General features: G+C 38.0%; 2 protein-coding genes across 12 annotated transcripts in view; one reads left to right on the forward strand and one right to left on the reverse strand.

Moving 5' to 3' along the window:
• Window positions 1-372: 372 nt before the first annotated feature.
• Window positions 373-46645, forward strand: RECK (reversion inducing cysteine rich protein with kazal motifs; the record flags this gene model as incomplete). Its single annotated transcript, XM_080609660.1, has 22 exons — window positions 373-451; window positions 3981-4039; window positions 10234-10308; window positions 12195-12231; window positions 16483-16568; window positions 19053-19100; window positions 20213-20254; window positions 28861-28894; window positions 29434-29631; window positions 30036-30303; window positions 30566-30745; window positions 31683-31895; window positions 32617-32753; window positions 33058-33198; window positions 33871-34059; window positions 35708-35830; window positions 36333-36504; window positions 38435-38627; window positions 40766-40976; window positions 42302-42375; window positions 45336-45491; window positions 46430-46645. 22 exons carry the CDS (start codon window positions 373-375, stop codon window positions 46643-46645), a joined length of 2931 nt encoding a protein of 976 aa, XP_080465786.1.
• Window positions 46646-64208: 17563 nt separating this feature from the next.
• Window positions 64209-72089, reverse strand: part of ADNP2 (ADNP homeobox 2) — a 20017-nt gene continuing 12136 nt past the window's right edge. For 7 of the 11 annotated variants that reach the window (XM_080611089.1, XM_080611087.1, XM_080611084.1 and 4 more), the window contains one exon: window positions 64209-67597. In XM_080611089.1, coding sequence (XP_080467215.1) covers window positions 64661-67498 — 2838 coding nt within the window. In that variant the 5' untranslated portion in view covers window positions 67499-67597 and the 3' untranslated portion in view covers window positions 64209-64660. Of the gene's footprint in view, window positions 67598-69857; window positions 69908-72089 lie in introns of all 11 variants that reach the window. The other 4 variants (XM_080611088.1, XM_080611081.1, XM_080611085.1 and 1 more) reach the window with 4 other exon arrangements.

The following is a 72089-nucleotide window of genomic DNA, read 5'->3' on the forward strand; positions in this document are numbered from 1 at the left end:
CGAAGGCCCTACAGAACCGGTGCCCGCGGGCAGCCCAGTCCCGCCATCCGCCCCGCAGCACAGGGGAGGCAGCGCGGCCACGGCCTGCAGCGGCTCTGTGGCTGAGCAGGCCGTGCCCCTTTCTGCCCAGCACCTACCCCGCCGAGCGGCGCAAGGCACAGTACCCCGCGGCGGCGGCGGCGGCGCCGCTCGCCCGCTGGAATGTCCGTGGCGGCCAGGCGGAGGAGGCGGGACCTGACGGGGGAGCCGCAGCCAATGGGGGTGGCAGGAGGCAGCGGAGGGACGGGAGCGGGCGCTGCCGGCGTCAGAGTCAGTCCGTCTGGCGGGCGGGGGTCGTGAGGCGGGGCCGCGCGGCGGGTTCGCGGCCGGGCCATGGCGGTAACGGCCGCTCGGTGGCCCTGGGGCCTGCTCTGCCTGGCGGCGGCCCCCCTGCTCTTCCCTGCAGTAGACGGTGAGTAGCGAGTTGCAGAGGATGGAGGGGAGGTGGTTCCGCGGGTCCCTCTTCAACAACATGGCGCAGAGACGAGGCCGCCCGCGGGGTGCCGAAGCCTTGGGGCGGTGGCGTCGACCGCGGGGATGGGTCATGGCCCGGCGCCGCGGGTCGCTCGTGTCTCGCCGCAGCTGAGGGCGGGCTGCCTGGACCGGGAGGGTAATGCGACGGCATCGTGGCATCGACTGCAGCCCGCACCTGCCCCACGGGAGCGGGAGGGTGGTGGGCGAGGGGCCGCCAAAGGTGAGGGTGGGGGCGGCTCCTTCAGTGCCCGCGGGGCAGCGTCGCCTTCCTGGTGTCGGTCCTTTTACCGCTGCTGCTGTCTCTGTGTCGTGCCCCCCCCGCCGCATCCCCGTGGAATGCACCCGCCTGAAACCCTGGTGTGAAGGCCGGCAGCCGGAGAGAGGAGGGGACTTAAATAGATGAGATAGGGAGGAATGGGTTGCAAGGGTACGGCCGTCTTGACCAAATCCCGCCTAGCAGTGTCGTGGGATAGACAGACCTTTTATACCTGGTTACATGACTTGAGAGGCCAGGATTTGTCTTCGTCTGTTATGCTGGCAGTAGGTAAATAACCAAGATTGTGGTTTGAAATGGAGAAGACCTGATGTCTTGCTCCATATCAGTAAAACCTGACTTATAGATTGCTATATGAAATGTCAGAACAGGCCTTGTATTACAGGGCTTGTATTCCTTGTGGTTTTGCTAACGTTTTCAATAAGAAAAATGCTATTGACCAGGGTATTGGATTTTTTTAAAAAAGTGAAGGCAAGACTTTTAATAGAGAGAAAGATGGTGGTAAAATAGTTTCCTGCATTACAGTTGTGATAGTAGATAATTTATTGACAGGACCAAAAAATAACTAAAAGAAGGCAGCATAAGCACAGATATTGGCAAATGGCTTTTAATAAACATATCATGCTGGTAATGCTGTTGCGGGAAGGGAAAATACAAAATATGTAATACTTTACAGCAGAAGACTGCAATCATATTGAAGCATTTGTGGGCATTTCATTGTTCTACACTGATTTCTAGTGAGGCATGGTTTTAGGAAGAAGACAGTAAAAAGCTAGTGGAATGAAATGTGACATGATCTAGTTCAGCTTTCGCTTGATAAACCTACTTACATTTCTGAAATAGCAGATCTTACCAAAGAAGGAAGTGTAGCTATTTCATAGTTTGGACATGAATAAAATTTTGAAATGAAACCTGGAAATTCTTCAGTAGAACGGGAGAAGATGGAAATAAGAAAGTAAGGGACAGATAAAGAAATGTCATATGACATTTCAGAAGAGGTTAGCTGGAAAGAGAACTGAGGAAGTGTGTTTGGAATGGATATTGTTAATAACTTCTGTTTCTGACTTAAGCATGAAAGATCTCTCTGGGCCAGTTTAATTTGCTGCTTATTCAAGGTACCATCAATTGATTAGGATTTTGTATAAAAGTAATTAAATTACCATGAGGTGTAGCATATTGCTTCTTTTCATAGGCTGGGAACTCCTGAATTCTTGGGTCTTTTAAATGTAACGGTTACTCTCAATAAAAATTTATATAGTGAAAAATTTCTGGAATGGTGAAACAAAACAAACCCATGATTGAGTAGCCAGTGTTTTTGTTTGTAAGCCTATGCCTAAGCATGTTTGGTTGGGTTTTTTACTTATGAAATTACTTTGCTGGATATCTTCTTGTGAACCTGAATGTTTTCCCCCATGCTGTGTTAATATGCTTGCACTTCGATTGCATAGGCACTGAAATTCAGAAACACAAAATAAGGTGCAACTATTGCCTTAAGAAAAAGCAGTGGCTTACTGAACATAGTGCAGAAAAACCTACAGGTTCCCATATGTAGCTTCAAATCAGAAAGATTTTTAGCCATCTGTGTCATATATATCAATCCTTTTCTGAGATTGTAGAAAATTGGCAAAAAAACATTAAAGTAAATTTCACAATTTAGTTCTTTCATCGTGTTGTAAGCATGATTTTGGTGCTCTCCCCATTTATTACAGGCATTTTGCTATGTTGTCTCTAAGTTACTAATGAAAACATTCACCAATTGGAAGTCTTACTTTGGCTTCTCCTATTTCCTATTCGGGAATGATAGATTTTTGCATTCAAATACAGCTCAGTCCTGTAATAGGCATTTTAATACGTGACTATTTCAGGCAACCTTTCACGTGTTTTGCTTTATTCCCAGTTCCTCAATGTTTTCAGGTTTGGGGTTTTGGTTTGTTTTTTGGTTGTGGGTTTGGTTTTTTTTTTGTCGTCGTTGTTTTTTTTGGTTTTTTTTGTTTTTTTTTTTTTTTTCATAGGATTTCAGTATTGGAGAATTTTGGTGGTGATGGATTCTTTTAGGTGTTAAATTGGGTATCTTGTAACAGCTATGAGCTTTCAGATGAAAGCACTTGTATGTTGTGAAATTATCAAGGAATTCATGCCAAGATCCTCCTTAGTAGTTCAGTCAAAATCTCTTTAGTAACTAGGCACTGTGAAATACAACTTAATGTGTGATATCATTGTACCGTTGGGGGTTTTTTTCACTGTACGTGTTGCTTTTATGTTGTATCAGTGTGATGTGTAGTTCAGATACAGATGAGCAAAAATCTGTAATCATTAGATGACCATGTGTGCGAAGAAGTCAAAGCTTTCAAAGAAACCTCTGCATGTCTGGTTTTTAATACACTATTGCAAACACTAGGCAGTGAAGATGAAAATGAGTATCAAGAAGTTCTGCAGTTCATTTTGTACTGCCAAGCTTAACTCCGAATGAAGGGATGGTAAGGGAGACAAAGCGCAACAAAGTATAATGTTAAAAATGCCGCTTTAAACCTTAGTGTTTCATGCAGTCTCAGCGCTTCAGTTCTCTTTCATTTTCCTGTTGATGTGTTCATATCTCTGTTTTGCTCTATGACTTCCATCTGGTTAGGCAGAACCACTCTTAATCATCCATCGCTAGTGAAACAATTTACAGTTTTGATCCAAGTTTTTAGGAAGCCAGAGTTCAATGAACAGCTGTGTTCACCTCTGTGAAAAGAAGTTCTGTAAGATGATTCAATTTACAAAGGCATATAGTGTCTATGGAGATTTCTGGTGGGAGGGATTTGTTCACTTTTAATATTCTATTCTTTCCCTCCTCTCTCTCCCCCCTTCCCCTCCCCCCCCCAGCAATAAATTGAATTGCCTGATAAAGGAATCTGGCAGGTGCCAAGCTAGTTCAAGTTAAGCAGCAGAAGTGGAGCTAAAAGCAGGAGGGGAGTGAGATCTCCTTTTGGTGGCAGTGAGGGTTCAGGGCTAATTCTGTGAGACTGCATGAATGCATCTGCAGCAGCTTTGGAACAAAAATTTCTCTTTTTTGTTTCTGGGAAGGAAAATTGCTTATGGACCAGACAAATCATCCTGATAGGCCATCAAGTAGACACTTCTGTTCAGAAGTGATGATTAAGTGCTTCAAGTCTTTTAAATATCTTTTTCCCCTCCCCCTGCTTTTCCATAGGCTTGTCTTGTTGTTACCATGCAAAGGACAACTTAATGTGCCGTGATGTCTGTGAACAGGTAAGCTTGTTTGAAATTTGGGTTATCCCTGAGAGTTAAAATTTTGCCTTAAACAATGATGTAGCAAGATTAGGCTTATAAATATTTATTTGTGTAAATACTGTGAGTGATTATGAGATGTAATATTATTGTTTATATATATATCATTTTATAATGAGAAAGGTTTAAAACTGTAGTCAGCTTTCCTTTCATAGTGGAAAACAGGTTCTGCTGAAGTTTAGGGGAAATTGACATAAAAATCTGAGGTCAGGGTTTGGACGAGAAGTGCTAAGCATGTTAGGAAATGGGAGGGGTAAAGGTTTTTTACCCAGTTTCTGGATCTTGTATGTTTCCAAGTTTTGAGGAATTTAAAATGAAGAACAAGATGTTGGTACTGTTCATTCTTCCTGTCAGTTGTTTGTTAGCTAAGTATCTAAGATAATCATTATGATACATGGCTTTGTGAATCCAGCAAAAATCTTGCTTACTCTGTTCATAAGGTGATAACAAAGAGTTGTTTGTGCTGGATTCAAGCTTGGAAAATATTTTTCCACAACTTACGTTTAGGTTTCTACCTTTGGTAGTATGTTGTACAGCTTTGTGTGTGTGTATTTATATAAATTTATATCCATAAAATTTTTGCATCAGTAAAGCATACATACACGTATACACAATTTTTATCCTTACCTCATACCTGCCCCATTTTCGTGTCTTCATTGCCCATTTTGGGGCTGTTCAAGCACTAAACCTGGTTATGATCAAGCTTATATTTGTCTGTGATGGTACTAACAAAACTTTTGGTTTAAATTGACCTTCTCCCTCCCTAATATATTTATAGAACACAGCCAAATTCCCTTTCAGCTTTCCTATTGTTAGACCAAACAAGGAAAAGTCTTACATTCGCTTTGCATACGGTATTCGCTGAATTCCTGTAATTATTGTTGCAGCCCTTCCAGCATAGTTTTCTTTTTGAATACAGGTAAGCAAAACTGTACATGATATTAAAACCGGAAGTATAGAACTCAGTCTTAAAAACTGTGTTACAACATACGTGTAAGTAAGAGAAAGATATCCACATATAAACAAATTTAACTGGCAAGTTTAGTAGCTGCATTTGGAGTAATCTGACCAATTCTTTCTTCTGTTCCATTGGTTTGAAATTCCCAGTTTATCAGTTGAATGCCTGTTAGTTGTTAGCCCTTCATGAAAGGCCTTTAGCTTTTTACTGTCAAATTTCATCTAATTTCTGTTATATTGGTTCTAATTATTGTGTAGAATTTTATGTGTGTTTTGTAAGATATTCAGATCTTTCCTCATCTGGATGATTTCTCTCTACTCATACAATCAGCAAAATCAGAGTCTTTGTGGTGAGAGGTCTAGAACAAGCCTAAAGCAAGACTGGTACCCCAGAAATTGTTCTATAAGGAGCTGTCTTACTGACCTCACATCAGGCTGTTGGTAGCATCGTTTTCTGAATGATTCTTTGATGTAGGCCAACAAAATGGCTGTCTGCTATTTTTCTGTTTATTTTCAGGTTCTGTAGCTTAACCATTTTGTGCAGCACAACTGAAGTGCTTTGTCTTTGTTGAATCCATTTTGGAATGTGTTATTTGATATCTATGCCCCTGTCTTAAACATAGAATTTGTAGATTTACATATATGTGAGGGTGACTGTGAGGGGACAGAGTTGGCTGAATGATTTACTGTTTTCTTTCTTTCTTTCTAAACCCCTTTTCTAAAATATTTGCTATGTACTTGTTGTCTTGTCTGTACCACCACACTGTAGCATCGTGGCATAATTTATTTAATAATTGAATAAAAAATGTTTTCTTTCTAGACTTGGTAGTTTGAGCCATAAAACACTGAAGTTGCTTGCCAGGGACATCAAGGAAAGAGAGCAGGCTTGTGCCCCATACCTCTGTTTAATGCTTAGGGAATGCCAGCGACCAGGGTGCACAGACAGGAATTTGGATGTTAACAGAGCTGATTCTTGTGGAGAGGGCCAAGCAGGAAGTGCAGATGTACTGCTTGAGACTGTGTGCACCTATTAATTCCAGGAGGACAGTCTGTGACACTGGCTTGTGACATGTTGGAGGTCCTGACCCAGAAGGAGCTCTTGAAGAAGAATATGTCCATCCAAGTCTTGGGCTGCATCAAAGGGATGGCCAAGTCTCTCCCTGAATCAGTAGTGTTTAAACTGTGGGAGTCATGCTCTGGTCAGCTTCCTGAACTGTCAAAGAAGCCGAAGGATTGCCTCAGTGTAAACAGGAGCCAGACAGGCTCTTTGTGGAGAACCTGCAAAGCCAATAGCCTGAATTACGCATTGCATGGAAAGAAGGATGGCTAGAGGCTATGCTTAGTGGAGACTGAAAGTCTGTGGCCCCTGACAGTGAGAGGAAGTTTCTTGGCCTGTCTTTGGATATGCCCTTACAGAATAGATTTGGAGCCTCAGAAAGGTGAAGAGGAACGAACTCCATCAAGGAGCCATCTTAGCCTAATCAGTTGATTGTAAACAGTGCCACCAGGAGAAAGAATCCCTTCTGCAAAGAATGGAGGTACTCATCTACAGATGAGACTTGCTGTCTGGAATGATTTGGTTTTCAGGGGCTCAGATCTAGAATGTTGCTGAAATTACAAAGTTTTTTTGACCTTCATATTATCACCCATTGGCTGCTCATCTACATGGACACATGTACTGTTGAGGGAAGCCTTGCATGGGTAAAAGGGTGAAGGGCATAGGAGGGCCAGATGGCATTCTCCTTGATCCTGTCAGTTAAAGAAAAAAGCTTGATTAAGATTGAGGACTTCTACTAACTTTAAATTACTTTCAGATACTTTAAGTAAGCCCTTTGAAAAAGAAAACTTGGATTACAGGTTTGTTTGTCAACAAAGATGATACAAACATCTAATTATTTTGCATTCTTTGTAAGTATTATTCCAAGCTTAGTTTCAGTGTTGTCTCGTTTTTGTGATTATTTGATTAAGGCTGTCAGATACTGTAGAAGGAATAAGTGGAACTGTCTTTCTTTAATTGATGTTTTTTTCCTAAGTTTATTTCTGGGAAGTTACACAACGATAAGGTTCCTGGAAGCATTCATCTCTGTACCACGCCAGAGATCTCTATCCAGATCCTCCTCCAAGCATAAGAGTAGTCCATCCCAGTCCTCAGGAAAACATGTTAAAGTTCCAGAAGGCTGGTTTGGCTAAACAGAGAAGTCATGAACAAGCTTCAGTGCAGAAAGGCAGTATAGAGAAGGTAGAAGCAGGGAAGGGTTCATAAAAGAAGAATTTACAAACTTTTCACAGGCGGAGGACAAGAGAGAGCAGCCATAAATTAAAACTAGAGATTTCTAGTTGACTATACAGAGGAACTTTTCCACCATGAAAACAGAGACATTGTGCATTCTCCATCTGCAGAGGTTTTCATGACCTGACTGGATAAAACCATGAGCAATATGGCCTGGCTTCACAGTTGATCCTGCTTTGAGCAGGAGGTTGCAATCAATAATCTTCTGCGATCACTTCCTACCCAAATTATTTTCATATTCTATGACTGCAGAAGACCCCAAATACCACTGCAGTTCTTTTCTTGCTCTCGTTTCTGAAACCAGTACTCTTGATCTCTTGTTTTCAGTCCATGAGTTTATCATTTTCCAAATTCAGAATAGAACCATAATGTATTTCTGCTTTTGAGAGATCAAATGCATCCACGACTTAGTTATTCCTGTAATTTGTGGTTTCATATCCCACATTAATAGGTCTGTTTCCGTCCCTTTTGTTGTCCAGTTTCTTGTTTTAATTAGTAAGTGTTTTACTTAATTGGACTGCTAAAGGAACAAGAACTAACAGCATTAGTGTGGGACCAGGAAACCATTTCAGTTGTGCTGAGAGCTCAGTTTACATTAACACTTCCGTGAAACTTTAAAAATCAAAACCAAAACAAAAAAAACAACACCAGAAAGATCCATGAGGTAAAGGTATCTTGTAATAAGCTGTGAAGAAATTGCTACTCTTGTAAGGAACTGAAATGAGCAACACTACAAAATGGCCTAAAGGACACCTGAGAAAAAAGATAAGTTTACATGATTCAGAATTGTATATGAAAGTCGATGAGGTAAGGCAAGATTTCTTCCTAAGTATAGCTGTGTAAAATAATTTAAGTTGGAAGAGTCATTTCGTCTAACCTCCTGCTCAGAGAAGTGCTAGCTTCAAAATTAAATCAGGTTGATCAGAATCTTTTTAGTCGTATTTTGAATATCCTCAGGGATCGACTTTCCACAGTGGCTCAGGGGAATCTGTTCCAGCACTTAACCTACTTTCATGGTGAAGAATTTTTTTTTCCTTTGCATCCAGTTAGAATTTCTCGTGCTGCACCTTGTTACTTGTGCAGCTCGTCCTCCACTGTGCAACTCTGAGAACAGTCTCAACTGTCTTTTGTATAATCCATCTTCAGGTACTGGAAGACAGGAATTTAGTATGTCCCCCACCCTTAACCATTCTTTAGTTTGAACAGGTTCTTTTATCTTGGCCTGTCTTGATATATCATAAAGTCCCACAACTTTTGTGGCCTTCTGCTGGACTCTCTGCAATTCATCAGTAACATTCCTTGCATGGTGGTGGCACAAAACTGGGTTTGATATTACAGTAGCCTCATAAGTGCCTAACATTAACCTGCTGGTAGTGCAACTGCTAATGAAGAGCAGTATTGTGTTAGCTCTCAGTGCTGCACTGGTGCACTGCTGACCCATGTTCAACTTGTCACCCACCAGGACCCAATACCCTTTGCTGCAAAGCTGGTTTCTAACCAGAGAGCACCCAGCCTGTACTGTTGCATGGGATTATTCCATTTTAGCTGCAAGGTTCTGTGTTTGCCCTTGCTGAACTGCTTGAGTTTCCTGTCAGCCCATTGCTGCAGCCAGTTAAAACCCATCTGAGTGGCAGCTCCACCCTCTAGTATATGAATAGCAGATCCCAGTTTAAGTTCATCTGCATACCTGCTCAGGATTTTTTCTGTCCTGTTCTCCCACTCACTAGTAAAGCCTTTTACAGTGTTGGTTGGACTCCTATGTTATACCACTTCTAAGTGGCCAGCGCTTAGACACTGAACTGCTAACTGCTAATCTTTGAGCCCTAGTGCTCAAGCAGTTTGTTGTCCACCTTGTAGCCCACCCATCCCATCCATGTTTCACAAGTTTGGCTCTGAAGATACAGTGTACAACTGTGCAAAAACCTTTTTAAAGTCAAAATAGGTAACATTCAGTGTTCTCCATTTTTTTTCTAAACCAGTATTTTAGTTATGGAAAGCTATCAGACTAAATCTGCCCTTGGTATGCCTGTACTGACTGCTCCCAGTCACCTCCCATCCTTTGTGTGCCTTGACATGCCTTCTGTGAGGATTTTTTCCACGATCTACCTGCAGGGGGAGGTTGGGCTGAGCAGCCTGTAGTTCCCCAAATTGTCCTTCTCGTCTTTCTAATGGATATGATGTTTGTCTCTTCTTTAGTCATCAGGAACCTCGTCCAATCACCATGGTCTTTCAAAAATGGTAGCAAAGCTTCTTTGCAATAATATTGGCAAGCTTCTCAACATCCTCAGTTGCATCCCATCCAGTCTCATGAACTTCTGGGTGTTCAGTTTGCTTCGGTGGTGCTTAACTTAATCTTGTTCAGCTGTGGGTGGTGTCATGGTTTAAGTCCAGCAGGTAACAACCCAAGATGTGGGTAGTATTCATGCCCCTGTTAATTTTGGTTATCGCTTTAACTAGTCTAGGTTTTGCTTATCTTTGTTCCATAGTTCCACAAAATTTTCTTATTTCAGGGTTCGTTTTGGAAGTTTAGTTGCCTGAGGTGGTGTAGCATGTAGCAGAAGGTTAATTAAGAGTTGCATTATATTTTGATATGTGGGACAGAAATCCGCTACATTTTTCACACTACCTGTTCAACGGAAACTTTCTGATTGAATTATTGGAGGAGGGAATTCTCATTCACTTCTAAATATAAAAATTCTTTTCTTCATTGAAAAATGCAACATATTTGAAAGAATATAAATATATAAAAGAGGCTATTAACTTTACACTGTTTATATATTATCTGTTAGCCAAAATTGTAGAAGGGTATATAGTAGTGTAACTAAAAATTTATTGAATCAGTTGAAAAAAGTATTCAATGTGTAGTTACAGTCTGTGTGGTTTAAGGTGTGGGGTTTTTTTCCAACAGATTTTGTCTTCTAAAAGTGATTCCCGTTTGAAGCACTTACTGCAGCGAGCACCTGAGTATTGCCCAGAATCAATGGTAAGACTTGCTAGTTTTTAATTAAAGAAACCAAACAACTAATCTTAAGTTTTGCTTGCAAAAGTAAGGTTTTAAAATTACTTGCTTTTATTTACTCACTGAGTCTTTAGCTGGTAGAACATATGTGTATGTCTTCAAGCTTTTCCTTCCTTGTTATGAGGACTAGAAAAATTCTCATAATGAGATTTGATCCTTAAAGTCGGAATTATTTTTATTTTAAACTTGCAACAATATGGGACTTGACAATTTTCTGGGTGCACTGGTTGTGTAAGCTAAAAAATGCCTTAAAAATCTGACCTATGTTGTAAAAAAGTACGCTGGGTGATTGACACTTGGATGTTGATGGCTGGGACTGAAATTAGGTCATGTGTTCCAGCTTGTGTATGGGACAATGCTGTAAGGTCTTGTTTGAGCTAAAGCAAGGAGACCCTCATAGCTGCTCTGAATGGTTTATGGCCATATCTGACAAACTGAATTAATGCTTTTATTGGTTAAGTAAGATTATAGTTTCTTAAATATGCTGTAGTGTGTCACTAAAAAAAATAAAAATTAAGTAGTCTGCTCCCTGTCTTAGAGATTATCTAATGGGGGAAGAGATAAGCACTGTTACTCAGACTGTAAATTCTGAAGTTTTTATCTCTTGGCAGCCTAGAATCTGTCAACATGTTTGTCCTCAGAAAGGTCTGCTTTTTTCTTGTAATTTTGTTACTTCTAAACAGTATCGATACTGTTTCCAGCTAGCCCAAAACACATACTCAGTTCAAATGGGCAATATGTATAAACAGTAAATCTGAGAATAACGGAATAACATTTTATAAGCAACTTTGAAAGAGTGTCTTTGCTTATAGATCCTTTCCTCCTGTGTGTCAGAAGTATGTTTTTTCAATGTTTTGTTTCTGTCGATCATCAACTCTAAGGCCTTGGAAAGTTATAGACAGCTATGAGTAGAAGTAAAACCTATGACATGAAAACATATTGAAGTGGTGTTTTGGTACTATTTCTTTATCTTTTATTTCCTTATAGGAAGAGTAGAATTTATCTGTATAGTAAAGGAGTGCATTTTTAGACTACAGGATTGGAAAGTATCTGAAAGGGGGAAAATGCTTGACACAATGATTTTTTTTTTTTTTTTTCCCAACTTCCAATTACCATCTCTATAAATGGCAAGTTTACTGTCCAGTGATTGTTATATTAAATTAACATCACTGAACTGGTAATATTTATAAACTTTTGGAAAAGACATCTAGATACAAAATAGTTAAGAGTTCAACCTAATACCATATTTGCTTTTTTCAGATACCACCTGTCTTAGGAGAGGTGTTACAGTGACATTCCACGGATAAGCAGATAGATTATAAATTTAATCAGATGGTCTATTTTCTCAAGCACTGCTTACAGACATTGTGTTGAATATATTCCTTCAAGTGACATGATGGAAAGGGTATTGCATGGTGTAAGTAGTACAGTAACTGTCAGCTGAATCAATGGGGCAGAACTAGTAGAAGTAACAGCTTTTTACCCTTTTCTTTTGAGCTGACTGACTCTTACTAAGGGGGGAAACCACTGCAGATGAAGAGGAGGACAGTTTTAGATCATTAGATACACATCCATTACAACTTTAGAAAGTTCCAGGTAATCACATGATGTTCTACACCTCCAAAAACATTTCTGTTGATTCCATACTCTTTTGATGGCAGCCTTCTCATTCAAAGCAAGTGGTACTCAACTTACATCTCATAGCACTTCTTCAAAAGATGTTTAGATGTAATTCTTCCAGTAGGATATTTAAAACCCATGGCAAAAATGCTAAAGATGATGTTTTGTGTCTGCTAGAAATTCTTTTCTTCTCTAGACTTACTTTTGCTTACTTGCATTTTACTTTTCAGGGAGAAGTGTGGGGTTGTATAAATTCTTCTTTGCCAGGTAAGAAATACTAGTTTACTATTGAATCATGTTGCTTTTTCACCATATGCGTGTTTTCTACCACCTGCACCATTTTGTGGTAACTTTCATTATGCTTCCATTATAAACTGTTTGGTGTCTAGTTTCCTTTAGTATAAACTGGGTTACCTGTGCATTTTTTAACACTTCTTTTTCTAGTTAGAAAATATTTAATATGTTTGTATGATTAAACACATGTGCTTCTGTGACACATCCAAGAAATATCAAAGCTTCTTTCCTTTCAAGGTTTTCTGTTGGTTTTAGTTTCAGTATACTTTAGCCCGGATTATTGCAACTTTGCTGTAGATGCAGTATAATTTGGAAGAAAACTGAGTAACCAGTGAAAATAGTAAGAACTAGACAAAGAGTTAAAGAGGTGCAGAGTATCAGATCAAGAGCCAAACTGCTTGGTACGGGTGGATTTAGAAACTTAAAGCATAAATCACAAGGCAGGACTGTTACATTAGGAGAGATCAAGAATAGATTAAATTGGACTTAACTAGTACTAATTGTATCATGTGATTACTAAAAGACTTCGAGTGAAATTAGCATGCTATGGTTGAAAAAGTGATAGTGAGGAAAGAGGAGGCTGTGCCAGTTTTATGGCATCTGTCTCAGACTCCCCCCGACCTTGGCTTCAGAGGCGAGCTGTTGATCCCACTGTATGCAAAGAGTTTTGCTGTCCTGTATTTTGCTAGTTTTACTTGACCAATAATATCTTTTGGAGTTGCAGTGTTTGTGTCTCATCCTAAGCCTAGTTTCTTTATGACCATGCACACATGATACTCTTCAAGAGACTACTTGCAAAATATGACTGAGGGACCCACCAGTCTATAATTCAGGATGATAACTAAGTTCTGATTTTAGGCTTTATCATTTTCTGTAAGCAGACTGTAGGCAACTTCAAAAAGAGAACAAAATTCCGACTTGGGCTTTCTTGCACCCTTCTTGACAAATGCAGGGCTGGAACATGAGAAGCTGAGGTAGTTTTCACTTTCTTCTACCATCTTTTTGTTTTGCTCCTGCTTCCTTGGGATCACAGTAATAAATGTATCAGGGATGACGTTCCAATTTTTCGTGTTTATGCAGCTTTTTACTTTTGTTTCTGACTTCAATATTCTTGTGGAGACTGTAGTGAAAGTTTATAATAAGGAAGGTGTGTGCGTATTGTAAGTTAGCTTGCTAATGTGACGTGGCTTTTGGAAACTTTTTGGAGATATGGGAGGAGAGTCTGTGTTACGCAACTAGATGATCTTTTATATTTATAGATCTGTATTGTTCTTCTGTCAGTTAATTTGGTGAATAATCAGAACTATGGACTCATTTCCATTAATACTACTAAATACACTAAAGGTGTAACATACATTTTAATTACCTTGACTACAAAATTAATTTATAAGTTTCTGTATGAAAATTGCAGTTTGAATCTTTTGGGGGTGTGACACCAGTTTTTTGTCAGGAAGCTTGTCTGCTACTCATAAATAACCTGGGGACACGGCCACCTGGCGAGAAAATACTAAGTATGGCTGAAACTTATCAACATTCTTATTGGCCTGTATTTGTAGCTTGCTTCATTCTTTTAGCACAGTTTAGTTCCAGTAAAAGTGTTTCTGAAAACCACAAGCTCTGTATTGCACAAAATATGGATGTTTGATTATTCTGTGGTGATTCACTGGTGACTATTCAGTGGTGACATTGTCGCTAAAGCTCTACAGCTGTATTTATCGTGTCTTTCTCCTGGATATAGCTGGTTATTGCAGCAGAGATTTATGGAAATCTTGTTTTCATACTGCTCATTGTATTTCTTTTGGGTTTTAGATTGCTTGTACCCCAAAATATCACTCCTACTAAATAAATATTCTTCTGAACATAGCTGTTTTGCTTGAAAGGAGTCTCTGTATGGCTTCATATATGAAAGTTGTGCAGGAACAACTGCTACATTATTTTAGTCTAAAAGACTTAGCAATTAACTGTACATATGTAGTTAAACATATGTGCATGAATTCCATGTAGACATGCTTTTACTTTTGGAATTGGTTTAAAACAATGCATCAATTTCTGATTTTTTTGACATTGATTACAAACTACTGATGTGTGCACAACAGCCATTTCTTTAACACCTTCAAAAAGGTGCTCGATCTCTAAAAAACTAACTCCATACCCCAGTTATGGAAGTACAGGGTGAGCAGAATTTGCAGTTGTTCGTGGCCTTCACAGTTTCTTTAAGCTAGTTTAAATCACTGACCTACAGTACTTCCAGAAGGTCTGAACCACTCAGATAGTACATGGCCACTTTGAACTAAGAGGATGCAGCCTGCAGCCAAAAGCTGTTCTTCACCTTTGCCTTTCTGCTCCCTCAACCCTCTGTGCAATCCTGCTACCTTACATGTGTCAAGCATTAAGGTTTAATTTGCATTTTAATAAATGTAACTAATATTTTAATTTGCTGGGAAAATGTGTTACTTTAGTTAAAGATTTTGTTTCTTTATAGATTTATTATTAGTGTTTTCTTAATTTGCCCATCGATGTCATGAAAGCCTCATACTTTTAAGACTTTCTATGCCACCTGTCTTTGTAAAGCCAATGAAGTGTATTTTAAAGGCAATTTTGTTCATGATAAATACCTACTAATGATTGTTTTCAATTTATTGCAGTGATTTTTAATTACTTTTTTCCACCACTTTCTTAGAATTTGTATTTAAGCGCACTGGTCTCATTCCTAGCTCTTTCCTTTTTTTAAAGCTTGACATCCTGCATGACTTTCCTGAATAGGTATTGCTACTAGGCTTAAGAGCATTAGGTGGTTGATTCTTTTACTTCATACTTATTATTTCTATGTAAAGGATATAATTTGTGCATGTCTTAAATTATTTTTTTTTTAATATTCATAACAAAAATGTGTGGTTCATTTGAGCTAAAGAATTCCACCTCCTGCCCTAAGAAAAAAGTGTTACAAATTTTCCACAGCTGCTGGGCAGCTGCATAGGTTAAACTTTCCCTTTAATTATTTCCACATTTAAAGAGAAATAGGTACAGGCATGCAGTCTTTTACTTGAGTTTTGATGTCTTGAAAACATCAGAAGTTCCGTATTCATGAATAGATTAAGAGGGTGAAATGACATAGGGCAGCGATTTGCTTTTCTGTGTAACTTTATGTTAAGAAATTAGGATAATGGGAATAGTGAAATAAAGGGTTAAAAAAAAGAAACGGGGACATGGGAAACTTTTATTCAAGATAATTCTGGTTATGAAACAGTGTTTTTATGGGGGACAAACTACAGGGGAAGTGTTGTGCTTTAACCACAGTAGGCTGCTAAGCACCACACAACCACTTGCTTACTCCCCCATCGGTGGGAAAGGGGGGAGAATCAGAAGCATAAAAGTGAGAAAGAAAACTCATGGGTTGAGATAAAGACAGTTTATAATTGAAAAATAGCAGAAAGGGAAAAAAAACCCAAAACAAAACAAACCACCACCCCACCAAAAAAATATGCAAAAGAAGACAATTGCTCACAACCAATCAACCGCTGCCCAGGCAGTGCAGCAACAGCAGCTGCCACCAACCTGCACCCCCGGTTATATTACTGAGCTTGATGTCTGATAGTCTGAGATATCTCTTGGGTCAGCTGTCCTGGCTGTGTTGCCTCCCAGCTTGTGCATCCCCAGGCTGCTCACTTGTGGGGTGATGTGAGAAGCAGAGAACAGCCTTGACTCTGCATACTGCTCAGCAGTAATAAAGGCATCTGTGTATTATCAACACTTGTTTCATCACAAATCCAAAACATAGCACCATACCAGCTACTATGAAGAAATTTAACTATATCCCAACAAAAGTGAGAAACGTATTCTGCATTAAAAAATTTTGTAGAAAAATATACTGTTGAAACCAAGAAAAGGATGTCTGTGGGAGACAGACTTGAATTTCAGATAAGATAGATCATATTATCAAACTCTTGATACTTCCAGTGAACATATAAACCAGTTTGCGTTAAAGCATCTTTAAACTCAGTTTATAGAAGTTGCTTCATAATTGCCAAATTCAGCTCTTTTCTTGCTAAAAGTTGGCTTGGAATGACTTCATAAATTCCAATTAAAGTTAGTCTGTAAATAGGCTTCTTGAATGAGAGCAGGATTATCAAATTTGAAAAGTAACTGACTGCTGGGGAGGGGAGGGAAAATGATGGCATAGTTTCTCTTTCTGCTCTCATATGTACTGTCATCTTATTTTCAAAGGAGTATTGAAGAAGTCTGATGGGTGGGTTGGTCTAGGTTGCTGTGAGCTAGCTATTGCTGTGGAATGTCGGCAAGCATGTAAACAGGTAAGGCTTTCTCATTGTTTTTCTGTGGTTAATGTCAAATGAGCCATGTTGAATTAATTTCTGTATTACTGTTTATGAACTTAAGCCTTAATGTAATTTTTACATTGAAATCGGATTATCACAAGAACTCCAAAATTACAACATATGACTATATACTGCTCAGAAGTACTACTGGTGATAAATGCTAGCAACCAAATTCCTAAACCCAAACCAAATAATTTATGTTTTTAAAGGGAATTTTTGGTTAAAAAAAAAAAAAAAAAGTGGAAGTTAAGTTTACTGAAAGTCTAGTTTAAAACTGGGGGGGGGGGGGCTTGGGAGTATGTATTTTCAACTGTGCTGTAGGACTAGGCTGCTTGCTATGACTTGATGAGCCTGAAGAAGAAATTTAAATACCTTAGAGTTAGCTGTGCCTTTTTTGTACATTCTGATGCCACATTTACTTACTCAGTAATGAAGATAAGATGAAATCTTACTGCATTTATAACTTTGACAGCACAAAAGTTCCAGTGTGCAAGCCAGTGACCTGGCTGCAGTCTTGTCCTACCACTACTGCACTTGGCAAATGGAGCTAATCCGCTTCCTGTCTGCAAGTAGTAGGCATGTGATTATTGCTGATGTGCTCTAGTTTCTTACTCTGCAGTAATTTATTGAATGAATCAATAAAGATTCTGAAGCTTTCTTTCATTATGCTGAACTTAATTTCTTGAAAATTTTTGGTCACAATCTCTACATGAAAGTTGTTATTTTAAAATAATACTGAGTGAAAGACAACATGTGGCTGTTTCTAAGCTTTCTTTCTTTGCAGTTTAGTGATGCAACATTGTGGTTACAGCCCCAAATAGATTTTTGTGCCTTCTCTTCACAGAGGTTTTTAATCATCAAATGGAGCAAAGTTGGTATTGGTCTCAGTATATCACTATTTTGTCAAGTGACAATTGAAACATAACATATAAATTTAGTAATGACCTTTTTATTAAAAAATCTGTGAAGCATTTTGTGATATATTTTTTTTCTTTTTGCCCCCATCCTCTCCCCCAAGAAATGGCTTGTAACCTAAAAAACATCTTCAAATTCAAAGAGCATGTAATTATTTATCATCATTCTTGTAACTCAGTTCTGGAGCACAGGTGTACTTAATGTTCAGTGTTGTATCTTGCATATTACCTGTGTAATCTTAATCTTGGACCAGCAGCCTACTGCAAATTGTTGTCATGCAAAAAAATAAAGATGCTACCTTCACCCAAAAGCTTATAGTTTAGAATATTTGTCAAGAGATGAGCGATAACTACACAAACCGAGTAATGTGGAAAAGAGATGAGTGAGTAAGCTTTTGGTCTTCTAAAAAGAAGGAACATGTATCTGTTCCCAAATGGAATTCTAACAAGTTTTCAAATTTATTCTAATGTTTAAGTGTTTTCCAGACCTGATAAAAACACTTCCACTTACTGTAGTGTCCTATGAAATTCTGTTAATTTAATCTTATGATTGTTACATCATTTCTCATTATTCTTAGACTCAACTATATTTTTGGTTGCAGACTCTGCTGTCTCAGAATCTTGGCTATATTTTGTACATTAGCTGACTCTTGTTGGTATATCTCATGATTTTCATTTAAACTAAAATATAGGTACTTGCCAAACATTAGGGATTATGGGAAATCTTTGGGTTTTAATTTTGATTCTTGAAACTTGAGAGGTTTTTGGAGGCATTTTGAGGAAGGGGATTGCCTGGGATTACTCCGACCCAGGTGTAGAACCTCGCACTTGTCATGGTTAAACTTCGGAAGGTTGGCATCAGCCCACTTTACAAGTGTGTCAAGATCCCTCTGGATGGCATCCCTTCCCTCCAGCATATCAGCCAAACCACACAGCTTGGTGTCATCAGCAAACTGGCTGAGGGCGCACTCAATCCCACTGTCCGTGTCACTGACAAAGATTTAGTAAATGTTTCCTGTATTCTGCTCTATGTGGTAAAACTTTCATGAAAATAAAGTTGCTTTGTGTGCTTCTGATATCAACTAACTTGGTGTGGAAATGTGAGGTTTTGTTTTTTAATTTAATGTAGTGTAGGTGAGGCCCTTAGTGACATTGTTTAGTGGTGAACTTGGCAGTCTTGCAGTAACAGTTGTGCTTGATGGTCTTAAAGGTCTTTTTCAGTGTAGCTGATTCTGTGATAAATGGTCATGGTTTCTGCTTTTTCTTCTTACAGTTTTGCATGGATTCTTTAGGTTCTTGAAAAGGAAAATTTAAAAAGATCATGAATCATGATTATCACATTTAATATGTTTATACTTAATATATAATGTGTTAAATAATATTTACATATATGTATGAAATAATATACATAAATGTATACTGTGTTAAATAATACATTTAATATATAATCACATAATACATCCAATATAAAGATAGAATCATCTTTATTTTTCAACATGATTCTATTATTTTCCACTACAAATACAGAAATCTATCTGTCTTTCAGGCTTCTGCAAAGAATGATGTTATGAAGGTCTGCAGGAAGGAATATGAGGTATGTGTATGTGTGTCTGGATATATATTACTAAGAATAAACTGGTTTAGATATTCTGTAAAAAGTATCCTGAGAAGAGGGAAAGTCCAGTCGTCTTATATTCATGTTTCTGGATATACTCGTTCTCATCCAAATACGAATTACCTCTCTCTACAATTTCTGTGAAAGTATAATTGTTTTCTGCAAAAAGATAGTGTCTTTTTTTTTTTTTTTTTTTTTTTAGGCTTTCATGTATCTTAATTTGAATTAAACTTTAAAAATGAAGACATAAATTCCAAAAAAGTTTGTTTCATGGAAGTTGGCAAACCTTTCTGCTTCAACAGTGGAAGAGTCAGCTTAAAAGTGACCTAAAGACATAAACTCAGGAAAGAATAACCTTTAAGTATTCCATCCTAATGTAAATAATATCAAATGAATAGATTCTGTAACATCAGTGAACCTATTAGTGCTTGCAGTTATTGTTGCTGTTCTGCTCTTAAATCAATCATAGAATCATAGAATAGTTTGGGTTGGAAGGGACCTTCAAAGGTCATCTAGCCCAACCCTGCTGCAATAAGCAACTAGATCGGCTGAAGAATCATAAAATAGAATAGGGTTGGAAAGGACCTTAAAATCATCTAGTTTGTTTTCAAGAATCTGCCTTTGCCTGTATTTTTTTTAACACAGTTTGTAGAAAAGCTGTTCTGCTAGGACTTCTTGTATTTCAATCTGTTTGTTAAAAGTCAGATTCCTCCTCCCCCTTTCATCTAATTTCTTCCAGTCCTGAATTAGGTAGTCCTGCATAAATTCTGATCAACTGTTCAGGATATTGGACAAGTCTCTGTTCTCTTGATTTGAGCAGAAGTGTATCAGGTTTCCTGTTTTTCCAGGAAACATTGAATTCCGGTTTTCTCTTTCTTTGGTCCCGTTATCTAAACAAGCTACATAGTATTTTCCTATACTCTTCACTGTTGAATTTACCATAGCTTGTTCTCTTCAAAAATGATTTTTCATTTTCAGTAGTTCTGTCTCCTTTCATGCTATAATATGCTCTACTGTCAACATCTGTAAGCTTCTCCTCTATTATGCTGGTCTGTTTCCTTCTTTTTTTCTGGATTTCTGCATTGCTGTAGGAAGTTGGCCAATATGGGTTGAAGGAGAACTGGAGAGGAAAGGTAAGAGCTTAAAGAAACAAAAAAAACAACAAAAAAGACAACAAAATGGTGATAGTCATTTATGTTAACTAGTTCTTCTCTTTACGATTTTTATCTGGAATTTTGGAAAGCGAGTCCTTCACTCTTATTCAAGAGTGATCTTAACTGTACAGAACTCTTAACAGTTTTTCTATCTGTGCCAACACTAAAAGAGGAAAGGGAGAAAAGTGATGGAAGAAGGAATCAGTCTTCTAATTGGTGAAAAAGGAAATAACTTTTTAAATGAGATCTTGGAGTAGTAGATACAGATATGGTGTTAGGGACAGAAATTAAGCATCTGACATGACAGATCTTCAGTTATTACAGAATTTGTATTACATGTTTTCCTATGTTTCAAGGCTTACAGGTACTCATAAAAAATAGTACTTACAATGCTATCGAGAGACCCACTGGTTATATAAAATTCAAGGAAGTTTTGTATAAATAGGAGATTCCAAAAAATACTTCTGGAGGGAGTCTGTAGGTAGCTTCTGTGTCTGTGACCTGTGCCATGCTTTGTATTCATTTGGGTTGGCTGGAGAAGAAACTGAGTAACTGGGGAGGGAGTGGTTAGTTAAACCTGAAAGAGGTGACATAAGATCAAAACCAGCCTGTGAATCACATAAATGCAATATCATACATACTGTGTTTGCCTTTGTGTTTAAGAATTCACACTTCATTTACTAAAAATGAGGATCCAATTTGAGAATTAGTTTGCAATATAGATCACAGCGCTTGTTCATCAGTTCTGTTATTGAGATATTGAATATATAAGTACATGACATGTAAATAAAAACTAGCTGAATCAAGAATATAAAAGTATAATTTCCATTTTGTAAATACTTTAGTAGCATACCAACTTTCATAGCTTGCTTAGTATACTTACCTAAGGATTTCCCAGAGGATTTTCACAAGCTTCGTACAATATTTGACTGAACTGTGCACAGTATTTTTCTTTAATTCTTTGAGACTGGGGAAGCAATTTCACAAGTTACCCTTCAGCTTCCCACTAAGTTAGTGAGCATGAAGAAAAAGGTATGCCTTCAAGGGTAGGGCATAGTGTTCAGAGCAGTGAAAAAAACCCAAACTCCAATCAGGAGGTGTCACAAAGTTTGAAGTTGCTAAGCGGAGTCTTGGGTTTGTAGAGTAGCAAAATCACTTTAGCATTGATGTGCCAGCTTTTCACAAGGTTAATTGAAGGTCTTTTTCTGCTCATCATATGTTTCTGCATTACTTTTACTATAAATATTTATGAAGTTTGCTTCTAATTTAGAGATTTTACACATTTTAGAAATTAATCATGTTGTAATAACCCATTCATTTTTGATCACTGCGTTGAAAATTGCGTGTCCTGTTAAATAGTTTTTATCTTCAAATAGCGCTGCATACAGAAATTTAAAAAATAACACAACCAGCTCAGTGTTTTTGAGTGTTACTGAAATTTACTCCACTTGCCTTCTTTTGAAAAATTTTTATTCTGGTAGTCCTTTTTCCCATCTTCTGCTTCTCAGGTACTCATTTTGTCATCCTTATTTTTTTTTCTCTATTTCTATGCATCTCAACTTGTATCTTTCACTACTTCTTTCACCTTTCTGCTATTCTATTCATCTTCCTCTAAAAAGAAGGTAGGTAATAGTCAAAGAAGAAAATAAAAAGAAGTGGAAACTGTATGGATTGTATGTAGAATTTACTTATTTTTAAGTTTGGTGTAAAGTTGAGGTTCATTTTTTGTTAAAAGGCTGCATGGAATACATGCTCGGAGGGGTAATATTTTATTTATTGGATTATAATATTTTATAATATATAATAATATATAATAATATTATAAGATATTATTAATTAATATAATTATTATCTATCGGAGAATAGTTTATAAAGCTTAATATAAGCTGTAAATGCTTTATTATTGAAAAATCACTATTCTTTCTTCTGTGCATAGAAAGGGTAGTACTAAAATTTCCATTAGGTTGCAGCTCATCAGTTTCTACGCTGTGTACCTCTCTGCACATTAAGAACTCCAGTTCTTACCTGGTGTATTGAATAAGACATTCAGACTTCTCTGGTTAATTGATATTGAGAGCTTTGCTACAGCTGAGCACTATTAACATCTGCCATGTAGTCAAAATGTAATTGGAAATGGTGCCAGTTACTTAGCTTCCACTCTGAAAACTGTTTTTGACACACACAGTAGTAAACACTTTCAATGTCCCTGGACTGCTCTCACAGATTTGAGCACTGATTAGCTTAATCTCACTTTGTTTTCTTACAGTTTTTACATACCGAAACTTCAAATGCAGTGCCTGCAGCTTGAAGTGCTGTAGAAGAGATTCAGAAAAATATTCACTCTGCTTCAGTATCGGCTTTGTTTATCTTCTAGGGTCATACGATCTTGCTTTATGCTGAGGTTTTAGTGAATGCTGGCTACTAATTGCCCCTTTTGAAAAATGAGGTCAGCAGCTTTAAGCTCCTGTGTAGTTGTGTGGATTACTCAGAGACAGTAGACCATAACTCAAGATTCTGTTTAGGAAAAGTTTCCAAAAGATTTTTAATTAACTCCTAAGGAACATGGCTGTATGCGGCCTCTAGAAATACTACTACTTAATGAATTCAGGGTGAACTCTGACCATGTACTACACATTGTAGCTAATATTATTGGCATCTTATCTGGTGGTGCTTTTTGTCCCTATTCTCTACTGTTCAAACAAGGACGATGGAACACTCAATGATCTTGCCAGAATTGAATTTGCAGTAATTTTGTTCTACCTTCCTGTGCAAGTATTATCACTTCTTTTCTGGTTTATGTAACTAAGGATAATTTTGGCCTCAAACAACAATTGCAGTTGTTAATTATTGCAAGTTTTTAAAGTTCTTAACAGATGTCCACTGTCATTTGAAACTTCATCTGACCCCACTAAACCTTAGTGTGTTACCTTCTGACTTTACCTTCTGCTGACAAATTTAAAGATTAAATCAAGTCTAGTGTGAGGTGTCCCTGCCCATGGCAGGGGGGTTGGAACTAGATGATCTTAAGGTCCTTTCCAACCCTAAATATTCTGTAATTCTATGAAGTCAAGGAGAGATTAACAGGACTTCCGTTGCATAGAGTGAAGCATTTTGTATCCTAGTATATCCTTGTTAACTGTGGTAATACTTAAATTAAGATGGCCTTAATTGGATAGGATCTGTATTGAAATATTTAATGTGGTTAGGTTGCCAAAGGTGACAGTGCTAAACTTATTTTTCTGCCAAAGTTAATAGAGTACAAATACCATGATAGTTTTTAAGGAGGAAAACAGTCTTTGATTTTTAGCAAAATGCTCTTTGTTTCTGGTGTGAAAACAGCTTCCGTTGCTTTTCATTGAAGGCACAAGAGGCAGCCATTTAGGAAAAAATGCTTATAATTTAAAAGCAAGCCTTATAATGCAGAAGACTTACTCCTTTAGCAAAATGTTCTGCTTTATTTGTATTTGTGTGCATGCATTTTCGTTTCTGAGCCGTTACCTGCAGCTGATGAGCTCCAAAAAGAGCGAAACCAGTTAGGTCCTGCAGTACTGGCTAAAATCTTTCTTCAAGGAACTTCTGGTGAGGAAAACTGGACAGTTTGCTCTGCTGGATAAACTTCACCTGCCTGTTTCAATTTCCGTAACACCAAAGATCTTTGAGACAGTTTTCTTTAAGGCATACACGGTTGTGTTGCCTGTGTCTGCCTGCCACTTTCCATTCCCTCTTGTATTCTCACTGTCTCTAATCACCAGCTTCAGCAACATTTGGTTTTAAAAAAAGAGAAGTCTGAAAAATGAGAATAATGCACAAATAAAAATCAGTGCTTTATAGATTTCAATATAGCCATCTTTGTTCACTTAATATTTTATTCACAAGTTTAAAAATGGAGATCAGATTCTGTGTAGGTACACCGTATTGCCTTTTTATTCTCATTTTCTCAGATCTTGCTAACTTAGTTCTTCCTTTAAAGAGAACACGCTTGTTTGCTCTTCTGGTTGTTTTTATTGTGTGTGTTTTGGTTTGTTTTTTCTTACCTATATCACTGTTTCATGTTTTGCTTTGTTTTCTGTCTTTCTCTTCTGCCAGTTCCCTAGCAGATTCATAAGGTAAGCTTGAGTGGGCAGAAAAGCTGTTGATTTCTTAAACACGAGTGCTACTTCAGTACAGATGGGCATTAACAGTGTGTTCTGTAATGAAGTTATGGTTAATAATTCAGATCAGACTGACTGCTTACTGCTGTTATGAGCTTTATTTATGAGCAAATGTCTAAGATTCTCTCATGTCAGATGGAAAGAGCAAAGTCAGCACCCTGACTAGCACTGTATTCTGTGGTGGCTGCAGGGACTACAATTTCACGAAATGCAGGGAGTTGTTTCAACAACTTGGTGCAGCTGAAGTCTTCCTGTTCCTTCCCACAGCTGCCCTTTTTCCACACACATTCCCTCCCACTGCTAGCCAGACAATATCTAAAAGATTGTTCTGTTCTGTTTCATTTCTGTCCTGTTCTTTCTGTTCTATTCTATCCTGTTCTATTCAAACTTAGTGTTATATGCTGATTTAAATTCCTAGGAGGAGTTTTCAGTAGGGTTACTGAAAAAAATCAGGTCATGAGAAGATGCTCAGTGCCAGAACTCATGTAAAGGCATACACAAGATTGTACAACTAGGAACAGGGAGAGAAGAGCTGAAAAAAAGGTGGAAATGAGAAGACCACCTTGTCTTAACAGAAATACAAGATTCAGCAATCTGTGGAACTATAGTTTTCTGCCTGCATAAAATTGGTGTGTAAGTTTGCTATAATATAATTTTGTCTCAACTTGAGCCCATCTATAGAGAAAAAATGCTGGTAGACGCAATTTTCTCAATATTCTTCTCTGTTTCATGCATAGTTATAAACTGTGATCTGAGCTAACAGAGCCAGTGCCACTGTTATCCCTGAACTGCTTTTTAATAACATTTTTGTAACATTCAACTTTTAAGTAACATGATAATTTTTAGCTGAGTTTATAGCAGCATTACATCATGATTCTAAGTATTGTTTGCGCTAAGAGAATCGTCAAGTGCTTAAATATAACCATGATGGACAGACTTCAGCTTTTTCAGGAGCCTCTACTGTCTCAGTGCATGAATTAATAAAGTTAGTGTTGCCTTCTACCTGGCTGGTTTTTATGTCAGCAGAGTGGCTGTGGAGAAGTCTAATTTCAGCAGCTTCTGAGGACAGCCAGTTTTGAATCAGAGTGATGTTGTATATGATAATTATTATTTGATAGTTGTTTCTTTTTTTGTACATGGAAGGTCCCAAAGAAACCAGATGTTGAAACAGTGACTTTCTGATTATCATTTTCTGGCATCCATAGAGAAGGATATATGGTGCTATAAAAACTACCTGAGTCTTCAGGCAACAGTAGAAAGCTCTTCTTCATGAATGTAGGATGGTGGCTCTGTCTGCATGTTCTTTTCATGTAAATTCTCTTGTCCCTCATCAGTGTTACACAGATGAATGAGTGACAGGCTTTGCTTGGTGGGTAGTAAAGAGGGAAAATCTGAAGTGAATCAGATTCAAACTTCCTGCTTGGCTTAGGAATGTTGCTGCAAATTCATTCTCACTTTTGGAGAAATTATGCAGTATCTGTGCTCTTGGAAGAAAAGATCTAAAATTTGGTAGAGGATATTGGAAGAATGAAAATGTCTGAATTTGTGAAGTTTTGGGCATTGTTTTATGTAAGAAAGACTTCCGAATTTTTGTATGAGGTGTTCTCAGTAGACCTGTGCTTTTATTCATGATCAGTAAAATCATACATAGCTGGTGTTCATGGGAAATTAACTTACATTTTCATGTTAGATTTGTGTTTATTCTCATAGGGTCATTTTTTAGTGCCACATCTGCTATGGTTTACCTATGGTTTGAATTCATTTCTGACTGTAAATAGAAGAAAGTGATGCTGCTTACTGCAGTATTGGGACTGTCCTATTTAAAATCTTGTGTTTGACTGTTAACGTACTTCACAATCCAAGACGATATTATCCAAAAGATGTAATTGTGAGACTGTTTAAAACAGGCTTATAGCACTATGATTTACATGACATAAAGAGTAATTGGCAAGTTGGAACTTGTGATTTAAATTACAGCATAAAATAAAATCACTAATGGCATGATACAAACTGAAACATCAAGGCTTGGGGCTTTTAAAGTCTAAGTTAAAATGTGAGTCTTCCATCTTTTGGTACAGTAAATAATTCTTTTGACTCTTCAGATATTTGTCAGAACTATTTATGCAGGAATGCTAATTCATTTGATTGCCAATTCACGTAGGGAGAGCTGTTCTGATCTGATTCTGAAGTGCTCACTTTTAAATGAATAACAGAAAAGAGGATGAAGATTGCTATGAAAATGAAAAACAGCATTTTAAAAAATTGTGGTTTTATTTGGGTATTTACGAAACTTCCATGAGGAAAAAAATTAATTAAGTAAAAATGGGATTGTGGAATTCTCCAGTTATCCAGTGGAACATATGAGTTGCACTTCAATAAAGTAAGAAATTTGGCCTCAGCATTTGAGATATGTGATGGTGAGTACGTAAAGGAAGGGCTGGATTATGTACCGAAGTTGTCTAGTAGAGATGAGGCTGCCTGTTCGTGCTGCTCTTGTGAAGAGAGATATGTTCTGTATTCACCCTTCCCTGTTCAGCATAACCAAGCACAAGCAAGCTGCTCAAGAAGAAATCCTCAGAATTCGGATGTTGTAGTTACTGGTATTTTTATGAGTTAGCCACTGAGAGATTTGATCACTTTGATATTTACTTTGCTTTTCTCTGTATGTAGTCCTACCCAGACTGTAGGGTGGAAAATAAGGACACTGCCAAAATAGATTGACTCAAATGATCTCTGAGAAGAAACCAAGTAGAGAATGTGAATTGAAAAATAAATGCCTGCAGGCTAAACAATCTCTAAGACAAAAGGAAAAACAAAATCATCAAGATGATCCCTAACACATTTCTACTTTCACTTAAAAAATGTAACACTTCCATCTGTTTGCAGCAGCACACATTTTCACAAGAATACCCCAAAGATTCTTGGGTATACCCATTTCTCTGCAGTGCAGTAAATACCAGTAACTAACTCAGATGAAGAATCTAGTGAACTACCGAGCTTACATTAGGTCTGCGTTTTGAGATCTCTTCTTTTTCTCATGTAGAGGTTGTAGCACATCTGATACTTTGCTGTAGTGAAGCAAGGTTTTAAGCCCACATTATGTTTGTGAATCAGTATGATGGTGTTTCTGTTTTCTTCCTAGATGCTGTGTAAAATACATATTTGTTTAATGATGGGGATAGGGGAAATGAAGGAGATCAGAAACTTTATGAAGATGGGGATTGTGTTGTCACGATGTTAAAGTATTTGATCACTTGTTATAACCTGGTGTTCTGACAAGTGTGGAGGTCAGGTGTGCAGGGGCTTCAGATTCTCTCTCCCCCACACCCCCATATAATTTAAAAGGCTTTGATAATTGGCAACTGCATTTGAATTTCAACCTCATTGACTTCATCATCTGGAGTCCCAGAAAGCTTATATGTGGTATCTGTTGGGTTTTGGTTTGGTTTTCTTTGTTTGTCTCCTCTCCGGAGACAGGCTGAGAGAGTTGGGGTTGTTCAGCTCAACACGATAAGGCTCCAGGAGACCTTATTGTGGCTTTCAGTATTTAAAGGGGACTTGTAAGAAAGATGGGGAAAGGCTTTTTAGTAGCACCTGTTGCGATAGAACAAAGAACAATAGTTTTAAAATTAAAAAAAGTGTAGGCTCAGTCTATACAAAGAAGAAATTTTTTCCGATGAGTGTGGCAAAACACTGGATCAGTGTTGAAACCTGGAACGGGTTGCCCAGAGAGGTGGTAGATGTGCCATCCCTGGGGACACTAGGCCAATCTGAATGTGGTCCTGAGCAACCTGATCTAGATGAAGATATCCCTGCTCATTGCAGGAGGCTTGGACTGGATTATCTTTGAAGGTCCCTTCCTACCAAACTATGTTGATTACTCTGTTGATTAGAGTCCTCTGAAATGAAACAGCAGGTGTATGTATTTCCCTTTTCTTCTGTCATTTAACATGTTGGATATCCCCTACTGTAGTTTTTGGCTGCAGTTTGAAGGAGTTGATAGCATGAGTTGGCTTTTAAGATACATTGTTGTTGAGTTAGTTTGTTGAGATTTTCTATTTGTATATGTGCAACTGTTGGGGTTTGGGATTTTCCTTTTTTTCCACATGGAATCTTTGGAATTGTTGTCATTAAAAAAGCAACATTTTGGGACAGTCTATTATAGCATGCTGTTTATAAGTTACCCCAGGAAAGTCTTCTTATACACTTGGCTTGAATATTTAACTGTTTTACTACAAGTGCACACAGAACTCAGATGGCCCCTGATCTTTTAATTTCCTATTTTCAGTGGTTTTGTATAGTGTTTTTGTTTTAATCCAGTCTAATTTGAACAAATAATAACAAAGTTATTAGCTCATTCTAAGAAGTAACTGGATACTTAAATATTTATTTGAAGTTTTCTGGCTTATAACACTATTTTTGTTTTGATTTCAGAATGCTCTCTTTAGTTGTATTAACAGAAATGAAAGTAAGTATGTGATGAATAGTTTGTCTTCTTGCTTTTCTTTTATATCGTTCTATCCTTTTTTCTCTAAAATGTGGGAAATCACATGGATTCAGTTCCATAGAAGAACAAACCACATGCATAACTTTCCTTGCTCAAGTGATAAGGGGATTGGGCTGTTCATATAATTTATATCAGTTTTTAATTTGTGTATCTGTATTTGGTTTTTTCTGTCCTATCTTGATGATTGCTTAGAAGCTCATTTTTTCCATCTGCTTCATTTATTTAATGAGTGTTAAGTGCATAGATGAAGTCTTGCAAGTGTTTTGTTGCCTGTTGTCTGGCTGTGTAAAATGAAATCAGTGAACTTGAGTTCAAGACGGCTTTAGGGACTTTTTCCTCCAGCCAAACAAACAAATGTAATTTGGCTAGTTACAGATATTCCCAGTCATTCTGTAGACAGAGGTTATAATACCTTAATCATTGTGTGTGATACAGACATGCTTGTTTCTTCATTTCTCTGTGTAGGATCCCATAGATTTTTCTGTTGTTTGTTTCCCCAGTGGGGTCAGTCTGTTGCAGTTATGCAGGTCATCATACAAACTGTCGGGAATATTGTCAAGCAATTTTTCGGACAGACTCTTCTCCTGGTCCTTCACAAATTAAAGCAGTTGAAAATTACTGTGCATCTATTAGCCCTCAGCTTATACATTGTGTGAACAACTATACACAGTCATACCCAATGAGAAATCCTACAGATAGTAAGTATAAAAAAGTACTAAAAGTTATAAAAAAGTACTAAAAGTTATAAAAAATACTGTAAATGTTTGAGAATTGTATACACTTTTTATATAAAATGTTACTGTATTAGTCTGTTGTATAAATTGTATTAATTTATTTCTATTTTGTAATTGCAATTATATGAATTTAAATAATGGTAACTTTTGGTTGTAGGTGCATTACTGATACATAATTTATTTTAATTCTACATATTGGTGCTGGTTTTTTCCAGAGTTGATTCTCTTTGCATTTAAAAGAAGCAAAATTATTTGAGATCAGTTGGGGGGGAACCTCCTTATAATGTATTTGTTTAATCTGAGGGCTATTAGAGCATGCATCTTGATTGTTATTATGTGCTCGATCATTAGTTTTAATCTTTCAACAGGTTTGTATTGCTGTGATAGAGCAGAAGACTATGCGTGTCAGACTGCTTGTAAAAGAATTCTAATGTCAATGAAAACAGAGCTTGAAATTGTTGATGGACTTATAGAAGGCTGTAAAACAATGCCTCTCCCTCAGGATCCTCTTTGGCAGTGTTTTCTTGAAAGTTCAAGATCTGTTCACCCAGGAGTCACTGTGCACCCTCCACCTTCAACAGGACTCGATGGAGCTAAGCTCCATTGCTGTTCTAAGGCAAATTCTTCCACATGTAGGTCAGTATCTCTCTACCCTCATTTCCAATTGTGAAAATGCTTCAGAATTTTTCTTGTACCAGGTCTTTGCCCAAATCTTGCTTTATAGATGAAATAGAGTCCTGTTCTCTTCCAGATTTTGTGGGCGCTAACACAATATTCTACACTGAGCACAGGCTCTTGCCATCAGCTAAGAAACAATGGGCTTTGATATATCTGAATGACTGCTGTTCTTCTAGTTTTATTTTCTTCATTTGTTTTTGTTTTGTTTTTTTTTCCCCAGAGAGCTCTGCACTAAACTTTATAGCACGAGCTGGGGCAATTCACAGAGCTGGCAAGAATTTGATCGTTTTTGTGAGTATAATGCAGTTGAAGTTTCCATGTTGACCTGTTTAGCAGATGTACGAGAACCTTGTCAGCTGGGCTGTAGAAATCTTACTTACTGCACTAATTTTAATAACAGGTAGGAGAGAGACACTGAATATCTTATAAAGGAATACCTGTGCTTTGATTTTAAAAATTAAATAAAATGTTTTTCAGGCCTGTTTTAAGATTATTTGTAGCTGTCTTTCTGCAAATATTTTTTTTTAAATACTTCGAAAAATAAATAGCTCTTCTTTAGAATAAACTTTTGGAAATGTACTTAACAACAGACGTAACAAAACTTACAAAAATAAAAGCTAACCCATGAACTTGTAAAATGTCTGAATGTTTTAGCAGCATATTTCTGTCTTACAGTATAGACAAGTAAGGCATGATTGGTGGAATGTTGTATATTACAAATAAGGTTAAAATGCTTATTAAATTTACATGTTATTGTTTTTTCAGAATTCCTTTTCTTTCATAGATATTTCTGTGGCTTTATACGTGATAGGGTAAAATGGATGATTTAAAAGTAGTATCTGAATTACTAATTACAAGTTTACAAATTAAATAGTTTGAGTTTAAAAAAGATCTCTGGCTTCTGTTTGAAATAGTACACAGTGACATGAGTGTTATATGAGTAGTAGAATCACACATGATAGATGCAGCCTGGACAGATATGAATGATAAACCACCTTGCATTAGTGATTCACGAGGAAACGTTTGCACAGATATTCAGTATATGTAAGATATTTGCTTTTAAATCAACTTTCTTCAGGTAAGAAAAATTTAAGTGATATTTGATTTAAGAGGTATGGTGAGAAGCGAGTTTCAGCCTTGAGTTTTAAAGAACTTATTTTCCTTAAAGACAGAATTCAAGTTGATTTTGATCTTACTTGAATGTGGAAGGGATTCATTTCCTTTATGCCACAAAAAGCAAGCCGTATAAAGGTCACAGAATTCATATGCTGAGAGGTAGAATGTGTGGTCTTCTCTTTTTCATATATACATGCCATATCTTAACTTCTTCTTTTAAGACCAACAGAACTTTTTAGGAGCTGCAATACTCAGTCAGACCAGGGAGCCATGAATGACATGAAGCTATGGGAAAAAGGGAGTATTAAGATGCCATTTATAAGTATTCCCGTGCTTGATATTAAAAAATGTCAACCAGAAATGTGGAAGGCAATCGCCTGTTCACTGCAGATTAAACCTTGCCACAGCAAATCCAGAGGAAGCATTATCTGCAAGTAAGTACCGGGGGATGAGGGGAGGAAGGTTTAAAGATTCTGCTAGGGATATTAATGAGAAGTAAAAAGCAGCTGTAGGACTGTGTTTGACTTATGTTAGGAAAACATGGTGAGGCAAACACAGAAGGAATATGAGCTTGCTTAGTTGCCATTGCTTGAATCTCCATCACTGTAAATGGAAGATGCTTGCCAGTTAATGAGATGGATGTATATGCTTCCATTGTAAAGTTGATTTATTGTTATTGTTGGTGGGGTTTTGGCTCTCTGGTGTCCATAAAACCTTTCCTATTTTTTTGGTTTTGAGACCTAGTGATGATTCTCAGTTGACAGAAAGGTCTGGGGGAAAAAAAAAAAAGTTTGTTTTTTTGATTTTTTTTTTTTTTAATAAATTTAGACAGTAAGTGATTGGGTAGAGAAAAGCCAGTTATAGTACAGGTAGTGAGATAGATTTCAACCCATATTAAACATCAGTAAATCAAGGAAATGCTTGGTCTTGAAAGATACATACATATGATGCCATAGATAATAAAGATCACAAAGCCCAAAGTTGAAGAAAAGTAGCATAAGCAATCATTCCTGTCTCTGTGTCACAAATTTGTTCCTCCCTGTGTATGTAGAATGTAACATATATATATATATATATAAAACACTCTTTGTGAGGCAGAAGGAGAAAGTTGTGGATTCGAGTAGAGTTCATGAATGTTTGTTTATTTATCTGAAGATCAGATTGTGTGGAAATACTGAAGAAATGTGGAGATCATAATAAATTCCCTGAAGGCCACTCAGCTGAAAGTATTTGTGAGCTCTTATCTCCAACAGATGACCTGGAGAATTGTATCCCATTGGATACATACTTGAGTAAGTATCAACATACCTATGAAATAAAATGAGAAACCAAGATGCTTTGAATGCTTGCAATTGCTTTTAATAATTGTTGTTATTTCTTTTAAAATAGTAGAGAAAATTATAATTGCCCTAGCTCATTACATTTCTTCCTTCTTGTATTGGGTGTACGTGGCACGGTTGTTTTGGTAGTGGTAAAAAAAATATTTTACAGAATTGTTAAAAATGCTATTTTACTGAGTATTAGAAATGCCATACTTTACTGAAGAAAAATAAACCTCATTTAAGCCCATATAGATGCTGTATACTCTCTTTTCAGGCCCAAGTTCTTTAGGTAACATTGTAGATGATGTTACACATCCGTGTAATCCGAATCCGTGTGCAGCTAATCAGTTATGTGAAGTAAATAGAAAAGGATGTCAGCCTGGAGAACTGTGTCTTCCGTACTTGTGTGTGCCAGGTAAGGGGTTTTGGATTTCTATTTACCTGAGTTTTGCTGGTAAACATGTGTTACCTAAATTTTTTTTGAAAGTTTTTAAGTGAATTGCTAATATCACAAAGGAACTGTTATCACAATTATCAAGTTATTATTTTCTTCTTATTCTTTTTTCTTTTTCTTTAACCTAGTTTTCCTGCTTTTTCTCACTTTCTCCTTTCTTCATGTCTACATATAAGAGTCTTTCAGTGTTCATGTAAGAGGTACAAGTAGGGAAGGAAGATACAATAAAATACATGAGAGAGCAGAAATAGCTGGGGTTTGCTTGTGAGAACCTGTAATTTACATTCCGTATTGGAGACAGTGAAGCATATGTGGTATTTGTTATATCACATACGTTTCATACTACTACAGAACTGTGGAAAATGGAATTACTTCAGAATTGTTGGAATTACCAGTCTTTCTTTCAAAAGTGACATTTTTACATGTACTTCAGAACATTGTCTCAAGCAAGTATCTTCTATTTGTGCTACATCTTGCCTCTATGAAATGTGTGAATTTGCCTAATGGGCAAGAGTAAGGCTGCTTTAGGAACACCTTAGCTTTTTCACAAGTCAAAGAGTAGTAGTTATTTTTGGTAGTGGTGCTTGTCAAAGTATTTACTAAATATGAGTTAAATTTTCTCATTTTATTAAGGTTGCAAACTGGGAGAAGCCTCAGATTTTATTGTCCGTCAAGGTACACTTATTCAGGTTCCATCCTCAGCTGGTGATGTTGGTTGTTACAAGATTTGTACATGTGGACACAGTGGATTGCTAGAAAACTGCATGGAAATGCATTGCGTTGACCTCCAAAAATCATGCATTGTTGGAGGACAGAGAAAAAGTAAGTATTAGAACTCAATAATAATGAATTTTGAGGTACATATAAAGACCCAGAGGATCTGAATGAAGAGTGTCAGAAAATAGAAAAGTTAATGTTTGCATTCCTATATATAATATTTGTTTAATTCTATTGGAGAGTTCCATTATTTAAATCAATACTGAACTATGTCTCAACCAATATAAGTCCTGTGTCAAGAGTGTTCTTATTACAGCATTTTTCAACCAGAAGGTCACTGACTTGCCTCACAACCACTGCATTTATGGTACTTGATAATACGTAACTTCCTTTCTGGTAGAAGAACTTGCTGGTGAGAGCTCTAGGGATTGAGGATGGAAAAAGTTCTGGTAGGAGCCAGTAGGCACCAGGGATGAAGCAACAACAATAAACCAAATAGATCTGCTTTAAGCATGCTGTAGTTTTGAGCTTTAAATATAGTATAACTAACTATAAATGGTTGCCCATTTCCTCAATTCCAACTTTGTGGGTACTCTCAGTCTACTTTTAATAGCATTGGATGTCCAGAAACTGTGCTGAGGATTTTCCTTGTGCCCCTGTAATATTTCTCAAACATTCTAATCCTTAATCTCAACCCTTTTAAAAGAGATTAAAGAGAATTGCCTTTTTTTGTAAGGCACAGTTACTCTTCTGTTTCCTTGAAGAGTTGTGTATTTGTTAGTCTTTAATAAGTGATTTGGTTATGGATCAGTCAGCTGTCACCAACATGAATGATTTTACATGAAGGGCAGTCATAGGAACAGTTCACAAAACCAAACTGGAATTGCTAAATTGAATAAATACTCCTAAAGTTTGCAGTTTGATTCTTTGATTCGTGTATGAAAAAGTTACTAACTTACAAAAAGCAAAAAAATTGGGCAGACTGCTCCATCCTTTAAAAGCAACTGGTGGTGTTCATTGCATTATTAAGAGCTCCTTTCCAAAAGCCAGTGGGTGAACATAGACCTCTCTGTGTGTGCTTTCAGCTGAATCTAGATCTGGGTTTCTGTTCAGCTTTGCTACAGTCTTTCTTGTTCTCTGCTTTGGACAAAGCTACATTATAACTTGGTACTGCTTGTTGAGGCTGAAATTACCGCTTTAATGGATATTGCAAAACAATGAAGACTGGAATGAAGCATTGGCACTCTTTAGCTCTTGACAAAAAGTACACACAAAGGAAAGAAATGAGCACTACCATGCATTATGTATGAGACTATGGTTGAAAGTTTAGCAGTCTTATATAAAATTAATTTAGGAGAAGAATGCATCCTTATAAAAGCTTTACCTTTAAAAAAATATGGAGCTTGCTAGCCAGAATTTATTTAGCACTTCTTTTGTTTTCTGAGTGTATTTCTTTTTGCAGCTGTAAACTGTTCTTCAAAAAGGAAGAGAAAACCTAACTTACACAAGCTTTGAAAGGGTAAAGTGCTTCCTTGTTTAGTCAAAAACACCTGAGAACAAACTTTAAATGAATAAAGTAAAACTTGAAATAAAAGGAAAAAAAGAAATTGCAGGGATAAAATAAACTGAATAAGGGAAATCCCAGGAACAATTAAGAATGAAAATGTAATATCTGTGTAATACATATGTGTATATAGTCTTCTGGTATATTCGCATTAATTGTATGCATTTACTTAATTTCTTTTATTTTAAGGCCATGGAATGTCCTTTAATATAGATTGTAATGTCTGTTCATGTTTTGCTGGAAACTTGATATGTTCTACACGTCAGTGTCTAACTGAGCATAGTTCAGAAGATGAACGTCGGAAGTTTACAGGTAACTTTCCAAACTATGGAAACGGTAAGCTTAATATTCTTAAAGCAAGGATTACAGTATTAATGGAAAATACCTGATAACTTACTATTATGTTGTTCTTTTAACTGTTTGTTTTCCTTATGTCCAACCTGCACTGCAGAAAAAATGCATTCATTTAAAAAAAAAAAAAAGAAACAGTACTGAGAAACAAAATTTCAGGTAATATCTAAAAATAGATAGAGACAGGGTAATGCCACTCAGGACAAGGGATAAGGAGTCTGGGGAGAAAATGGAGAAAGCCGAGTAGAATCAGCAAGAAGACAGGGCACAGACTTCCCTTGCCACTACTTGTAAGCGTGTATGTGCTATGGCATTGCTAAATTACAGGAGGGGGAAATTGGCTGAAGATACAGCACATCCTTCCATTTGCTGGAAGGAAAAGATGTCCTAGTGACCCTTTGTGTATCTTCTGTCGCAGAAAATAAGTGTGAATGAAATTCCTGTTTGTGTGTTGCTTTTACAGGTTTACCATGTAACTGCGTAGATCAGTTTGTACCAGTATGTGGTCAGAATGGACGCACGTATCCAAGTGCATGTATAGCTCGTTGTGTTGGGCTCCAAGACAATCAGTTTGAGTTTGGATCATGTATTTCCAAGGATCCTTGTAACCCTAACCCTTGTAATAAAAATCAGAGGTAAAAACAAAACGGTTTTAATCTTTTCTTTGGCATCTTCTACTTGCAAAACAGGTTTACTTTTTATTTCAATGTGTTATATATTGTAGTAACATTTTATTTTTGGGATACTCCAATAAAAATACTGTTTGAAGTAGGTTCTTTATGTTTATCGCAGTTAGTAATGGACTGTAATGACTCCCAGTTTTTGGTTCCATTTCTGTAGTGCTATATCATTTAAATTCCTTATGCAGATACCAGTTTTAGCAAGATAATTGATGCATCCTTTTAAAAGTGGGAGAATCAAATTTTGTTGAACTGGCTGTGCCTTTTTCACTCCTTTGGTTCACATCTTCTAACAGTTTAAAACAAACCCACACCTGACTGGGAATCAGTCTTGCTTATTCAGTCAATAATACATGCTTCTGATTTCTAAAATAGGAAAATACCAGTCATTCTGGGACACTTGGGTTTCTTTTAATTAGATTGAACCTTTTGAAAATCATGTCTGTCTAGCATCTGGTTTTTTGATGTCATAAAAAGTAAAATCTGTGTAGACATACTAAAACAAAATGCTCTGCACTACTGTCTCTTGGTGTACTTGGAGAAAAGAAAGTATGACCTTTCTTACAGAAATCAGAGTCTGTGGCTCATAATCTTGGTCTCTGTCTTCAATTTTCTCAGTGTTGTGCAATACTGCAGTCTCCTTTGAATTTGTACATTTTTCTATTTTGAAAGAAAGCCACCATAAGAAGTTGTGTAATACTGTGCTTTCATGAAAACCGATTACAGCAAATTTTTTTCCTCTTTCTGCACTTTAAATTCTTTGGTGCAGAAAACTGCAGCAAAACCACTGTAGTTTTGTAGCTATAGTAGCTGTTATGGCATTAAAAATTGGAATTTCAAAGCTGCATTGTGGATATACACTTTTTATCTTTTATATTTTTAATTTAGAAATTACAGAGAAGTTTTTCAGTTGCAGAATACCATTTTGCTTAGAACCACATTTTGTGGTTTCAGTAAGGGACTGTACAAGTTTTCTGGGTCAGTCTGATAACGTAGTGTAAACTAAACATGCTCATTTTAAAGCGTCTCTGAAGTACTCAGAATCTATTTAAGATCTTACATTCCACTTGTAAAATGTTTAAATCTCAGAATTTCTGAGTCTTCTCTAATATAAAAGGAATATGTGTAATACAGAGGCAAGCAGCGCTCGGAAAAAGTAATCCAGTGGTAGCACTGTTACTATACACAGGAGAAGGAGATTGTTAAAAATGCCATTTGGCCTCTCATCAGTCTATTCATCAAACTCTATTGGCTGGCATTTCTCTAGCAGAGGGACGTCTTCCAGGGCATATGGCAAATTTTTTGCAGATAAGATTATGGAAGGTACATATTCAATATAAAGGGGAAATAATTTCTACTGTTTATTGCTCTTATCTGTGAAGGCTTGAGAGGGATGACATGCCAAAAAAAGAAAATGATGTTAATACTAGATTTTTCCATTTGTTTGCAGTCATCCCCAAGATTGGATGTGATGTAATATACTTAACCTACAAAGCCAGAATCCAATTAATATTTGTAATTGAAAGCGTATGATCTTGTAAGTCTTGTTTTCACTCCCTTCTGAAGGAAGGGTGAGACCAGACCTCTGCAATATAATGTCCTCTTGCAATTCAGTTTTCATGTTTTCTCTAGTTTTCCTTAAATATGCATTTACAAAGTGAAACTTAGGAGTAGGAAAAGAAATTTATCCAAGCCTCTTCAAAAAGGCCCTTGAAAAATACTTGGTATGAAAGTTAAATTTTAATGGAATCTGCAGTTGTGTTCACATACATTGACTAAACATGGTGTGAAGCATTTCCAGGTTTGTGATGGGACCTGAAATTGGCCTTTCAGAATGTTTTATGAATGTTTTATATTTATATGAAGTTATTATTACTTTATGCAGGTGCATACCAAAGAAACAAGTTTGCCTGACTAGTTTTGGAAAGTTTGAATGTAGCCAGCATGAATGTGTGCCAAGGCAGTTAAATTGTGACCAGACACGGGATCCTGTTTGTGACACAGACAATGTGGAATACAGTAACTTGTGTACCTTGTACCAAAAAGGAAAAACTTTAGCATACCGAGGACCATGCCAGGTAGGAAGTGGTTCTAGCAAGAAATGTCAAATCTTCTGTTCTTTAATGTTCAACTTCAAAATATTCTGGGTTTTACATGTTACAAAAACGTTTTCATTGAAAGTAATCTTTAAAAATTCAATCTTGACTACTACCAAAAAAAAAAAACCAAACAAACAAAAAAAAATTATATTCAGAATTTTGTCAACTGTTTCTCTGCTTTAGTTAACAGTTGTCTCAAAACCAATCACAAGCTTTACGTAATTTTTCTTGGGAATAATACTCTGATATTTATATTGTCTTCCTATATTTTTCACTATTAAAGTTTGCATTGAGGTACATTAGCAGTAATTAGAGCAGTTTCTTGGTTAGTTAAATGCTAGTTTTTACCAATGTGAACTTGTTTTAAACAAATACTAATGCCCAGTCATAGAAAGTCATTAGCGTTACGTGTGATTGTGCCCTAGGTTTACCAAGGTCATTGTTCAGGATCTATTTACACCTAAGTTTTGCTGGAAACTAAGCATTCTGTAATACTTTCTTTACTTTGTCTGGATTGGATTAGTCTTCATATTAATCCCTGAGAAAGATTAGGATTAGCTTTACTTCTTCCATCCCACCGCTTCCTACAGTGTTAGTAGACAAGCTAGATCTGTCACTTTACAAGTCAGGAGCTACTCTTTTCAAAGTTACTGGCTTTACCATTGATAGGTGATGTGTCTCAAGGTTTTTCTCAAATTATGGATATTAATTTGAAATGTTCTCTTGGCCTCCACTGATGGATATTCTTAAAAGTGCAGAACATTTTTTCAGGCTTTTTCTGTATTATAAATGCTGTTGCTCTTTTAACACACTTTTAGTTTCTGTTTTTCTGTCTTTATACCTTCTTTTTCTTGCCCTTTTTCAGCAACCTCGTTAAGTACAGATAATTCTTCTCATTGCACATCAGATATCTCATGAGATACTCAGAGAATGTTCAGCCCTTGAACAGTAAGAATCAAAGGAATATTGCATGGCTGTGTGTTTTCTCCAGCAGCTGTATGTCTAGTTGTATCCATGTTCACAAAGTTTTTGACACCAGTAGCTTTAAGTTTTCACTCTTGCTTTTATAGGAAAGATGACTGCAAGATATGAAAGTATTTATTTGGAGTGCTCACAGTTACTTGTCCTCTGTATGTTTTGTTGCTAGCTTAGGTGTGTAACATAGAAACTGTAAACTGTCTTACTATTTTAGAAGATATACAGTAAATGTATAGCTACGGTGACTTACTGAAATACTAGTTTAATAAAATATTTAGACCTTAGCAAGAAATTATGGAATGAGTTCTGTCATTTCACAAGACTTTGGACAAAAGTACTAGTCATACCTTGTCTGCAAAGAGTCAACAATTCCTTTTGCTTTTGTCCATGCTCAAAAGCTTAAGTTTATTGGCATTTGACCTATTGAATGTGTTGAACTAATATATATGCACAGGCAAGATGGGAAGAAACTATATGACTATTTTCTAAGATTTTTACATGTGTGTGAATCAAATGACATGCTAGATATGTTTTTCTGAGAGAAAAAGGACATAATAAGTGTATGTTTTAGCTGTAAAGGTCTTTACAAGAAATATTTTACAGAGGTATCTTATAATGGATCTTATTCTTTTGAAGTAAATTTAGCTTCTCAAATAATGTCTTAGAAATACATGCACACACTAGATTTTAAGAACACAAAAACGCATGGAGAGGAAAGAACAAGTTATTAATAAGACATTAAAATATTAATGTTTTACTGGTAAATGAATAAAATATACTTTATTGCATAATAAAATTATAATAATCTCTGATTAACTTAATAAGTGAATGTAGATTAAATGGTCATTTTATTTAAGCAGTAACACAGAAAAAAATTGTTTCCCAAAACATGTCTTACTGTACGTTTCTCAGATTCCAACTTACATTTTTCTGTCACCTTCTTTAAGTACTTACTCTTTGCATTTATTACCCATTCATAAACTGGCACATTATTTATGCTAATTTCCTAGTTTTTTGAATGCCTGACAGACATCTTAGCAGCAAATTTCCATTAACTTTGTTTTTCCTGATTTTGAAAGTACTCTGAAGTTTCTATAGCATGAATAAACTGATCTTTGAAACATTTCTGTGTTTTTCAGCCATTTTGCAAATCAGTGGAACCTGTATGTGGACATAATGGCGAAACCTACAGCAGCGTCTGTGCTGCCTATTCTGACCGTGTGGCTGTTGACTATTATGGACACTGTCAGGCCGTAGGTGTTCTCTCAGACTACAGTTTTCATACAGAGTGTGCCTTTGTTAAATGTCCCCAGCTTTCCGCTACTGGCTGCAAACCGGTTATTGCTCCAGGTATGTTAATTTGTTGTTGAAGTTTACTGCAGGTAGGAATCTCCAGGCTATGTGTATAAACAGGTGTATATTTGGAACAAAACTTATGCTTTAAAGTATTATGTTCCATAATGTCTTTGAGACTTCTAAGAGAAAGGATGAAATAGAGATCTTAACTTACAGCTAGAACAAGCCAGTATAAGGACTCAGCCAAGTAATTCTGATGGGGAAAGGCCCTGGCTTTAGGAGCCATGCTCCTTCAGTCTAGAAACTTGCAGCTGTACCCATAGGACTGGCTTGGGGGAAACAAATGACGTCTATAGTGTCTAGGGTAAAATGTCACTGGGAATCAAATGAGTAATTTTTAATAAGTGGCAGCAGAGATACCACACTGGAATGCCAAACTGTCATCACAATACAGTTCCCAGAAGAACAAAGATGATATTTACTTAGAAGAAAGAGTAAGATACCATATGTATTTACAGTGCTGTGAAAGAGGAACAGTATGAATAGTTCTGCAGTTGTGCTCTTCTGAACTGCGGGGTTTTTCTGTTATCACAAATGCTTCCTTTGTGAAACAGTAACTATCAACACATAATACACAGAGCAAAGAAAGCTTAGTTTTTTAAGAGATTTATGCATTTTTCTCATTTACAGGCTTGAAAAGGGATGTTCATGCTTTGGTATTATGTTTAATATCGTAAAAATCACTCTGTGAATGTTAATTACATATAATAAGTGGGGTGTGTAAATTAAATACAGAGTTACGGTAGAAATTTGAAATATTAGCCCTTTGGTTTCTGAAATGGTGAGAAGGACAGTAGAAGAAATAGGATATGCTTCTGTGTTAAACACATCTGTCAGACAACACGTTTTTCCCTCCTTATTTTATAAATATTCTGATCTCCAACGTGGTATCATTACATAAATTAGTGTTTGCAATGTGCATAATTGTTTCTGTCATGCCCTAGCTATTTCAGCTCTTGCATTATTTCTGTAGGTGCATATGCATGCATCCATACAAATCCTTGTTTTGTTGCACACAAAGTGCCTGTGGTTCTTAGCTTACAGTAACATATCATCTTTGAACAAATGCAAATTCATCCTGTTGCTTCATATTGATAGTAGTAACTGTGATTGAAAGGTGATTGCTTTTGCATTATGTTTCCAACGTTAAAAAAATCTTAGAAATAGCGCAATTCTGGTGTCAACTTGAAACATTTACTTTGCTTTGGTACTTCTGCTATTTTCATTCTCAGTTAATGTTTAATTATTGACCTCTGTTTACTTGAAAGAGAAGTCTGTTTGCCTTTTATTTTTTCTGATATTTTTGTTTACTCACATAGGAGCCTGCTGTCCACTCTGTGCTGGAATGCTGAGAATCTTATATGACAAAGACAAGCTGGATACTTTTGCAAGGGTAAGCAGTTTATCATGCCTTATGTTAAATGGTACATGGAAAAGCCAAGTTACTGTATACTCTGTCCTGAACAGTTAACACATTATAAACCCAATTATTTTTCAGTAGGTGGTGTGTGATTTGTTGTTTGGGGGTTTTTTTCTTTACACTGTTCATATTTTATTTCCCAATTTGAGGTATAGAAATTTAATTAGAATGCAAAGCAAAACAGAGTAGGCACAAACAAGCACATTCAAGTTGCAATTTAAATGTCTTCTAGTAATAAAGACAAACGAGATGGGAAATGCATCTATCCCATAGTTGTAAAATGCAGTGTATACTTGTTATTTATGGCCTTTGTGTTAGGATTATTCTGCTAGTTCACTATTTCCTAATGTAGGGAACTTAGTTCTGACGTTGTCTATGTTTTAAATTGGATTGGTTTACATTCTTTGGGTTACCTAAATAGCTGTCACTGATTTTGCTGCTCATCAGCTAAAATGTTGGATTAATTTAACATCTCCCTAAGTTAGACACCAGCATCCTTCATTGCTGCTTTCTGAAAACCTCCAGTGTAAGATGGATCTTCTCATGTTGATAAGTGAATACAACATGCTACACAACAGACTCCCCATATGGTGTATAAAAGGATTGCACTTCATTGACCCCTGCTTTTATGCTTCAGTATATGGAACAGAGCAGAATGCTTGATTTTTTGGCATGCAATCACAACAAAATAGAGTAATATGATGATCATGCCTACTAAAGCAAAACAACTCATGCTTACATCTGCACAATTTAGAGTTTTTAAATACCAAGAAAATTTCACCAAAACAGTATAAAATCACATTAATTTGTTTGTATGTTGAGGAGCAGAGATAACTGTCAAAACACAGAGTAATCTAACTTGAGCATGACCCCCAGAGATCTTTTAGTCCAACCCCCTGCTCAAAGCAAGTTAACTCCAGTTCGATCAGCTTGCTCAGCTGACTTTTTACACCCCCAGGAGTGTAGTTGCCACCAGCTGAATGCTGCTGGACTCTCTCTCTGGTTTCAGGGAGGAGAGGCAGGGCAGTCTTACTGACTTTCTCTTGTCTTGCTCACCTAACACCACAATACAGAGTCTGTAAGTTTTCAGAACTCATATAAATATATATATCTCTTTACATGTAAAATATGTGATCTCTCAAACATTCAAGTCGGCATTCTCTTAGCAAATACTAGAAACTACTGAAGTTTGATTGACACCTTCTCCTTTGAAAACTTCATTTAGGGGTCATCCAATAAGCCCCCAGAGACCACCTCTAACTTGGTCACAGCCTGGTGTGACACTACCCTGAGCTTAGAGAGTTAGAAGCTCTGTGCCTTTGTCATTCTAGCCAGCTAATCTCTCCTAATAATACCATAGAAAATACTCAGCTGTGTATTTGAGCAGATTTGATCCTTTTTTCATCTACATTCATTTAATGTTAATAACATTGATCTCCTCTGATTTCATCAATAAAGCTACAGGACTGGTGTGCAGCTCTTGCTTTTGACAGTGTATGTATACGTATAGCATATACATCCATTGTACTGGAGAAGTTTAAGTCTCAGATAGATGAAATCATTGCTAGAAATGCTAGCGCACAGTTTAACCAAACCAAGAAGGTAAGGAGTAGCACTGTATGCTTATCTTAGTTCAGACAGGTGGTTCATATGAGAAAAAATTTGCTTCAATTACTGAAGAGTTCTATAAATTGACTTTTTTCCCTTCCTTCCCCCCTCCTTTACATACCTTCCCCCTTCTGGCCTTTTTTGTAAAGACAGCAGGAAACAAAAGACATTATCTATACAGAGAAAAAAAAAAAAACAAAGATTACTAAAATGCTAATATGATCTACTAGATTTCTGATCTAAGACACTAAAATCTAAGTTTGACATTACCCATCATCCTTTGAAGTATCCATCTGCTTCTAAGACTGAACAGGATTTGCTAATCAGTCAGCATGTCAGACTACATTTTAATGGGGCTATGACACACAAATACCTCAAGGATCTGGTAAAAATATGTGTTGTGTGACAGCTTGCAAATTTGATTCATGCGGTCTAACAGGACTTCCCAGTTTTCCATTTGTTAAGGTCCTGTACCAGTGGTCTTAAAAGAAACGAAGTTGCAGTAGGGTAAGAAGGATGGATTTCTTGCAGTTGAAGGTAGAAAACAGAACACAACAGAATGATCGGAAGTCACAAGTATTTGTGTTGATGTCTATATTGTTCAACACATCCAGAAGTGACCTGGAGTAAAGGTGAAAAAACCTTTAAGGTGTGGCATTCCTTTAACAGACTGAGCATCTACAGTCAAACCGTTTGTCAGATACAGACAGCAGAACAGAGATGAGAATTTTAAGAAAAAAATGTGTTTACCCAGTAGTTACATAGTGATGTTGAAATGTCCCATGTTGCCATATTTATAGACATATCTATGTCTTCACAAAGCCACAGCTCTTCATTTCTGGTGGCTCCTGGAATGGGTTCTTGTGATGGTAAAGGAGTGCCAGCTGGTAGTGCTACTCTGCCTCTTGTTTCCCAGCGTGGGAGTACAAGCTGCTGTAACAGATACCATTTACATTGTTTTGAGGTACATGATGCATATACGCACTAACTGTGAAGGTGGAGAATAACACATACGAAAACCATGGTTAATTTAAGAATTTAAGTAGTAAATAAATTTTCCCCTTCTTCCTTTCACTTTTTTATGGGTTTGGAGGGGTTTGGATTTAGGTTTCAGGTTTTTTTAGAATCACAGAATTATTTTTTTATAATGATGTTTTAGAATCATAGAATCACTGAACCATTTACGGTTTGGTAGAGATTAGAAGTGAATCATTTAATGGCTGAAACAAATTTTCTGGCATGACATCAAGTTATTGAAACTGAAGAGGAGAAATGTCATCTTCCATACTGTCACATCATGCATGAAGTAATTTGTTTTGTTCCAGGTAACAAATAAAAAGCCTATAACAGTACTTGACATACTTGAAAAAATCCGCCTGCATGTCTCAGTTCCACAGTGTGATGTGTTTGGATACTTAAGTATAGAATCTGAAATCGTGATTCTCATCATTCCTGTGGATCAGAACCCCAAACCATTGCAGGTAAACCATGTTATTTTGTTCACCCAGCACAAACTCCATTTTCATGTGTGTACACTTCACAATTTTTCAATATAGCAGGTTTTAAATTGTGTGGTTTTTCTGTGTACTGAATCTGACGGGATTTCTCTATTGACCCAAATCTGAGTGGCTACTGTTACAAACGGTAAAATGTGTCTTGAGAATTCTGCCTTTCTCATAAGAGGCTTTTCAGTGTGGGTAATTAGAGGGGAAAGGCGAAGGAAGGCCAAGGGTAAAGTAGTATGATTTTTATTTTAAAATCAATAAATGCAGAACCCTCAACTTTCTATGGCAAAAATAACAGAAAATATAAAATATCTTTACTGGCCTCTTACTTGAATATTAAGTATATGTGAAATGTATACTTGCATGTGAAATGGTTGTCTCTGGTGTCACGGTTAAGTAGATTGAAGTATATGTGATATTAGGCTGAAGCACATCACATATACTGATCATATTAGTATGTTGTGAGCATCTTGATGTCAAGCAGTCATTCATACCAGAGAGAATCTGTTAATACTATTCTGAGACTATCCTGGGTTTAATATTCCTTTCCAACTTATGGTAAAAAGTGCTGGGAGATACCAAAATGCTATTACAACATTAAAAAGGAAATAACATTCTGATAAGCTGCTCAGCTTGCTGTGTCATAGCTAGTTCGTGCTAGCAAACAAAAACCTAATGCTCACACTACTAAAGTCTAGAGGTAAACCAACAAACGCAGCTCAGAGTTCTTACAGTATTATTTTAGGAGCAGTTACGAGCAATAGGACAAAGGCTTTAGCTAGGCATTGCATTATTATAATCTTGGAGCTGTTGATTAATTTCTTACTTTCTGCTTGTTAACCTGTGCAAAACCAGTGAGGATATGTTCTTCCCTGGCAAAAAGAGAAATAATAACCTTTTCTTTGTTTCCTTAGATTGAAGCCTGCAATAAAGAAGCAGAAAAGATAGAGTCACTGATAAATTCAGACAGTCCAACATTAGCATCACATGTGCCACTGTCAGCTCTAATTGCATCTCAAGTACAAGTTTCGTTTAGCATTTCTTCTCCTTCTGTTAAAGTGGTGCCAGTTCTGCACTCCCTGTTCATAAGCCTTTTATTCACTTTGTCAGCATTAATATATTATATGTAACTGCTTAATGCATGAATATGGCAGGTTTTTATATTGTGAAGGACTTTCAGAATTGTTGGTCACTAAACCAAGAAACAAATATTGTAGAAGATTTCAAGAACTAATATTTTCCAATGAAGAACTATTGTATTTGGAGTAATGTTGAAAAGATTATTCTTCTATTGGTTAATAGTCAGATGGCTGTTTCAGCACAATCAGATTGTTTTCCGTTCATCCTGGAAACAAAAATACTTTGGAAGGTTCTGACATTATGGATTTATGATTTGTGCAAGAAGAGATCTTACAGGGGGTTTTCTCAGCAATGAAGAAAACAGTGTTTTGAGTTTACTGAAGAATGTTAATTCTATATTATTTAGATGCGTAACAGTGACAACAAAGAACATGCACCTATTTTAAACATCATTTTTTGGAAGAAACAAATTGCTGCTACTTACTTACCAAAAATTTAAGAGTTTGTTCTCATGTAAATATGCTTTCATATTTTATAATGAAGAAAACTAACGAGCCGTGGGCCTATTTCAGTAGACGTCTTTACTTGGACTAGTGAAGATTTACAGGACATTGGGTTCAATGCTCGTAAAATGACAATCAAGCTCTATACTAGTACCTGACTTCAGTGAAGAAATATGTTCTTTTTATAGTTTTGTACATTTCAGAAACTCATATTGGATGCACAATTATAAAGAATCTCAGTATCTATATTTAAGTGCCATTTAAAATATTGCAGTATTTGCATGTTATCTAATGAAATTTATACTTTAAATGTTTATACAAACAGTATGTTTTATTACTTACTGTATTTTATGCACCTGACCTTAGTCTACATGAAGTATTTTATATCAGTATTATGATAGCCAACTTTTGAAGTATACACAGAAAAACTTATTTTTACCAAAATGCTGAACTTTGAAAGAAAGCACTGAAAACTTTTTGAACATGTATGTTGCTGTAGCATGTTTGTAGCAGTTATTTTCTGCTAAATCTTAAATGCAAAAGTATTAAAGCTTTTTATTTTAATAAAACACTTTGTTATGTATCCTTGTATATTAATGCAAGTAATTTTGGAGAATTCTGCAATACACTTAAAACTAACTGCAGTTACATACATGTGTGACACACAGTTTAATGTTTTCAAATAAAGTACATTTCAAAGGGGGGGGTTGGGTTTTTAGGGTTTTGTTGATTTGTTTGTTTGTTTGTATAACCAATTCTGCGTCACATGCAAGTAAGTTTATGCTACGAGTGTCAGATTCTATTTAGAAGAAGAACGTACCTGTCTTTATGGAACCCTCTTGGGTAAGGTAACAAGTCATCCTCAGTTTTGATTTCGAAGGTAGATACTTTTCTCATCTACAGCTGGAAATCTGCACAAATGTTATGGAGAGAATTACTACCTTGTTTGTACCTAGACTTTAAGGCTCAACCTCCTCCAAAGCAAATTGAGAGACTAGATGAGTATAATTGCAAGGTGACAGGTTTGAGTTTCCTTGAAACCCCCATCAGTTGCTTTTCTAAGCATAGCTCTGTTGTTTGTTGTCTCTTAGTGAGTCAAGAGCAGTTTTATATTTTAGGTACAGTTGTACTCTATATATAGTTTCTGAGTGCTTTTGATAGGAGAATACAAATGCAGATAATCTTTGGAAGTGTACTTGCCAAATAACTCCAGGAAGACTCACGTACATTCTCATCCAAGTCTAGATAGAAAAAACTTGTTGAATATGTTGATAATCCATCTGTTTCTGGATTTTCTTCTGTGAATTCTTTAGAAACATGGATGCAAGAGCATAATGAATGCATCAGAAAAGCTTTTTGAGCTGAAATGGCTTAGATAATTTCCCAGAAACTGCAAGCAATTCAGATGGTTTATTTAATTTCTTATTTTTTTTCCAAATTATTAGCAAATATGTAGCTAGTGTACATAGCTTCAACATGTTGTTAGCTTGCCTAGCATTTGGCTAAAATTAAATATGTACAGAACCAGTAAGATTTTGTATATTCCTAATTTCTTGGACATAAGTCGAGCATCCACAGTGTAGAAGGCTGAAGTTCTTTTTGCTGGATGAACAGAAGTACTTCAGTGTTTTCTAGGTTTTATCAAGACCTTAGACCACCTCAAAGGAGTTTTACTTGCAAGGTATGAAATTTGAACCAAATGGTGGCAAAATTTGATAGAGGTTCCAGATGTGCTTTTCCTTTAAGTGCTAATGATGTTCTGTCACCATCTGCATGGAAATCTGGGTTCACTTAAGAAGGAATGAAGACAGCACAAGGGCACTTCCAAGCAGCACAAGCCTGTTTGTTGCTTTTATAAAAGGACCCAGCTGAAACATTTACAAAACGTTACTTTCTTGTCTACTGAAAACCAGAGTTCATGTCAATAACTGGCTCCAGAGGGATGCTTCGGTTTGTTTAGTTTGGCTCTTTTCAACAGGGTGACAGCAAAGCGGAGATACAGGCAGTGCCTGCGTGTACACCCCAGGAGTGGATCAGCCACAGGGGCAAATGTCAGAGCAAATAAGAACAAGAGATTTCTGGATTACACTTTCTGCTTATGTGATGATAGTCAGTTCTGTGAGAGGCCATGAAATCGTCACTTTGAACCATACAGTTGCTTCATAGCCCACTCCTCTTTCATGCTCTAGTTTTATGCTACTTTACCCAGGGTCATAACATGGAGATTTGCATGCATGCATCTTGACTGAGAAGTAAAGTGTTATTTATACATCCTTGCTCAGTTTATGACACTTTTACTACAGTAAAAATTATACTCTTTTAGCATTAAGTAAGTAGTACATCAACTTTTCCTGAAAATTGCAGTTATTATACTTAAAGTTGATCAATTCTATACAAATATAATACTACCAACATTTGTATTACTGGAGACTGGTTGAGTATGACCAGTATGGTATGAAAGCAAAGGTGACATTAATAGTGCAAAAAGTTTCTTAATTTTAATGGGCTTTGTACACACACTGCTAAATGGAGAAAAGGATGTACATTTCATCTTAATATAAGAAACAAACTTTATACAGTGAGAACAATCACCAGGGATGTGGTCAAGTCCGCCATAACTGGCCGTTTTCATGATGTGACTGGACAAAGTGCTAGATAAAGCAGCAAAAGGTTGGACCAGATGCCCTGAGGTCCCTTCCAACCTGGGCTAAGGTTCTATGATTAAAGAAATACTTCTGATTGCAGTATATGGAAATTTTTAGCTTATTAAATCATTTTCAGATCTTAGGAACACATTCATTTGTTTTCAAAATGACATATAAAATAACTATTTCCCATTTCAGACAACCTTTTTCATAATATATATATTAAATCCTTTAGAATATATTTAAAACCACTAATTTTTAGTTTTTAAAATAGATTTCTGCAAGCATAACATAGCAACAGCTTTTATGATCAATAAGTTCTTTATCTTCTACTTATATTCTCCAGTGCCCTCTGGGGGAGAGTGGAGGACGTCAAACCTTCACATTAGTCCATTATTCTCAGACTGTGGGCTACTGTTACTTAGATCCATGTTATTTTTAGTACATGTAGCTTTAGCATATCACTGCTACAAATTCCTATGCACTGACATTCCCCCTTCTGCATTCTTCAAAGTGAACAAAGTTACATATTCAAAAACATATTCAAGCTAGATATCTTGAAGGAGACTTTACCCAAAGGGCAGCAGTAAAACGCTTAAAAGTGAAAGCTCACATAAAAGGGTGGGATTTCTCCTTGAAGTTCCTGGGACATAAAGGAGAATAAAGCATAAAGGATAGCGTTTTCCTGAGGATGCAAGAACTCATGAAATAATGCAGAAACCTTATCATTACTTATATAAAGAAAGATTGTTACCTTAAATTTTTCATTAGATGATCAGAACTGTGAGTATTATTTCTAGCTATATGTAACATATCTATGAACCTTTAAATGACTTCCCAATTTGTTGTATCACTACCTGTTCCATCTTAAAATGTATTTATTCTTCCCCAAGAATATTTTCTGATTTGCCTTCCTTAAAAGCTGGTTTCTGCTTCATTTGGCCAGGTCCAGTAAGAAGAGGAACCTCAGCCAAGGGCTTTTGATGGTTCTGTAGCTCTGACAGTACTTAATAACCCTACAGATTCTTGCTGTAAAGAGCCACCCTTCTGTTTTGGCACAGGCTTTCTGTTGTATTTGGCAAGGTTCTTCAGTTTACAACTTTGTGCTTGGATCGCAGCATCAGCTGCAATATATGCACAGGTTTTCAATCTATTTTTTTCAGTTCCGATTCTCCTCCTAAGCTAGCAGTCTTCTAAAACACTTCTGAATAACCCTAGAGAATAATAATATTTTTAAATTCAGATTTCAAGTACAAATTACAATTAAAGATGCGGGATCAAACTGATTTGTTATGCAATGTATACGTGGCATTGTCTAGTATAGGAGTGCAAAAAGATGAAAAAGATGTCTCTGGATTTCTGTGTTCTGAGGTGCACCCATTAGCAGCAGTTCATTTTGCTCTGAGTTAGCAACACACCAGTCCCTCCTGGTCAGGATAATTAGGGCAGCTTCCAAGTCCCAGCATGAGTGCTGACATTGGTCAGGAACAGCTATCAGCCCTCAGAAGTTCAGTTCCTCTGCCATAAGAAAGTAAGTTCAAATATTTGCAGCCATTAATTCCGTACAGAAACAGAGCTGCTGCCAGCAAGGCTGTGCTGTGGCTGTACTGTCATTAGCAATGGCTGGATCTACCCCCAGCTGATCCGAGCACCAACTTCATCCAGATCAGAAGTAGGCACATGACTTGGCCACAATACAAGATACAGGGAGCAGCCTGTCTGGTTTTTACACTGGAAAACAAATGCTGTCATAATCACATTCTCTGAGCATGTGTTAAATCTGTTAGGCTGTGTGCATTTTGATTTTTTAACACATTTGAAGTGGCAATGTAAACTCTGGATAAGTATCTCACAGCTGAATGTTTTCTTAAATGCTGCTCATACCCATAATGACGGACTTCTTGTGCCCTTGAACCACTATGGTATTTTTAACTCATATTAGAACAGTCAGGAAGACAAAGTAACTTAGGTTTTAACGTTTTATGGAGTGAATTTGTGTCTTTGATCTCTGAATGCTTCTAATATTGTCTAAGACAACATGGATCCTTAATTCCAGTGCTGTGCTACACAGATTTTATCAACAGTAGCACCGTCTGCAGTTCTCAGCATGGAAATTGTCAATGGTGAAGCAACCAAAGTGTTGGATAGAATATTGTCTTTAAAATATCATCAGATCTGACCTTCTCTGTGCAATGGAAAACCAGTAGCTTTAGTTTCCCTGTTTTCAAAAATCTCATTGGATTGAAACTTGATTCTCCTAAAGGCACCGGATACCACCACAGAACCATAAGCTGGCATTTACAAAGCTTTTATAACTGAATTTTCTAGGATAATTTGCTGATTTTTTTATTTCCCAAAAGAAAAATATTACTTGGAATTGCTGAGTGTTCCTTCAGCTTATGGTTAACACAGAGTTGTGCACTTGGCGCTATGTGGAAGTAAATCATATGCCACGTCCCTTAATCACTCCTCCTTCTTGCTGTGCGTTTTGTTGCAGCATAGCAAAGACTATGGGCATAGCTGGAAAAGTCTGGAGACTTTCTCATAGGGTTCATTACAGTCATTTTAAGAATATGAGAATCGATGGCTATCTCTTTTTCCATATTCTTCAAAGCTTTCCACAACTTCCATCATCACACAGCTCCCCACTATCATTTCCAGCTTTTATTCTTCCATTAATTGCAGCAGCTGCAACTCGAACATCTACTTGCCAGTACAAATGAACCTTTCTCACGCAGCACTAATAATTAGAAAAACTTTGGCTATGTGGTTTTAATAGCAATTTAGAAAAACCTGTTCTTTAAAAACAGAAGTTGCTGATCTCCTCTCCTCAACAGAGTGCACTCCTCTGACGAGAATACAACTCTGTGTGCTCCATTACTTTGCCTTACATGAGCTAACTAACCTGATGTTACAGCATAATTAATGGACATCCCTTATGTATGTGCCATGTATGAGTGCTACCTTTTTAATTGTGTCCACACTAGTGTATATGGAAGTGTTTTGTTACTGCAGCAGCTCTTTTCCTATGTCCCGTTAAATTGATTTGAAAACTGCAGAGTATTAAACTGGAAGGAAAATACCCATCTTACCTTCAAACTGCAATGTAAGTTAGCATTGTTAAAGTATCTGGTTGCGTGGCACGGCGTATTCTACTGTTGAATCCCACATTTCAAGTCACAAATGAAGTTCTCCAAGTTTTGTCTTTTTGTTGTTGGGTTGGTTTTTTTCCCCTCCTCCAAGTGAAACAACTGCCGTGGTTTCACAACATTGTTTGAATTCTGATCCCAGATGTAGGCTTCCAGTGCTTACGATACTCTGTAAAAAAAACCCCAAGGAATTCAGTTAGATATCCAAACTCTCCTCCAGTGTTTAGCTCAACTGAGATATCTCATCATAATGTATATAAAACATGGTATCGCAGTCACAGATACCTACTTCTGTTGTAGTACAAGGTTTGCTCTCATTATTTTACAACTAATGATCACCATGGTATTAACAGGGAATAGAGAGTTATGACTCTGTCTAAGCACCTCAATCACCATCTCACCCATGTTTACTTCTTCAGCCAAAGCAAGTGTTATTATGGTCTCTAATCGTATCTCAAAACATACTAATTATGAAATATTGCCTTTCTAGCTTTAAAGAGGTGCAACAGGAGAAACTGTACAGGCAGAAAAAGTCAAAGTAATAAAACCATTAAACAGAATGCTTACTACAAAGGCCAGCAGAAGAGAGAGAAAGATAGAAACTATTTCCATCCATATGCGATGTAATGGGGGTGCACCATCACCAGCAAGCTCAAGGAGGGACTTCTCACCCGTTTTCTGGGAGATGGAAGAGCAAGGCAGCACCACCAACAACAGAAGTTTATAGTTTTAGTAACACAAGTAGCAGGAAGCAATGGGGAGCTAAGTCACAAGTTTCTCAGGTTAGTTAGTTGTGATGCAAAAACTGCTACTAGTCTTGACTGTAACAATACCAAATTATGTTACCCCATTATTTTGTTATTACTTTTCTTTCATAACGGTTGCCATTCTGCAAGTCTGAGGTGAACTTCTCTTTCAGTCATCAAATGCTTTCTAGTAGCATAGTTGAACCTGAAGCTGGGTTAACCTGTTTACTGTTTATTCAAATCATAACGGTCTGTGGCTGAATGAGCCACCTATGGTTCCAATATTGCTCACGGAAAGAAATAAGCATTTTCAGGATGAGTCATCTGATGTATTTTAAAGATGTGTTATAGGGTAAGAAAGATTGCACTCTAGGAATGCCTGTCTGGTCACCTGGTCGAAGGAGAGCTGCTCTCACTGACCTCAGAAATAGCGCACTGTGTATCTCCAGTGCATGTCTGTCTGTCTGTCTGTGTATCTACCTAATCTATCATGATGCTTTTCATTATTCTTAGAACAATTTTTAGCCAGGCTTAAGTATACTCAAAAATAGGCAAGGGCCTGATTGCAATCTGGTAATGTGCTTCCGTGATATTCATGGAGAGAAGTTTCTTTTGGCAAGTGTTTAAAAAACTTCAGAGGCAAACAACAAGGGTGTGGGCAAGGGCCAGACAATCAGAAACTCTCTTTGAACTTCTTGTATTGTTGCTGCCATATCAAGGATATGTGTAGTACAGAAGCACTGCTTGAAGCACAGAACGTTATCGGTTACTGTGACCCTTCGTGCTCCGATGGTGTAACTCATGATCCATTATACCTCTTACTCATTTTCTGTTACACAGTTAGAAGACGCATACTGACGCTGGCACTCAACAAAGAAAAACTAGAAAATACCCACATTAACAAGGGGACTGAGTTAACATCACTTGGAACAAACTCTGGAAATGAACTAATTATTCAGTACTTGTTCTCAAAGCCATAATAACATTTCCAAAACTGAGCAGGTCACCTGAGTTTCCTTTGTACAGTAGTGATGTACATCAGACATGAACTGATCCAGATGAAGGCACTGGCAGCACGATCTGAAGAAGTCTCTTCCCACCTCAACCATTCAATGATTCCGTAATAAAGCTCTGAGTAACTGAAAAGTAGCACTGTATATGCTAACCATTTTGCTGGTCTCCTCGATTATTCTGCATTTTTTAAATGTGGCTACCTCCAGTATTTGAAGCTCTAACCCATGCCACATTTTCTCTTTGCAAGTTAATTCCAGATCAATTAATCCCATTGCAGCAACACATATCACTTAACCAATACATCTTTGACATGTTTCACTTTGTGCATCCAACCTACCTGTAGCCACCCCACTGTGCTGTGCTGCATCCACCACGCAGGTATTTGACATCCTAGGGAAAAAAAAAATCACTCAACTCAGCAAGAAGGTTGAACTTGTCCAGTCTCTACTTGCCAGAATAAAAGTGGCTAAGTATCCAGTAGTGCTCTTGACTTGAACAGAAGCTCTGTGTATTACTTGGGGAATGCAAACCAAAATTCAGCAACATTTCTTCTGTGATTGAAGAAAGTTGAAAATGTGTTGTAAAAATAATACAGAAATCCTCTCCAAAACATGTATCAGTTTCACAGGTTCAGAATTCCTGCTGGTTTGTCTTCAGTAACTCAAAAGATTTTTTTTGTGGATTGTATTAATTTGATGATTTTTTTTTTTTAACGAAACATCGAGTATGTGCTAAGGGTCTTTTTAGAAATGCTTCTGTGGACTGTTAAAAGGACTGAAAGCCATTTATAAATTCTATGAGGTGTTTGGCTCAGGTTGGTATTTGCTGAAGTCAGTATACCAGAGTTTCTGAGAAGGAATATAACTTTCCTTAAATTACATGCAGAAATAGCTAGGTACAGTGAGACAAACATTTATTTTGGTAGACTCTAGGGGACATTGTGTCCTTGTGGTTTTAAAACCAAACTGCAACTGTAAGATTAAAAATATAAACACTGTGGCGAGGGTTCCCCACAGAAATCCCATAGGTGGCATCACAGCATAAGGTTCTGCTTTTAATTTAGAAGGAATGCAACTGTTTGAGGAAATTTTTTTCCTAACCTAGTGCTTTGCTACAGCTTCAGCTCTGCCTTCTGTGCCACTTCATTCTCAAAATCAAACCCGCACAGGCCTGACAAGTCTCCCTTGCTTGACACAAATATACTTTCTCCTGCAGATGCCCATAGGGAAGTATTCAGGACTGCTCCAAGAATGTACTTCTCCAGTACCTAAAGTACCTTGTTGCTTTTGAATGCGTTTTGAGAAGCGCATCTGACATCAAGGACATGTATGGATGTGTTCAATTGTTGGCATGGAAGTCAGCCAAATGTATATCAGTAATTTTTGTCACTAGCCATCTACAAAGTTAATTATGCATTTCAAGAGGCTAATCAGACATAGACACTCTCTCAAGGCTCCGATCCTTCTGAGCAAAAAGTGAATATCTCTTAAGATTTTTTAAGGAAACTCTGGTGGTTAATCATGTGCAAAGACACGAAAATATCATAAATTACAGTAAATTCTGCACTACCGTCTTAATTTAGAAGAGGGAAAACCAGCAAATGAGGAAACTATGTTATAGCTGGAGATGCCACCATTGAAGACCAGGAAAGACAAGAGAAGCTAAACCTTGCAGTGTGTTTGATGATGTCAAGAGCTGTTGGACCATTTGTCTATCATTCAGAAAGGACATTATGTATTACTGGTATACCAGCATCTGAGTAATAACCAGTAGATGTCAGCACCATTTCTTCTCTGGTATCCGGGGGCCTCCACAAGTGGAGGACTGGATGGATGGCCGGGCCCAGAGGGTGATGGTGAACGGTGTTGCATCCAGCTGGCAACCAGTCACCAGTGGTGTCCCTCAGGGGTCTGTGCTGGCACCGGTGTTGTTCAATATTTTTATTGATGACATGGATGAGGGTATTGAGTCCTTCATCAGTAAGTTTGCAGACGACACTAAGCTGGGAGCTTGTGTCGATCTTTTGGAAGGAAGGAGGGCTCTGCAGAGAGACCTGGATAGGTTGGATAGATGGGCAGAATCCAACCAGATGAAGTTTAGTAAGTCTAAGTGCCGAGTCCTACATTTTGGCCATAAAAACCCTTTGCAATGTTACAAGTTGGGGACAGTGTGGCTGGATAGTGTCCAGGCAGAAAGGGATCTGGGGGTATTGGTGGATGGCCAGCTGAATATGAGCCGGCAGTGTGCCCTGGTGGCCAAGAAGGCCAGCGGCATCCTAGCCTGCATTAGGAATGGTGTGGCCAGCAGAAACAGGGAGGTTATTCTTCCCCTGTACTCAGCACTGGTGAGGCCGCACCTTGAGTACTGTGTCCAGTTCTGGGCTCCTCAGTTTAAGACGGACGTGGAAATGATTGAGCACGTCCAAAGGAGGGCAACGAGGCTGGTGAAGGGCTTGGACCACAAGCCCTAAGAGGAGCGATTGAGAGAGTTGGAGTTGTTTAGCCTGGAGAAAAGGAGTCTCAGAGGTGACCTTATCACTCTCTACAACTTCCTGAAAGGAGGTTGTAGACAGGTGGGGGTTGGTCTCTTTCACCAGGCAGCAACTGACAGAACGAGAGGACACAGTCTCAAACTGCGCCAAGGAAGGTACAGGTTGGATATTAGGAAGAAATTTTTCACAGAAAGAATAATAAAATATTGGAACGGTCTGCCCAGGGTGGTGGTGGAGTCACCATCCCTGGATGTGTTTAAAAAGAGATTGGATGTGGCACTTGGTGACATGGTTTAGTCGAGGTGTAGGGCATGGGTTGGACTCGATGATCTTGAAGGTCCCTTCCAACCTGGTAATTCTGATTGATTCTGATTCCGACTGGGAAGACTGGTGAGGAGCCAAGGTGCACAGGATCCAGCCCCAGTTCAGAAACTGAGCATCCCTGATGGTTGATGACCACCAGGGCACAGTGCCTCTCACTCCAGTGACATCAACGCTGAACTGTTTGATGCACAGCCCCTGCACACAACGTATGTGATCTGCTGTTGAAAAGAAAAAGGATTAAGTTGAGGTATGGACATTCCTGGGCTGAGCCTCAACTGGATGCCTGACCCTAACCCTTTGCTTCTCCTTCACAGCCCTCTATGTGGTTTCTAGGGCTGCCAGCACTGGCTACAACGTGAGTGCTTGTCCTGAAACTCCCCCTCCCCGCTACATGCACATTGAGTCTTGGATTAAAATAGCGCCTAGTATAGCTTCCACCTGCTCTTCAGGCATGTTCTGCAGAGGTGTCTTCTCTGACCCAATTTCAAGAGGCCTCAAACTGCACACCAGATCGCAGCTCACAACCTGCACGGACACAGGGTAGGTGAGGCAAAGCTGACTTGTCATGCAAACGCAAATAGCATATTTTTATTTAGCAGTATGAGGGGAAAGAAAGCTTAAAAATTCACCTGTGCAGGGTTTATTGCCCTGCTCAGGGCTTGTCACCAACGCAGTATTTCCAGTACAACTCAACCCTCCTATCCCAGCTGCCTCTGCAAGTCTTTGCCCTTCTAATGCCTTTAAAAATCCACCTCCCATCTACAGAGGGAACAGGGCTGGCCCCAGCAGCTAAACATTTTATAACAGTAACATCACCGTAATCAAATGTTTTTATAGCTGCAGACTCCAAAAGAGAAATCTACTTCTCAGCACGATGCAAATACTCCATCTACAGCAAAAAAACCTGGCCAGCAAAAGCACAAGTAGAACCAACAGCGCTCAGTCACGCAGTAATGCAAAGCAACAGTTTTATGGAAATAACAAAGATCTGGCAGAGAGTTACCACTTCTCTTCTGCCTACTCCAAAATCAAACAGAAAGTGGATACAAAGTGTGAAACCCACAGCAATACTTTCAGGTATTTCTATGAGCAGTTGACCTCATTACCGCAGAGATACATGTGGCTCAGGGCAACAGAAAATGCGAGAAGCACACAGAAGCATCTGCTACGGAGAAAATGTAGACTTTTTTTTAATACATCTTTTCTCTAAGTTCTATTCCCTCAGGAGCCTTGGGAGTATTAAGAGGAGTTCACTGCTCTTGGGGCTGTTCTAGGTCATTCGCTCCTTCCCCAAACTAAAGCATTCAGAATTGTAGGTGCAATTTTTTTTTTTAATAATTTTTATTGGAATATTTTTAAGTTTTATATTTAATAAATATTTCACATTTTATTTCTTAGAAGCATAATATTTCGGAATAATTCTTATTAGAAAGCCTCTAGTCCAAGCTTTCCAATACACCTGATAAAGAACAGAAATGGTATCAGAAAAATCTGGTGGCAGAGGTCTCTCTTGCAAGATGGGCCTGAGAAGACATGGTCTCCTCACAGCCCGAAGCCCCTTCAGTACAGCAGCACTGACTACATCAGCCTCATGCCTCCGAGGGGCTCTGAAGAAGCTCCCCGATGGCATCTAGGGACCCCAGCCCTCTTCATACTCCTCACTTCAGCAGGGACCTGCTTGAACCTGCCTCCAGTCAAGGCTGCATCCAGCAAAACCCAGGCCCTTACAAACAAACCCCAGAAAGAAAAAGCATGTGTGAGGCACAGCCCCCCCCCCCCCCCCCCCACAGACCAACCTTTTGGAAGTTCCCTGGCAGTAGCCATCCCTCACACAGCTTTTATCAGGGATCTCCCACTCTACTTCAAAACCACCACGGCAAGTGCCCTGCCCTCATTAGCTGCCCTTTCAGCCTGCTGCCAGGCCCTTCTTCAGAAATGACCAGGCAATTATCCCTATGGAGACTGCCCAGCACTGTGCTGTGCTGGGTACCAGATGACAGCTTTCACTAGAGCAGGTTTCTCCAAGCCTCATCCAACCCTGCCTTGAACACTGTCAGGGATGGGGCACACTCTTGCTAGTGCTACCACTGTTAACTCTCACTCACCAAAACAGAAGGAGCCAGGTTCCGAACCCTGCGCAGCCATCCTCTTTCTATCAGGGGCAGCCACCTCACACACTTCACCTCAGCTGAAGTGCTCGTGTTCACTTCAAAACTGGCTTTTTGTCCAACTGCACTCATTGCTTCTGAATCTCATGGCCCTACCCCTAGCAATGGTTTTGTATGATCCCACACTGAACACGGATGTGGTTACGTTCCAACCTCTGTTTGTTCCAAGGTTATCACTGGCCTTGAGCAGCAGCAGCCAAGCAGGAAAATTTATGCTGGCTAACCTTTATGCATGTGTGTTTATAAATCATGATGTTGTATTAAGCCCCAACACTCAAGTTCTTCAAATATGATACTGCCTCTTCTCTACAACAATGCTGCCTGACAGCTTCTCTTCCATTAACAAGTTTGGTTAATAGACTTGCATTTTTCATATAACTTGTAACATCAAGAAGATCACAGTCCCAACAGCTACCTTAAAATGAATGCTTATTCCAAAATATGCAAGCCAAGACAGAGCAGATTCATCTGTACTGCTTACACTCCGCCTTCTAACTCTGGTAATATACAATGCTACATGCAGGATCATTTCTAACCAGCCCACCTTACACATTTAGCTTTGTTGAGGACTACATGAGGTGACTGTAGCATTAATCAGACAGAATTTGAACACATGCATGGTCACACATACAGCAGACTGACAATGCTTTCAAAGGTAACTGCTTTCAAATAAGTAATGCCCTTGCAACCATAATTCTCTGCCCAGTTCAGGAGAGGAGACTGTTTCAAGAGCTCTGAAAAGCTTCTAATCCAGTCCTCTGTCTCTAGCATAGTGTGACATCAGTCCTATGGCAGATGGATGGCGTAGCGTGTATTTGCTATGCAAGACGACTTTAATAAATGAAGGCAGTACGGCACTTGTCCTTCATGACCTAGAAATGATTTCAAAATGCATGTTCTGGAAGTAGGTCCTTATGTGCCAAAGACAGCATCTCACAGAGGCTCCATTAGCATCCTTTCCGCATCACTTTTTCCAACAGGTGATGCTGCTGGCATACCACATGCATGACAGGCCAGCTAACAAGCCCAGTCCACAAGAGACAGTCTTCCACATGTCATGTATGTTTTGGGATCTGGTATCCAAGTAAAATGAGAAACTGTCCCAACTGCAGTTTGCCTGTCAAGTCAGAACAGCTGAAATGAGATACACAGGCACTAAACCGAAGTGCTAAACTTTAAATGCCACACCACAAAGATCTGCTTCGTTCATAAATACCCCTAATTGATCTTTTTCACGTATGTTTTGCAGAGGAAGGAGTGAAAATTCTTCCAACCCTTAACATAAGCTATGCACATTTTCTGAAGGCTTTTTTGGTCTTTTTTTCCCTTGCTACTAGACTGCAGCTTTTTTCCATGTATCTGTACTTTGCTACTTAGCATTGAGTATCTTTCCTAGGAAAAGTGTGTCCACAGTTAAGTTTGACAAACTTATTTTTGAAAATGGCACAGCCAGCCGCAGTAGAATTATAGTTTTATAGAAATATTTGTTGGGAATTGCACACCCAAAACTATATTCAACAGCTACTTAAATGCCCCTGAGCTTTCCTGAGCAACTTAAACAGTGAAGGGAAAAAGAAGTCTGATGTGCTGGTGAACTGCAGTAATCTACATGAGAACACAGTACTGAAAACCGATCACAAGGGTGTTTTGGGTTTTGTCACCCTCCAGAACATCAGTTCATCAAAGAACATAACTCCCACCACATAAATGTATACAGAAGAAATATGACCAAATTACATTATAATCCTTCCTACTATATATTCAAATAATAAATTATCACACTATTTCAGAAGCACAATTTTTCTGCTCAGAGTCTCAAAAAACAACAACATATTTCTCAAATGCAAAGAGACTTCTCCAGACCAACAGATTTCAGAAGTAGAATACATGTAGCTATTTTTAATGATTTCCATAAGGAACAAGTACTTGCTACAATCATCCTGCAAACCAACCAGTATTCCCAACTGGATTTCTTTTACAGTGGACCAGAGCTTTGCTCATGTCTTTTAAGGATTTGCATCCAGAAAGTCTCCTGCAGAGGGCAGCTCCTTTGGTAAACTTGTTTTCCGCAACAGCATATAGCAGGTGTGTCAGGCCCTGCCCTGAGAAAGGTACCAGAGAGGCATTTACCACACTACCCACATGCAGCCCTAGACAAGGGCAGCAGCATCTTTCCAGACTAACGCTTCCTAACAAAGTGGCTTCACACCTGAGAAGCCTACAACAAAAGCCTGATGTATGATGTAGTTAAAGCCACGGATGTAACTTGCCTGTTTTCAGGCTCCTTGGCTTTCCATACTATGTCCCAGTCGCTATCAGATTTCAAAATTCATCTGGTTTTTGTTTATTTCTGCAGTCCTTACTCAATAAGAGCAGAAGCATACAGTGACAGCAAATTAGCACCAAGATGTAAGAACACCACTCTCTACAAAAACATGCAACTGTCAGTAGAGATAATAAAAAATATTAATATAATGCACTAAAGTCTACCTAAAGCATCTGGATCAACGCTTTAAAAGGTCAGACTTACCTTTTGCATCTTTTAACAGCTATTTTGCACCAAAAAAGAAACTTTCACGTCAAGTTGCCTGAATATATTAAAGAGGGCGGAGGGGAGCAGTGGGATAGGTAATCATTTGCACACACATCTAAAGGAAAGTTAGGAAGTTGGTTTATTCAAAACTGTGAAATCAAAGTCCAATGAAGAAAATGCTTAACATCACCACAGGACACTATGCAGGAAAACTCTGGTAAGACTGGACTGTTCCCTTGGAGCTCCCAGCATGGATGAACCCTGAAATGACTTCCCAGCTCCCTACTCCAAGCCACATTGTAACCTCAAGAACAATCTTTAACCATTCACGGCAATCCTTCCCCTTATGCACACCGCCAAATTCCTCCCTGCTGGAGTTTCACTGATATCAGCATAAACTACCCGAAACGTGGCAGGGCTCACAATACTGAGGCTGTAAGAGTGAAACCGAGTGCCCCAGATTTCAGAACTTCTACAGGGCATCCATCCTCATTCCTCACTCAAGAGTCTTTGAAACGGATTCATGAACTGTGTTAATCCCAAATATCATATATTTATTTTTAATGAGCTATTATTAAGCTAGATCACCACAATGGTTTCTTACTCACAATCACTCACTGCGGTGAGACATGCAGATATTTCCAGAAATGGCGTCTATGTCTGTTCAGCACTGCTATTAAATAACTAGGTTTTTCCAAATAGCAGATTCTCTCAGCTTAAGTAACCATATGTTGCATATACATCAAAACTCTCTGAAGTGATCAATATGAAAATATCAAGACTGCATCCAAAATAGAATTTCAAATAGCTTATAGAGAACCTCAGGTGGGCAGTCACCAAATTCTGCTAAAATGTCATGCCCTTTTAGAAACTGCACCAAAAACATTTTGTGCCTGCTTTAAAAACTACTGCACAGGGCAAAAGTACACTTACTGCTTAAAAAAATAGAGATAAGCTTGCACATCACTCCTTCCTTGTAACATTGGCACAAGTGAACTGACGGGAGAGCCTGCTCAGTTTTTTTTTTCTTTCTGGGAAAGATGGGTGGAGAGAGGGGGATGAACAGTAGGGAAAAAATAATGCATATTTTAAGTTATTTGTTATACAACTGGCCAGTAATGAACATTGGAGGCACTGTCTGACAAGCAAGATGAAACCAAGCACACCCAGAAACAAAGAACAGTACCAAACAAGGCCTCAATGTGGCCACCAGTACTATAGCTTATTCTTCAACTAAAGTGAACCTTTCCAACAGCTCTTCCATAATCTGTAATAGGGATAGTAATTTACATTGAACAAGCTGATCTATTGGGTTTTATACTATTCTTACGCTCTCTAGAGCACAATAAAGAACAATCACTACGTATCGCTGGTTCAGGTACTCAACAGTTTAAAGTCTTGATGTTACCAATCTATCCAGCTGCAGTTTACACAATTTCTGCCTCAAAAGGCTCTGAGCCAAGATCTAATTTCCTGGGGGAGGAGGCACTGCACTACTAACCTCATGCAACAGCTATTTAAAACAAAAATCGCATTTTTCACCAAACTTTGGTGATATTTGGATAGGGCTTCTACAGATAAGTGATGTGCACAGAAGTCATCCACTCCATGTATCAGAGCAATCTGACTCCCTCCAACGCGGTTTTGCTTTTTGAAAAAGAAAATAAACCAAATGCTGCTACTATAGCTGCACAAGCTTTGAACAACAGGTATTTAAACAACCAGGCTTCAACACCAATGAAAAACCACTTCTGGTTAGCAAGATTTAACGGATAACACACAACCATTTCAAGTCAGTTAATGATAACACTTCAAAGGGCACCACCAAGTCACTCAATCCCCACCAAGTTAATACTAGTTAGATAATGCAAGTCACCAGATTTAACTGGCACAGGTATTATAGCTGAGGAAAAAAGAAGATTGCCATCTATTTTATTGCTACCAGTGCATTAGGAATTTGAAAAGGCAATGGACATAAAGGTTACAATCACTTCTTCAGTAGATAAAACAAAAATAGGTTAAAAAAATTAGGACTTAAACTCACAAATAATCAAATATATGTTTTTTCACGTAGTTTACCTCAGTATTTTAACCAACATTGTACATTTTATTGTTTAGAAAAGACGACGACATTGCAGAAAAAATAAAATAAAATTTGTTTTCAACAGGACAAATGTTTTACATGGTGGTATAAAAAGTGTAATGGGAGCCTGGAGGGGAAAAAAGGAAACAGGGGAAAAGAAAATAAAAAACCTACTCCAGAAAAAGTACAAAGCTAAAACAAAATTCCAGATGTGCAAGTCTGAAGGTTTTAGCTTCTCAAATACACAACTACGTGTGCCTTTCACAGTAAGTCATAACTGAACAAGACTGTTTGTACTACTGCACCCTTCAACAGGCCAGTCTGCAAATCAAAACAAATAATACAATAAATGGCTAACTCAATAATGATGCAATTATGGGTTCCTTTTCAGCTGTTAGAAAAAGCTTGTTTACATATCTAACGCTTCGTCTTTAAGATTCAAACTGTGCTTAAGATTTTTTAGTTCAGACATACTGAAACCCAGCAGCACAGACGGTTTGTGATTATTCATCGCCTTTAAACATATATTCCTCTTTTTTCCAAAGAATGATGCAACATCAATTTTCCATGCACACAGCAGTGAGGAAAGTAATTCCACTTCTTTCTTAGAAGGATATGGCCTCTTGTGAAAGTAGTCTGTCAAAAACTGCTTTTGAGCCTCATACAAACTGTGATCATATTGTGTAGGATCTACTGCTAGAAGGCAAAGATCCTCACTAGAAGGAAGCTTCTTCATATCAGTCCTATTACTAATCTTCTGTCTTTTAAAAGGCACTACCCCTGAATTCACTTCTTTTTCTGGAGACAGAGCTATGCCAGTACTTAAGCTCAGAAGTTGCTGTTCCTTATTCCTTTGGTCTTCTGCAACAAAGCAGGAATCCGACTGTTTTCTTTTCAGCGTCACAGAATCATGCTTTTCACCATTTACAAGCAGGAGCTCTTTCTTCTCAGTACGCTCAAGCTGCATCTTCACACTTGAGTTGCTGTCTTTGGGAGCACTTCTACAACGGAGTAAATGTACAGCGATAGCTGCTAGAGTCATATTTCCAGTGTACACACCACAACAGTGGATGCACTTGAAAGCAGGAGTTTTTAAAATAGTATGTACAGTTGGCATTATATGATGCCGCTCTTTCAAATGCTTTTCATAGGTTTCTTTACCAGCAAACGTACCATAGCAAAAGGGACAGGTTAACGCTTTTCTGATGCATCTGCTCTTCGTTTCTGCTGTCTGAGCTGTCACTTTGATGTAAACGGGGACAAGCGTCCTTGAATTTAGTCCAGCAAGCACAGCCAAATGTACTTCTCTTTCACCAATGTCTTCTTTTGGTAACACTGTACTGAAATCAAAGTGAGGAAATATAAGGTCACCCTGAGCATCATTACCTAGTTGAAATCCTCTGTTGCTATAATCTGCATGTAACTGCTTTTTCCCATTGTGTGTTGTCTTATTGTGCTCTATGAGGCTTTTTAAGTCATGGAAAGTAACTGTGCAAAACAAGCAAGCTAAGCCATGCATCAAGAGATGTTTCATGAGCTCTTCCTCACACAGAAAACACTTACAAGAGAAACACCGGACCGTCTTTTCTGTCATCCACCTCAGAAAGGGTGCGCAAGCTGCAAGTTTGTCAGGTGCTGGGGTTCTGTCCGCTTCTAGTTCACACTGTTTGTGGGCCACCTCCATATGCACCTGGTAGACATTTGATGGGAAAAGTTCACTGCAAACGGGGCAAGTCTTCCACTGCTTAGCCTGTTTGGTATCCTGACTCGTTCCAAGACCAAGAAGGGAGGCTTGTAATGATATATTCTGAGATGTTAAAACCACTGGAGGGGAGGGTACACTAGCCGGTGACTGGGACAACTGAGTTATTGTCCCAGCCTGCATTAGGTGGAGGGGCACATGTGGTGGTGTAACAGTTGCTACTCCCCCACCAGGAGCTACAGGCAAAGTAACTGAAACTGGGGAAAGTGTGTATGTAGGTATCCCATTAACCTGCTTACCAGTTGGAATCAACTGCCGAAGTATAGAACCTGGAGTCAAAAAAGCTGTATTCTGAGAAACTGCCGGCTGAACTGGATGATTTACTGGGATAACTGCTGGGGCAACAGGTTGATTAAGTTGAAAAAATCCAGGTCTGACATTCTGCCTGACAGGAACAAGCCCAGAAGCAACAGGCTGGTTAAGCTGGAGAACACCCGAAGCAACTGTCTGTGCCACAGGAAGGACCCTGGGACTAATGGGTCTATTCACATTCCCAAAAGACTGATTGACAGAGATAACTCCTGATGCAACTGGTTGATTTACAGGGCTGACAGGCTGAGTAACAGGTAGTGCTCCAGTTGCAAGTGGACCATTTATGGCACCAATGGTTTGATTAACAGGGAAGAGCCCAGGCCTGACAGGTTGATTAAGAGGAAGAACTGAAGGGGCCACAGTCCCTACAGGCTGATTAAGGGGGAGCGTATGGGAAACAATGATAGGCTGGGAAGGTGATGGCTGAATATTCATGTTATTCTGACCCACAAAAAGATTATTAGATACAAGAGCAACATGTGAGGGGGTAACAACTGGAGCACAAGTTGTATGTGGAAGGCTACCAGAGGCACTTGGAACAGTCAGTGATCCAACTGTGTTTTGAACGGCATTTGGCTGCACCACACTCTGGTTTTGATTATTCTGTGGAAATGCAAGCTGGATGCAAGATGGAGCTGATACAGAACCTGCTGTGGAAGTGGCCGGTGTTGCAGATGGAGAAGTCACTGCCATACTTTGGGGAGGCTTTGGAGCAATCTGCATTTGTTTCACAACTTCTGGTTTCTTAATATGCTCTGAAATCACAGACCGAAGTTTGTTCTCCAGGTCTCTGTGTGTTTCAGCTGTCAAGACATGATACATTAAAGAATCTTCGCTGTTTGCAGAAGCATTACATTTTTTACAGTAGAGCTCAGCAGAATCCCCTCTACTTTCATCAGGTTTCAGGCCAAAATACGTACTAATTAAGTTCTCAAAATGGTTCATCAGCACATGTTTCTTCATATTGTAATACAATGTGTCTGTGAAGTGGCATTTTAGACACGTAAAGTTTATGATGTCACTCCTGAATTGTTTCATGCCATCCAAAATGCTGACTGTGTAGTTCTGTATTCTTTTATTAGATGAATGAAACATCCGGATATGTTTCCCCACTATTTTTGGATCAGAAGCAAATGCACATTTTGGGCAAGGAACCACCAGCTCTTGGTCCATTTCATCCTCATGGTAGCGGTGCAAGTGATTCTTGAATGAAGTAAGCAATTTTGATGAGAACTTGCATAAGCTACAGCAGTACGGCTTTGTTCTGTATCTCTGCAAACAAAACAAAAACATCCACTTAGAAATTGCCAGTTGATTCCTAAATCCCTGTTATCTGTTTGAAAGTAAGGCTGCACTATCACCTGTCAAAAATGCCTTCATTGGATGTATAGCATGTATCTTCTCAGTTTCTTCTGTTTCTGAAAACCAGACTTAAAGATGACATACTTAAAGGGATAAACATTTGTGCCCTTTTTGTTTCTTTATAATTTATAAAGAAGCCTTAAGTGAGTTCGTTTTTATTCCAGTTCACAAGATGTAATTCTGAAGCCCATTTTTAAAGACAGAAATCACAGAACAAGCTAAGAAGAATTCGTATGCCACTTGTAAGCACGAGGTGAAGCCTCAACAATTAGGAATAGCACCCCTTTAAATATGACACTTTTAAAGCATTACTTAGGTCAGAACCACCTCCTATTTACTGGAGAAAAAGAGAGAAGAGGAGAGAGTTTATTTGCGTATTTCAATACCTTACTCTTCACTGAAAGCTCTCCAAAAGCCGCAAAAGATTAATTTTTTCCCGAACATTCTCTTGGAGCCAGATTAATAGAAATGAATAAATCCCCCTTTTATGATACAGTAGCAATGACCTCTTCGTATTATCTCAACATACTGGACATCCCATCACAGTAATTTCTTTAAGACATTTCCTCTAGCACATTCACTATAGAATATACAGATTCTTCTCGTAAAAATATTTTAATTGCAAAAAAATAAACCTAATTATCTTCCACTAAATAGTGGTTTGCTGCCTTGATTACATATCACTTGACAACATTACTTTTCATATCCATATGAATATTATTTGCTCTTCCTGAAAAGCTCATAGGTCTATCAACCATTTTTTCTTACTAACTTCCTAGGAAGTTAAGCCTAGCTCCTGCCAAAACCTACAGAATCAGTCACAGCAGCATCCAGGTGACAAACCTGCACTCTGAAACATCTAGTAAAACTTGTTCGTTCCTTCAGATGTGTTTTTCACTTTACTGATGCCCCTTAAGAAACACCATCCAAAGGGAACAAGCTGTTCCACGTCTACAGCACCCAGCCTAGCTAGATCACCCACGTATGTGTCAGAGATAACATATGGAGGACTGCAGCAAAAATTTGTGCAGTTATTTTTTTGTCATTTCATATAGCCATGAAGGTGTCATCTACTAGCTCCTGATGAAAATCAAAATCTAACCTCCAGATTCAAAAGACTGGGTCAGACAAAGTGACTCGCTAAGACTGCTGAAGAATACACTGTGAAACTATCAGTTAATTATCCTCTACTTACACTCTTTAGGTGTCTGGTCTCAGCTGCTAGTAAACAGCACCACAGCAAATGAGAAGAGCCTTCAATTTTACATTTAAAGTATACTAAGTAGAGAAAGGCCACTGGCACAACCGAACTAAAGAAGCATACAGAGCATTACTAAAAGCTGCACCTCATTAGCCTTACTTCTGAAGAAGGCAGGTGACAGAGCGGTGACTGCTTATTTTAATTTGTTGTCTGAGGCTTAGAAAAGCTCGTATGCTTTTTAAATACAGGACCCATATATCCTTTACTTTCCCCTCTACCCCATCTCTGTATTAGGTCTTTCTGTACCCATAAACTTATAAGATAGTGTAATATACCGGCAGTATTTCTTTGCTGCCAAGTCTGAACAATATTGTTAGGTACGGTGTTCTTATTCTTACACAAACAAGCATTGCAGTATATCACTAAGAAACCACCCTGGTACCTGCATATTGTTAAGTCTAGGGGAAATAAAAGTTTCATGCCTTCTTAATCATTTATTTTTTGACAGAGGCAAGAATCATGACACTTCAGAGAAAAAAAAAAAAAGTCCTGTACCTCAAGTTCTGTCAAATTAAGACAATTCCTAAAGTCCCATTATTTAACCCAAAAAACAAAAAAATCCCCAAAATTCTGCTTCAACAGAAGCATGTGAAAGCCTGCTACTTTCATCTTGTTTCTGTATGAAATAGAACTCTTCCACACAGACACACTAGAAAATAGGTGTTATTAGAAAATAATTTCATCAGCATGTGCTCATTGCATAGGCTTTAAGCTGTTTTATATGTTCATAAGTGCGACTAAAAGCATCTCAGCTTTATAGATAATTTAACAGAATTCTAGGCCACCCAGAAAACAAAAGCAGTATCTTGGAGATTGACTAACACAACCCTAAACTGCACAAATGGAATTCAAAAAGGATTATTAGAGGCATTTAGGAAAACTTGATGAGTCCCACTCCAAAGAACATACCCCATAATGCAGCAACACTTTCCGTTGTGTAGTCTCACATTCCCCCCAACCTAGAGACAAGCAGAAAGACACAGCAGCCTCCAAAAATCAGAAGTTCTTCCATAATTACTAAGGTCTCCCTAAACACAGTACTAATGGTAAAACCACCAATTCATCTAAATAAACATCATCTCCAGCCTACTGAGCTTCCAATGTAGTTCAAACAACTTATTTTCCCTTAAGGCAACAACTTCTAGAACATCCTCAAGGACCAACTTCTTTCCTTCCAAATTTAAGCAGCATGATGCCAACATATGCAAGATATGTGAGTGATAAATGTCAAGGAACCATGGCTGTTTAAAGAAAATAGACAGGAACAACTTTAGTATCCACAAGACATAGCTTGGCAAATCTGTTCCACAGCAACACATTACAAACTCTACACTGAAGTTCATCATCAAAGACATTCCAATCTTGGTTTTTTGGACAGATATAGATGCTACTGGTCATGCTGATTAGCTGAGTCAGGATTTGTAATTCTCTGTCATGATTTAAGCCGAGCCAGTAACTCACAACCACACAGACGCTCACACACACCCCCTCTTCATCTCACCCCGCTCCCGGAGGGATGGAGAGAACTGAAAGAATATAAATCCCACAGGTTGAGGTAAGAACAGTCCAATAACTGAAGTATAATACAAAAACACTACTTCCACTAATAATAAGGGAAATAAGGGGAGAGAATACAAAAGGAGAAAGGGAAAAAAAAAACCAAAACAATAAACAGCAGTGATGCACAATACAAGTGCTCACCACCCATCGACCCATACCCAGACCAACCTGAGCAGCAACCTGGGCCTTCCAGGTAACCCCCCCCAGTTTATATACTGGGCATAACGTGTTGTGGTATGGAATACCCCTTTGGCTAGTTTGGGTCAGGTGTCCTGTCTCTGCCCCCTCATGGCTTCTTTCTTGTGCCTCTATGCACTGGCAGAGCGTGAGAGCCAGAAAAGTCCTTGACAGAGGCAAGCACTACATAGCAACAGCTAACACTGGTGTGTTATCAGCGTTGTTCTCAGCCTAAAGCCAAAAACACAGCACTGCACCAGCTACTAAGAAGAAAAATAACTATTACAGCTGAACCCAGAACATTCTCTCTTCTTGTAATAGATCAGGTCTCTCTGCCTGGTCTTTCACCAGACAATTAGGGATGAAAGATTCCCTCTCTAGTGCATGAATTTTAGTTCTTTTCCATTTTCACTGAAATGGCTACTTTTTTTCCTACAGGACTGTGGACAAAAATACAAACAAACAAACACCAAAACCAAACAAACCACAAAAAAAACCCACACCACCCAAAGCCCAACTTTTTGTTAAGTTTTAGACAGGAAGCTTCATTTTCTCTGTTTTCATCCTCTTCTTCCCTGTTTTGTATCTGGGGAAGAGGGCAAACCTATCCTGCTCATCTAACACAGGTCTCCAAACACTAAATTTCTCTGTTCACTGACTAAAGAAAAAGGCAAAAAAAGACAGAATCAGGAAGGCTAGAGCTCTTAAAATATGCTGACTGGAGCCAGAAGACCTGAGAGAAGGAGACATTTTCCATGTGCATAAAGAAGAAATAAAAAGGGGGCAAGGATCCTGTAGAACTATTAACGGGATTTACTCCGTTCAGCTAAACTAAAGGTAGTCTTGACTGAAGGTAACTGTAAGCCTTATTTGAAGTGGTACTAAGAAGCTAGTGCTTGGGTCTCTACAGACCCAGTCAAACAAGTCACATTTGACTCTCATCCATAAATTCATGTGAACAGATGAACATGCAATCTTAAATGTGTGAAACCAAGTTCAGGAAAGGAGAACTAGGAAAGACACAGCAGACAAAGGTCCTAAGTCACTTTCTACTAAATGACAGATTGGCAAAGACTGAATGGCTTTGTTTGGTCAGCCTGTATGTTGAGGGCATCAATATACAACTATTGCATGTGGCAGCCTCTGCTTGTTTGAAAGATGGCCAAGTCAGATTTAAAAAACAAAAAAAGGCCCAAAAACCCTGAGAAACAGCCACCACACTTCTCTAAACCATTACCTTCGGATTCAGGATGAAAACTACAGACTCACTGCTCTTTACATGCTGTTGATAGGCCTTCTTCATGGAAGCAATCAGGAACCCCAAGACTCTTCAGCACAACTGAGAAAAGACTACCTTTTCTTCTGGATATATTCTTATGCTCTACATAGTATATTAGAAACTTG

Source organism: Psittacula echo (assembly GCF_963264785.1).
Source record: "Psittacula echo genome assembly, chromosome: 2".
Classification (NCBI taxonomy): Eukaryota; Metazoa; Chordata; class Aves; order Psittaciformes; family Psittacidae; genus Psittacula; species Psittacula echo.